Below are 60,948 nucleotides of genomic sequence, written 5' to 3'. Positions count from 1 at the left end.
ATAAGCAGGTCTACTTTTTTTGCTGCAGCTAGGGAGGACTTGCACGACTAAAAGTTTGGAACCATGAACCTTTTGTGTTCCTCTGATTATTAAAGTGTGGTTGCCACCGTACAGCTTCTCCCCCGCGTCCAGCTCGTTTCCTCCCACCGCCGCCTGTTCAAGGTCCCAGCGAGCCGCCTGACCTTATAGCCTCCAGCAGGGCACCAGAGCGCGCTTTACTCAGCAGACCCAGTCCCGAGACGGCTATGAGCAAGAGCAAGCAGGGAAAGCAGGTGCCGGAGCGAGCTGGACCCCTGTCCCCGTCCAAGGGCGAGAAGTCCCCCAGGATGCCCAAGTGCTCCCGGTGCCGGAACCACGGATACGTGTCTCCTCTGAAGGGCCACAAGCGTTTCTGTAACTGGAGGGACTGCCAGTGTCCCAAATGTAAGCTGATAGCGGAGCGGCAGAGAGTCATGGCGGCGCAGGTAACGTTACCGCAATGTAGCTACCTGTTAGTACGGCTAGTCCAGATTAGCTTAGAGTATCACGTATAAACTTTAACTTTTGCGGGAATTAAACAGCTCCTGCATTTTAAAACATTAAAGTAAACGGTTAGGATTAAAGAAGTATCTTAGCCGGCATGCGTGTTTATTTTAGTGGTTTATCCTATTTTTTTTGTTTGTATACTAACACGCCAAACAACCGTAAAACTTTAAGCTAGCTCACTAATTTTATATACGGCTTGCTAGCTAAGTTTAAACTGTTACAGTTAGCTAGCTAGCTAAGTTTATACACACCTAGCTAGCTAACTTTAAACTAAAAGTTTGCAATGCAGTGTTTGTTTGCTGTGATTTCTAGCACTTTGTGTTTTTAGCTCCATCTCCAAAATGTTTTTGTTTTTGCTTTGAAGTCCTGTTTTTGTTTATTTCTATGTTGTGCTTTCTAAAATGTCGGTTTTCTTTTCAGGGGCTGTTCACTGAAATGTTGTGTGTTTGTGTTACTCTGCTTTCTGAAATGTTACTGTGTTTTTTTAAGCAGTAACTGTAAATTAATCTGTTGCTACACTTTACCTTTTATACATAGGAATAATGTTTTGAGCTACAGTGCACAGAATAGTAACTTCTGTGGTCATTTATTTTGTAACTTTGTCCCTTTAAGTAACACTTAGGGGTTTATAAAGCAGCATTTCATGTGGTTACGCTCTTTCACAGTAATGTTTGAGATGACATGACTATGTTTAATAATCCCATGGGTGATTTAATTTTAATATTTTGGGGCGAGGATGCGTAAAGCGGTGAGTTGGGACAGATCCAGTCTTAGAATCTGGAAATATTCAGGGCTAAGCTTAGAAATCTTTAGATTTTGAGCCGATAATTGTACATTCTAACTAATTTTAGAGTAAAGTGAATAAAAAGGGAGACACATGAGTATTATGGTGAATACATGCAGTAAAGCCAGTGTTTCTCTAACTGTGTGTCTTGGAATTGTTCCCATTTATGATGATTTATGGGTATAATGACATGTAAACGTGTGTCTTAGAAGTACTTGTTTTGATAAATGTTTGATAAACTTTAAGAACTGCTGAGCTTGATCCATTTAAGCTACCAGTTGGAGTGAGATTGCTCTAGGTTATAGGTTACTGATAGTCATTTTCATTTTAATAAGTTTGTTTAGTTGTAATTTGGGTGATTAAGAATGTAAATAGTCCAGGAGAAGAGCTGTAGAAGCTTCACCTATACAGCACAATATCTCTGAATAACTAATACGAATCATGTAAAATCTGTTGTTTATCTTGTAATGTGCTCTGTTCAAACAACTGAGTTTTAAAAAGTGAAAAAGTACAGTTTCATTGGATGTCAGTATAAGGAACCAACTTAATTATATACTTAGTGTGTATTCATACATTGTCTTGAGTTGTAGTAATACAAACAATTTGTCTTTGTGTAGTGAAGGAAATCATTTTTTAACTGTGTCTAATTCTTTCTGACTTTTACTCTGTTCTGGAAACTCTGTAGATAGACGAGCAAGCCAGCATCTTTATATAGCACTGTATCATACAAATAGGTTGCTCAGAGTGCTTTACAGGCAAATAAAAGATGTAGTACAAATATTTTCTTAGTGAATTAAATTAAATGAATCAAAAAACAGCACAGAGAAGTTGATGAAAGTACACATAGATCTATAGAACTGTTAAAAATTGACTAAAACAGCTAAAAATGGCAGGAGATGAGAAATAAATTAAAGCATGTAAGAGATAAAGTCTGCAATGAAATAGAAAATGTATAAATTAAAATTAAGGGAATAAAAATGCAGACAAGTTCAGTAAAAGCATTCACAGTTTAGACCAGGTTTTATAGTAACACTGATATTACACTTTATTGCTTTTTATCCCTTTTATATGTTTATGTAGGGAAAATCTAAGTTCTAAGTGGAGCTGGTCCCAGCAGAATAATAACAATACAAGTATGTTGCTTATATGGTTTAAATTGTAGGTAATAAGCAGGGCCTTAAATTCAATTTTATATTTAACAGAGATTCACTACAAGGCCTATGAGTTGGATTAATATGTTCTTTCTTCTTTGTGTTTGTCAACAGAATTTTAAGTGTGTTGCATGTGTCTTAATGGTCTTATTGGGAATAAAAGCCAATGTCTTGTTTTATGACGAACAATTTCTTATCAAGCTTCTCCTCCATTCCAGGTTGCCTTGAGGAGACAGCAGGCTCAGGAGGAGGAGCTTGGGATTTGTAGTCTGGCCCAGGCGATGGCACTGTCTGGCCCAGATGTGATGGTGAAGAATGAAACCGGAGGCGACTGTCTGTTCTCTGTGGAGGCGCGATCTCTCACTCCTACCAGCGCTACCACTCCTTCTCTTGCCGTCACAGGTGAATTAGTGCCAAGTGTTACCCACATAATGCCCTTCCAGTGCCCTTCAAACCGTCTCTTATTTATCACATCACTTAATGAGGTGACTGATTATACAGCTGTACAAGAAAGGGATTGTGTTCAGACTGTAGCTGCAGTATGTGATTGTAAATAATGTCATATATTCACATGCAGGAACACTTACAGAAGGTTGAAGGCTCAACTGAAGTAATACTTTTGCAAAATATTTTATGCATTCATAGCAGCAATAGAGATGTGTTTTGCCAAAGGTTGCCACGATCAGTGGGTTTAGTTTGATGCTCTTATCTATTCAGATCAGTATTATTAGTCTGGTTTTCTTCAGTGTCGCTGTGCAATTGTTGCATCACGAGGCTTCAGTCATTAGTCAGCTGCAGTCTGAGCAACAGTTAAAGACAACAACTGACCAGTTTAGCGTGAAAGTTTCCTGAAATCAAAGGCATCCAAAATCTGGGATTATCACAGAACAAAAACACGGTTTGTGCAGAGTTTGGATGGCATAGCACAGCAGCACAGCAGCAAAGCACCACACAAGATCACCTAAGAAGAAAACGTACTGTTTGACACAGAGACACTTTACATGTTTGCTTGACTCTGTGCTCACGTTTAAGACATAAGATCTCCTTTATTCATCCCGGAGGAAATTATTTTTGCCATAGTACAATAAACAAGGTTAGTGGGATATACACAATTACACAGAGGTTAGTGGTAAAATAGAAATAAAGAATACAAGTACAAAATGCAAATATACAATGTATGCTTCTAAAAGTGTTTGTGTGAAGTGCCACAGTGTGTCGAGACAGGATGTTAGCTGTGTACTAATACTACTACTAATACTAATACTGTGTTTTAATCCAGGCGAATTCCCAGCAAAGCTGTTCTTGTTGTCTAGCCTCTCAGAGTTGGTGAGAAGTCCATTTTGCCTTCATCTGTGTCACAATTACACAGTTGCCTCTTAAATAACACACATAATTCTGTGTAAAGCATTGTACTGTACATCTCTGGGCTGCATCAGAGCATCTAGCATTGGAATAAGGTGGAAGGAGATGTAATAGCCTTAAAAACATCACGAAAGACTCAAAAACAGCTTTTACCCCCAAGCTGTCAAATGTCTGCTCCCTCCCCCCTGAATGAACAATATCACATACCTACAAGTAATATTTATGTCAGTGCAATCCATATTTCATGTGCATTAATCATGTTTTAGAGCATGTCTCTAACCACGAACCATTTCCATACTGCATAGTTGGTCTTATGTTGTATATAATTTAGAGTGTATTATATAGTCTATTTTCAGTGCTGCTATTTGGAGACTACCGAACTGATTTTCATTATTTTTCTGGAACAGTAACAATAAAGATCTATTCTGTTCTATTCTAATAGACACTACATAATCAAAAACGTAGCACAGGAATCCCCAGGTTTCTTCATTAGAATCTAAAATAAAGAAGGACTTGAAGAAGAGCTGTAACTTCGTGAAGGAGATTTTTAGGATCTGAGCATGAGGATTATTATCCCCCGCCTCCACAAAGTGGAAAAGGGGGATATAGGTTTGGCCTCTGTCCGTCCGTCCGTCCGTCCGACATGAAGGGGACAGCTTTTCTCGGAAACTATTACAGCTCGGATTACGAAATTTAGTGTGTAGCTTCACACCATGGACACCTTGATCAAGTTTGAAAATGAGACCTGTGTGACAATATTTAACAGAGTTATGGCCCTTGATCCCTATTTTGGATATAGACTCATAGACATCACATGTGGCGGGGGATATTGATGACCATGTCGTCTTGTTTGAGAAGCTGTTCATTAAACAAATAATACTCAGTCTAGTGTATTTTCTTGCAGTGTGTCAGATCTACATGGAAAAAGTCTTGCCAATAATGCAGATATTCCGTTTAGATATACAAGTTTTTTTTCCCAAATAAACCTTTAATTTTAAGATTTTGAACTTGGAATTTTTATAATTTATTGCTATTTCATTTTGACAGCTTCACATGTAAAATGTTTTTGCTGACTATATGATAAAATTAAAAACATAGAAGTTTTGCAACTAGAAAAGCCACATTCTGGTGAATCATTTGAGCTCAAGACTGTTTCTGTTCACCAGTGCGACAAACTGAATTCAGTTCACAGATATTCAAGTCCGCAATACAGGAATGTTCCTACAGATATTGTAGATATCAGCAATATGACGTGAGACATTTTCATGGGGAAAAAAGGTGAAAAAGTAAATGAAAGGGTGTCCTTGGGCTTATGCTCTGAAGTGATGTGGAGGCAGACCCAGATACTGTGTTCCCTCTGGACCTGATAGCATGTTTGAGGAGTTGGAACATGACTATGGTCAAGGCTGCTGCTGTCTGGTTCTGACTCGTCTTTGTGTGCGTGAGAGACTGAACTGTGGGTCCCTGGCTTGGCTACAGAGCGAAAAGACTGGGGTGGAAAAAGGAGTCGAGCACTCTGCGATTCGCTGATGACAGGAGCTGGGACAGAAAATGTCATTATCTGTGACTCTGGTGGTTCACTGTGTCTTCTTTGTGTTTGCGCGAAAGATCAGGGTGTGCACGACAAGAATGTGGCCTTGCTGATAAGAAAAGAACAACAGATAGCGAGTAATGATGAGGTGATGCTTACATGAATCCTGATACAGTGCAGGTGCTTTCTATAGGGTGACAGCAAACATACCCATCACCTGCAGATGGCGCTGTTGGCAGTAGTTTCAGGTGGGTTTGGGGCTGGAAAAATCCTGCAAAGTTGATAAGATGTCTACTTTTCCTCTTAAATCGTTTATCCAAGTGTATGTTTATATCATAGAAAGCAGCAATTTAAAACATTTATATCTACAGCTTGACTTACACATTTATTTATCTTGTACAGAACAAACATGATTGTATAAACATATCTTCAGCCCTGCATTTCAAATAATTACGACTTAAAAGTCCTGAAAGGCAGCCACAAACATTACACTTTAGCTTCTGAGCTGATCTTTGTGTACTTAGTTGTCTCCACTGTGTATGTTTTTGCTCAGGGTCTCGCTTGGCATCATCTTCCAGCCCTTCAGCTGCTGGCAGGGCTCACACTGACGGAGCGTCCGACCTGCTGCTGGAAAGCTCCTACTACAATTTCTACCAGCCGTCACGCTACCCCACCTACTATGGCAACTTCTACAACTACCAGCAGTACCAGGTGAACCCACAGTAACCACTCTGCTTCTATTTTTAGCCTTTATTAAAGGCTAATGGCTGATATCTTCCTTTCACTGCTTACGTGAGCCCCTCCCCTAGCAGCAGCTTAATGTGTTGGTATAAAGTATGTAGTGGTATTTGTCGATGCCGGTCCTGCTTGTTGACGTTTTTTGGCTCAGGAGAGGATTTTCTTCCTCCATAGTTGGCTGAGCACGGCAGGGAAAACGTGCCTTAAGCTACATTGCAATTCATAATCTTGTTAATATGTTTCTGTTACCTCAAACTTGACCCGTAACTAGGGCTTAACTGTTGTGGGTCAGCATAATAGAACAAATGCTTCTAAGTTCAACTTGCAGAGATGATTTGGAGTGCTTTTCATTTTGGGAGACAGTTTTGTTCTGCTTAAGTTTACTGTGGACTCTGGAGCAGCATTTTTCAACCTTTATAAAACACAAAGTACTGCATTTAAAAGAAAAGCAAATTGAGATTGAACATTTACCTCAAACAAATGAAGCTGTTCTGCACCTTTTTCATCCTATTTCTCAATGACTGTGGTCAGAAAGGAACCCAGAATACTAAAAATGTAGAAAATAAACAGCATTTGTTTGATTGAAAGCTTTTAACCCAATTGGGCTTATTATTGTGAAATGCAAACGTCGAAAAGCAAGGTTTAGTTTTTGCTAAAATAAATTCGCAAATCCTTGAAAATTGAAAGATGTTGAATTTTAGTAACTTCTGATATCATCTGTGAAGGCTTACAGAGGTTCTATATTGGTATTTAGACTTATTTGACTGTTATGCTGAAATATTTAAGGATATTAGAAAGTCGTAGGGAGAGGGAGCTAAGATACTTTGAGCCTCAGAAACAGGAGATAAGCTGCTCGACAATGAACAAGATTCACTTTCTAGCTTCTTTTCACTTGAGTGTCACAGTAGTACTGTTTGAAGCCAGTTATCTTTCAGATTGTCACTGCATATTGTAGCCAAGAAGTTAAAATGCACTTGATATGAGCTATACAGTGTTAAACTAGTGATTTTAGATCTGAACTGTGTTATGAATGCACGTTGTCACTCAGAAGTTGACTGGAAAATCAATTTTGTTATGTGCAAATGAGCAAAGTGTTCGCCTCTTCATGGTACAAGATTGTGGTTACACCTGGCAGCTAAATCACTAAATCAGTGTGCCGTCCATCAGTTAATCCAAACTTTATTTGTATCTCACCTTTCATGCAGTTTTGTTGGTTTAAAGTGCTTTATTGATGACTGATTAGCTGATTGTAAGCCAGAACAAGACAATGGGGTGAAATGATAACTTGTTGCAAGGTCAGGTACCGTGGAGAAGTTGTTTTGCTTAAAATGTTTTTGTTTGTCGATTAACTTAAAACAAAATGTATTATTCAGACAAAGCTAAATCACATTCATATTTTGCACGGCCAGCCTTTGCATGTCACCCTTTGAGTCGTGAATGAAATTACTGTTACTTTTGCTTATTACCTGAGACATTGATTTCTAAGTCTGAAGTAGTAAAGCACGCCGGCTTACATTTTTTGGTTGCAAAAGTGTGCGGATTCTAGATTATTGTAAGACACTTTAGACGCCCCTTTAATGGTACTGCCTGATAAATGGAGAAAGCTAAAATCTTTGCACTGCACTGTTAAAGTGGAAACTTAAGCATCATTCTGCCTGTTAGCCTAATCCTGAGTTAAACTGAGTACTAACAAGCATGAGTAGCAGATAAGTGCATATCATCTAATTGTCACTTCACTCCTTAAATGTTGGTTGTTAAAGCTCAGTACGAATCAGAGCTTTAATGAGACTGACACAGCAACCAAAGAACTAGTTTTAACGTGACATTTAGACACCTGAACTGCTAAACGGACAGCGATACTGTCACAGTTATTACTGAGGGTTGCGCTTCTGCAAGAGAAACTGATAAATGAAGATTTCTCTGTTAAACCTGTCAAAGTTTCTCCTGCCTCAGAATGGGCCTTTAGGGCAGAATAAGTAGGACAGTAACCATGCTCACTCCCAGACAGTACAGGTACTGTATGTATGTGTTGCTTTATTTGACAGAAATCTATGCATGTTGCTGTTATTTCTGACAATTTAATAAACAAAATTGTCTATTTTGCTACAGAAATGTATTTCTTTTACGTTTTTCCTTTTGTGCTGGCTGAAATCTCTTCCAGGAAAAATGTAAAAACAAAACAAAAACACTAATCTATTATGCTTGATCCAGTAATTAATGATTTTGTGTTAGTATCATGGAAACAATGGCCATCAAGTGTCCAGAACCTTAAGTGTAAAAAAAAAAAAAAAAAAAAGAAATATACAGCACGTAAAACATTAGTAACGCCACTCAGCTCATTTGAGAAACTGGAATCAGAAAATGTGCTGCCTGACAAATTACTTAAATAATAGGGTAGTTATCAAAGCAGTTGCCCATTAATTATATTTTGATTAACTGGTCGATTAGTCTAACTGTGACAATAGTACCCTCAGTTTGGCGAGTGGCCATGTATGAGAGTGATATTTAAATCACAGACTTAAGAGTGCAACAAGCAGTTATGTTTTATCTATCAAAGACTGTAATTTTTATGAACTTTAGTTCTGTTTTCATTGGAGAGTTTTACTCTTAAGACACCACAGAGACAAAAGCTAACATCCCACCAACACACACTCTTACGCCGTCTGTATATTCTCACTGATTTATGCTTAAATGTATCTCTATTGTGGCGAATGAGATGAGCTTATGCATGAAGCAGATTAGATCTATAACTCTCCAGTGATCTCTGATGAGGTGGTTTGTTTTTTTATGAAGAACATTTGTCCACCCCTCTTCCTCTCCGCCTCCCCTTCAGTTCCCCCAGTAGCAACATCTAGTTTTGGGGTCACTGCCTCCGCTAACCTGCCAGCGCACGGCGGAGCCTGAATTGCAAAGGTTAATGGTATTGTCTGTCGGCAGAGGAACAAACCGCTATGCCTCAGCGCTCGAGGGAGAAAGTGAGCACATTAATGCTGATCAGTTAGCGCTCTTTAGCATAATTTAGCCATCCTCCTTTGTGATTTATGATATTTTCAGTGAAGTTGTCAGGTTGAGGGGGCTACGTGCGACAGTTATTCAAATTCAGGGACCACTTTTTTTGTATTTCAATGAAGAGATGATTATTTGGAGATGGGTGTCAGTGACTCAGACACACCGTTTGTAACAATTTGTTACTAGAAATATGGACTACAATATTTCTTTATTACCTGAAATGGAAAAACAGAAAGAAAAGCTTTTCTCTTTCGTCCCCTCTGTCTCCTTTACCTGTCCTAAACCTCCACAATTTAATGGCCGATTTTCCAATTTTAGCATCCACAGCTGAAGTGATTATCCTTGAGTTATTCAATTTTGATTTTGTCTCCATATTTGCTGCAAAGCACTTATCGCTGAGGTCTGTCTGCACGATGCACAGTGCTCTTGTCAGTTAAACACTGTTGCTGCTTGACTTTGTGTTTATTGAGTTAGTTTGTAAAGGTGGCATTCTTTTTATCATCATATGGTCTTAATATCTACTGAGAGCAAAGTTTAAATGTTTCATTTGTATTTTATGTATGAGATTAACGTTGGTTTCATTTTGTGCTTGCTGTAATCTGTTTTTATCTGCACTGTTTTTCTATTTTACTGCAAAGGCACATCATAGACAGTACGGCTGAATAATTTGGGGAGAAAATCTAGTTGTTGTTTTTTAAAAATTTTTACAGGGATTGCAATTTGCAGTAAAATGTTTGCTTTGTAATAGATTCAAAACATGTGATGAGCATTACTACGTATGTTAACTTCAAAACCACGAATGTCACACAAGGAGGATAGCATTCATTTGTAAAGCCTGACACAGTCTCGGTCAGTTTAAAATCTGGGTCAGACATGCTAACATACACACGTGGACAAAATTGTTGGTACCCCTCAGTTAAAGAAGGAAAAACCCACAATTCTCACTGAAATCACTTGAAACTCACAAAAGTAACAATAAATAAAAATTTATTGAAAATTAAATAATCAAAAACAGCCATTACTTTTGAATTGTTGATTAACATAATTATTTAAAAAAACAAACTAATGAAACAGGCCTGGACAAAAATGATGGTACCTCTATAAAAGATTGAAAACTATTTGACCAGAGTGACATGATTAACTCAGGTGTGTCATTTAATTGACAACACAGGTGTTTCCAAACGGCTATAAGGCTATAAGACCATCTCTAAACAGCTTGAAGTTCCTGTGACAACAGTGGCTCATATTATTCAGAAGTTCAAGACCCACGGGACAGTAGCCAACCTCCCTGGACGTGGCCGCAAGAGGAAAATTGATGACAAATTGAAGAGACGGATCGTTGGAATTGTATCCAAAGAGCCCAGAGCAACCTCCAAAGAAATTAAAGGTGAACTCCAAGGCCAAGGTACATCAGTGTCAGATCGCACCATTCGTCGTTGTTTGAGCCAAAGTGGACTTCATGGGAGACGACCAAGGAGGACACCACTGCTGAAAAAAACTCATAAAAAAGCGAGAGTGGAATTTGCAAAAATGCATGTTGACAAGCCACAAAGCTTCTGGGAGAATGTCCTTTGGACAGATGAGACCAAACTGGAGCTTTTTGGTAAGGCACATCAACTCTATGTTCATAGACTCAAAAACCAAGCATACGAAGAAAAGAACACTGTCCCTACGGTGAAACATGGAGGAGGCTCAGTAATGTTTTGGGGCTGCTTTGCTGCATCTGGCACAGGGTGTCTTGAAAGTGTGCAAGGTACGATGAAATCTGAAGACTATCAAGGCATTCTGGAGAGAAATGTGCTGCCTCGTGTCAGAAAGCTTGGTCTCACTCGCAGGTCATGGGTCTTCCAACAGGACAACCATCCAAAACACACAGCCAAAAACACCCAAGAATGGCTGAGAGAAAAGCGTTGGACTATTCTAAAGTGGCCTTCTATGAGCCCAGATCTGAATCCCATTGAACATATGTGGAAGGAGCTGAAACATGCCATTTGGAGAAGACACCCATCAAACCTGAGACAACTGGAGCTGTTTGCTCATGAGGAGTGGGCCAAAATACCTGTTGACAGCTGCAGAACACTCATTGACAAATACAGAAATCGTTTAATTGCAGTGATTGCCTCAAAAGGTTGTGCAACAAAATATTAAGTTATGGGTACCATCATTTTTGTCCAGCCCTATTTCATTAGTTTGTTTTTTTTAAATAATTATGTTAATCAACAATTCAAAAGTGATGGCTGATTTTGATTATTTAATTTTCAATAAATTTTTATTTATTGTTACTTTTGTGAGTTTCAAGTGATTTCAGTGAGAATTGTGGGTTTTTCCTTCTTTAACTGAGGGGTACCAACAATTTTGTCCACGTGTGTACATCCTAAATTGCAGCCTTTGCAATTTGTTATTCGCACTGTTTCAAACCATGATTGTGCAAATGAGTTTAGTTTAGTGCAACACTGCTGCTGCAGTTTGTTATTTTTAAAATTACTGTCGCAGTTATTAAACAGTTGCTCCACCGCGGAAGATTCAGCTAAAGGCAGAATCAGCAACACATTGTCAGATTTGATAAGCATATATCCATGTTTCATGTCTGTTTGTGTGCAGCCTTGGCTTGGAGTGATCCACACAACACTGTTTCAGCATTTCCGGTGCATGATCACGCTTGTGCACATTCATGCTCGTGCACAGGACAGGTGAAAGAGTAAATCTAGCACATACCAGCTATCTAAACATGCTGACTAGCTCAGAGCTGCAGACTAACTTTCTCATTTGGTCGCACCTCCTACCTGGGCAGAGGCAGGAAACTTATTGATAAAATGTACAGATGTTCCCTAAATGCCTCACATTGCAGGCATGCAGTAGATGCAGCTATTCGGTTGCAATGCTCTCAGATATGTGTGTAAGTAAAAATTACTTTAAGAAGAGTAAAATAAGGTGTTCTAAAGTTAGATTTGTGCAGAGTATCTGGAGCTGAATGATAACTGTCAAACTAGACTTTTTAGTGCTTAATTTTCCTCAGCCAACCTCACTGACATCTCCAAATGTCGCTCGCAGAAAGTGCAGTAAAAATACGCATTTCCTTTAAATCCCTGAGCCAATCTGTTAGCTGTTGTCATAATATGGTGATCTATAGGTCTTGGCCTCTTCCCACTATAAAAACGAAACCCAGAGGAAACAATGTGCCCTTTATCAGTGTAAAACCATCTATGTCCTCCTCTTCTCTCCTGTGCACTCAGTGGTGCTTGGCTGTTATGCAGGTGGATGATGATAATATAAGGGTGGTGTAGAGCTCCCAGACAGGAGATGGTGCCAGATAAGAGGACAGGCCCTGTCAGGGAGGTAAGGAAGCCCCCCAGGAGCCAACAAGTTAACCTGGGAGTTTACAGGAGGTTCCGTAGCAACTTTCTCCTCAGGAAAGTTGGCTTTCTACAAAGTTTAATAGGTCAAAATTGATGCTTTTTCCAGTCTAAACCTGCAAATGTACACATGTGGACAAAATTGTTGGTACCCCTCAGTTAAAGAAGGAAAACCCACAATTCTCACTGAAATCACTTGAAACTCACAAAAGTAACAATAAATAAAAATTTATTGAAAATTAAATAATCAAAAACAGCCATTACTTTTGAATTGTTGATTAACATAATTATTTAAAAAAAAAAAAACTAATGAAACAGGCCTGGACAAAAATGATGGTACCTCTATAAAAGATTGAAAACTATTTGACCAGAGTGACATGATTAACTCAGGTGTGTCATTTAATTGACATCACAGGTGTTTCCAAACTCATAATCAGTCAGTCTGCCTATTTAAAGGGAGACAAGTAGTCACCCTGCTGTTTGGTGAAAAGGTGTGTACCACACTGAACATGGACAACAGAAAGCGAAGGAGAGAATTGTCCCAGGACATCCGAAAAAAAATTATAGACAAACATCTTAAAGGTAAAGGCTATAAGACCATCTCTAAACAGCTTGAAGTTCCTGTGACAACAGTGGCTCATATTATTCAGAAGTTCAAGACCCACGGGACAGTAGCCAACCTCCCTGGACGTGGCCGCAAGAGGAAAATTGATGACAAATTGAAGAGACGGATCGTTGGAATTGTATCCAAAGAGCCCAGAGCAACCTCCAAAGAAATTAAAGGTGAACTCCAAGGCCAAGGTACATCAGTGTCAGATCGCACCATTCGTCGTTGTTTGAGCCAAGGTGGACTTCATGGGAGACGACCAAGGAGGACACCACTGCTGAAAAAAACTCATAAAAAAGCCAGACTGGAATTTGCAAAAATGCATGTTGACAAGCCACAAAGCTTCTGGGAGAATGTCCTTTGGACAGATGAGACCAAACTGGAGCTTTTTGGTAAGGCACATCAACTCTATGTTCATAGACTCAAAAACCAAGCATACGAAGAAAAGAACACTGTCCCTACGGTGAAACATGGAGGAGGCTCAGTAATGTTTTGGGGCTGCTTTGCTGCATCTGGCACAGGGTGTCTTGAAAGTGTGCAAGGTACGATGAAATCTGAAGACTATCAAGGCATTCTGGAGAGAAATGTGCTGCCTAGTGTCAGAAAGCTTGGTCTCAGTCACAGGTCATGGGTCTTCCAACAGGACAACGATCCAAAACACACAGCCAAAAACACCCAAGAATGGCTGAGAGAAAAGCGTTGGACTATTCTAAAGTGGCCTTCTATGAGCCCAGATCTGAATCCCATTGAACATATGTGGAAGGAGCTGAAACATGCCATTTGGAGAAGACACCCATCAAACCTGAGACAACTGGAGCTGTTTGCTCATGAGGAGTGGGCCAAAATACCTGTTGACAGCTGCAGAACGCTCATTGACAAATACAGAAATCGTTTAATTGCAGTGATTGCCTCAAAAGGTTGTGCAACAAAATATTAAGTTATGGGTACCATCATTTTTGTCCAGCCCTATTTCATTAGTTTGTTTTTTTAAATAATTATGTTAATCAACAATTCAAAAGTGATGGCTGATTTTGATTATTTAAATTTCAATAAATTTTTATTTATTGTTACTTTTGTGAGTTTCAAGTGATTTCAGTGAGAATTGTGGGTTTTTCCTTCTTTAACTGAGGGGTACCAACAATTTTGTCCACGTGTGTATTAGACTCCTTGTCTACAAAGAGGCAAAATTTAGTTTCACCATTACTCCACAAGTGAGATGCTTTGCTGCTGCTGGTGTTTGACTGAAACCCACCTGCAAAGACAGCCGGCAGCATTCAGAAACCCTGATGAGATGCACACATGCAACAGTGTCCTGTTTCTTTGGGAGTACTGCACCAAGCATGTTTGGGTTTCTTAAAGCTGGACAAAGCACTTCTCAAAGTTTCTCTATGCAAAAAACAACCCAAAAATGGGATACCTCAAAAGTTTGATTCTAGCTGGGGTGTGCATCTAAATACACTAATTATATATTGTAGGATATTAGAAGTGATTCACTCTCTTTAAAGACTGGTTATTGCTTTGGCTTTGGCTGCATAAACATTGAGAAGGAGTGACTGAAACCACAGACTGTTTTAAGTTTTAGTTTCACTCCTAGTATTGGACATCCATTGGAGCTGTTTGCAAACACAGTGTTACCTAATTTAACTTCTCAAGTGTACTTTACTTGAGAAACCACAACCCACTCATCTTCTAACTTTGGCTTCTTACTTACTGTAGACACCACAGTTATCACACTTGAACTTGTTTTATGACTCTTATCCAGGTTGTTTTCTCCTGATTAGATCCTTGCTTGTGTTGTATCTACTCTGACATAGAATTAGGTTTTGCAGCATTACATCTTGAGTCTTAACAATACTTCCAGCTGCTGTCAGGAAGAGTATTTATATAGAAATGTAAAAATGTTTTAAAATAAAACAGACATAAAACAGCCTTATTTGACATGCTAAATCCAAAGAAACATACTCAATAAAGCATCTTATACTGAATGCACAAATACAGCACACAGGACACTTACTGTTAACTGCTTAATTAACTAATATCCATAACAGTGTTTTTGCATTTACCATGTCACTTGCTGATTAGATGAGCCAACTAAAAATGTGTTTGGACTGCAAGTTTTTGTTTAACAGATGAATGCATGCAGCTTTTATTGAAGTCACAAACTAGTTAAAATTGTAATCAGTCCAACAGTATATACCTTAGGTTGTTTTTATCGTGCCATATTGCAGTTTAAGCGAGTTAATCTTGATTAATATTCCCAAACAGAATCTGCAGAAGTAGCCTATGCTGTATGTACTTGTTCTGCTGTGTCTCTCTAACTGCACTGCCACAACGCCAGTTACAAGAGGGGTTTCTGTTCTACTGAGTTGAGTTTGTTTGTGTACTTCAAACAATTGCGCTTGAAATGGAGCAGACCATGTTGAACTTGATTCTAATAAATGTTGAACAGTTTTTACTGGAAATACTGCAGTGGATTACATAGATGATTGAGCGTTTACACAGATTGGTAGACCTGTGAAAACAGAATATAGCTAAATTGGCATAATACTGGGTCTTGTGTATATTGTGCATTATCGTTGCACAAATCAATATGCTGAGCTTGCACGGCACATTACTATCAATCGTAGCTGCTGGAGTCTGTGTTGTCCTGAGATGTAGTTGCATTTCTAGGGAGGTGCGCATCATTCTATAGCATAGATTGAACAGAAAAGTATAAATCAGGTTTTACTCGGTGTGGATCTGCCTGTGACCGCTGGATGTAAACGTCTCTGTGAGCATGAAAAAAACTTGCCTTTTGTGAGCAACTTTCACCGAGACAGCTTTGTTTGGTGCTCCGTCTGTCCGGGGAGCCATAAGCTTAGTGCACTTTCAAGACTCCACTCCAATCTCTATTGTATTTTTCACGGCCTAATACAAGAGCTGAGTGTAGCTTAAATAACAGTTTATAAAGCTGTCGCAGAACTGATGGTGTGGACAATACGGGTGACATATTACAGGCTGACAGAAATCAAATTCCATAAAAATGAAATTGAAAACCCTCAGTGAGGCGGCCTTGCTGCTGAGTAGACAGCTCGTTTTAAAGTTTTCAGAGGACTGGAGAAAGCCGGCTCTCTGTGTTGCAGCCCATTTTTAGAACAAGCCATGGACCTGTGAAATCAAACTCGGCTAATTTTATGTCACGTATCATTCCTTTGTGTATATTTCTTCCTGTCAGTTTAGATTTTTAAAAGTGTTGCCTGTGAATATCTGATGTATGATTTGAAGGACTCAAAATATGTGACGGGGGTCAGAGAACAGTGGTGTTTTTATTGCATTTGAAAATGTCAAATGTGGAAAATGAAAGGAGTTCATAACAAAGTCAGACATACTTACTGGTGTTGTGGGATATTGTGTCAATAAATGGAGTAAAGCCATATAGCCAGTATAAACAAAGGTTCAACTCTACAAGAGGAGCTTTTATGTGATTTGTTCATGAAAGAAAACTGGATGAAATAAACTATTTTTTTTCAAATAATTTACTAAGTCTAAGATCTTAAGATCACCACTGCAGCTGCATTATTTTGCTGGGCATTTTGCATCGTGATTCCTGCAGAGAACAACGTGTAGCATCTTTGCAAAACATTTACCTCATGACTCATAAAAGTCAGATTATTCAAACCTTCTAAAGATATGAATGACTGTGAACTGGTGTTGCTGGCTCTTTTTTTTGCAGTTTCTTGCAGGGCTGCACCAATAGTCGCAAATAAATCTTTCCGTTTTGGCTTCCTGTTTTTAAATGTCTGAGTGTGATGTTGATGCTTACAAATCAGCGCTCTGGTCATAGAATACTTGGCTGCAAAATCAAACGCTTCCCAAACATAACAGCTGGCCACCAGGTAGCAAACGAGATGTTTTGGCTTCACTTTTGAGGAGCTGTCATGCTGCCACGCCGGCGACCCTGCAGTAGCTAAGTTTCCTGGATGTTGGAGAAGGGCCAAATAAAAATAAAATGTCTGGAGCAGTAGGTGAAAAGCTTGCTGCTTTCAAACTACAAATCAAGTATTTTGGATTTAGGGCATGTGGTGTTAAGCAAGAACAAATCATAATCATGCAAAGAGTGCACAAGATTTGTGTCTGTGCCAAAAATAAACAGTAAAAACTTGTTCAACCACCTGAAAAAAACACCACAAGCTGCAGCAAAATGAACACAAGGGCCAAGAAGAAGAATAGCATCACTAACGTTGCCTCACTGAATCCCAATCCTTTTCTCACGTCAAATTCGATAATCATAACAGTGAAGCTAATTAGTGCATCACTAAATTAGTTAATCTGAAATGTTTATTTCATTTGTAGTAAAAAAGTTACAACTTAATTTATGTTTTTGCGTCTCAGAGATGTCAGAGTCTTATTTTGATGCAAAGATTTGTACATTGGCATGGCTATAGCACAGCATAGAAGTAAAAACAGTGCTCTGATAAACGTTGCCAGCTGTGATCTAAATATTGATCAAGATAATTGTGATTATAATTGTGTATGTAATTGTGCCGCCCTCATTTTTTGTAAACACAAGCATCCCCTTATGGTCCTATGACACACAATAGAAGCACGAGATAAAACACTTTTCTACAGTATTTTAAGTAAATGAATGGAGTTTGGCATCATTGGCTGACAAAGAATAAAGTTTTCTACTTCAGATCTGAAAGTATTTACAGAAATTGTGTTCCTTTTTTGACCAGAAATGCTAAAACATGTTTGAAAATGTACAAATTGTTGTTGCTTTTCTTTGTCATACCTGATAATAAATTTAACATCTCTGGATTTTCTTTCTGTTATTTATTTATTTGATCCATGGGACATTGCGCAAATAAACATTAACCCTGAAGGGAGAGATGCATTTTGCCAGGTTATAGCACGAATGCTAATTTCCACCTGTAGTCCCAGAGCAGGCAAAGGATGTGTTGGGATAAAATAAGAATTAAAAAAAAACACAACAAATAAACATTTGCCAACATTAAACACAAAGAAAATCATAAAATTAAAGTCCATAGTCTCTACAAAAGATACGACCACCAAAGCACTTTCAAAATCGTCATTACTGGGTACAAGATTGACCCAAGAGCAACCATCGCTTCAGCAAGCGTGAAAACTCACTTTTGTGGTGTGGATCAGACAAAACAAGGGATTTTGGAAATCACGATGGGCTTTTTGCTTTGTCTTTTTTTTTTTTTTTTAAACCATTTTCTGATATTTTGTGTGTTTTTAAACACAGGTAGACCTGGGAGCTTCAGTAGAAAGCAGCTGTACTTCTCTTTTAGGTTCTTGAAGATATTTCACGCTTCATTCAAGAGGCTTTTTCAGTCCAAAACTGAACAATGACAACAACAGCAGCTCTGGGATGAGAGGTGAAATGTCTTCAAGAACCTAAAATCGAAGCTTTCTACTGAAGCTCCTAGGATTGCTGTCACCTGGATGACTGAACATCTACACAGCTAAACACATGTGGAATCACCGTAACAAGAATGTAGTTTTCGACGGATTTAAGAGAGTCTGCTGTCTGAAAAATACAGTGGGGAAAAAGATTTTCTTTTCTTCCTTTTATATAAAATTGGACATTTTTGTGTTTTCTTGCCTGAAGCAGATGCCCCATGGTGACGGCCGCCTGTCCAGTCACAACATGTCCTCTCAGTACCGCATGCACTCCTATTACCCAGCAGCCACCTACCTGACCCAGGGCCTGGGCTCCACCACCTGTGTGCCGCCCTTCTTCAGCCTGGACGACAACAACAGCTGCTCCGAGACCATGGCAGCCTGTGAGTGACACACAAAAACTCTCAGACACACACCTCTCAGGCTCCATAAAGTTTTACCCAGACTTTATCAACAGTACATTGAAGGGAGGGTTGCACTCAAGTGAAGAGTGCCATAAAATTTCTTTTTTACTTTTACTATGCTTCGTTTTTACGTCTAACTTTACTTCAAATGCACTCCAGTGAATGTAGGTGCAAGTGTCGCGTCAATTTTTAAGCTGAAAATTTACGTGAAGGAGCTGCTAAACTGTAAACATCGAGGGCCGTACAGTGGCAGCTCTGTTTCTCTTCATCGTGATTAAAGATGAAGAAGATTTGATAGGTAGATTTCTGGCACTCTGCTCAACAAATCTCAGACTGAATCTCAGTTGAGTGTGGCTCCTGACGGATTTTCTGCCTTTCTCATTTTCTGTAAATGTGGGTAAATCAGATTGCGTGTATTGCCTAATATGTTCGGTAAAGTATTTGTGGAACTTTGTAAAGAATGCATGTAAGTGCACACTGAGAGTGAGATAAGAGGTAGGAGTCAGCACAAAGGAATAACTCAGACTGGAGGATTTACCAACTCTATAAACAGCTTTTTCCAATGTGCACTTCAGGAAGGACAATAAGCCTGAAAGTGTAGATGCTGTGCACTTTTTTTGTCATTAGTACAGGTGGTTTTAGAGCACATACAGGGGGTCCTCGACTTATGTCAGAGTCCCATTCCTACGGATCTTTGCCATAAGTCAGAACTCCAGCTAAAATGTAAACAGAGCCGATACGTGCATGACGATATCAATCAGTTCTGCAGCAAAGTTATGAATACCAATGACTTTCATGCACGTCCGAGTCATTTTACAAGAAGATAACAGAATGTTGAAGTTTCAGTGTTTATTGTTCAGTTCAAGATTTACCTAATGTCAGTGAACATGCCGAGTTTAGTCAGCTCATCTCTGATTGGCTAAGAGTGTGTGTGTGTCAAGTGAGACAGCAGCTAATTCTGGAGCTAAGTTATAGGTTTTTTGTAATTACTTTTGGCTACGGCCCACAGTAGCCTTTGTGAAGGTTCAATAAACGACCAGAGAATGGGATAAAGTCTCATTCATTCATCACAGAGGGTCGCTACAATATGTTGCACTGTTTTCAGAACTTAACCTACTACATTCAGTTACGATGGCTAACGCCGTTTTAGGGCTACAGATTTCAACGAATATTAACAATGATTATAATCGACTGCCTTATTAAAATGCACTCTTCTTGTAGAAAAGTCCTCACTTGGTTTCAGCTTGGGCAAATCTTAAATTAGAACTCTTTTCAAAGAGATTTTTGGTCACACACCTGTTTGAGTGAACTGCAGCTGTTAATTGCCAGCATGCACCTTCATCTGCATGTGAGGCGTTTAGGGAACATCAGTAAAATGTATTGCCAATGAGGAGTTTAGCCCAGGGCTGCACAGTGTCGTAGTGGTTAGCACTTTCTCCTTGCAGCAAAAAGATCCCCAGTTCAAATCCCGGCCTGGGATCTTTCTGCATGGAGTTTGCATGTTCTCCCTGTGCATGCGTGGGTTTTCTCCGGGTACTCTGGCTTCCTCCTACCGTCCAAAAATATGCTGAGGTTAATTGGTTACTTTAAATTGTCCATAGGAGTGAATGTGAGTGTGATTGTTTGTCTGTATATGTAGCCCTGTGACAGACTGGTGATCTGTCCAGGGTGTCCCCTGCCTTCGCCCGAGTCAGCTGGGATAGACTCCAGCACCCCCCACGACCCTAATGAGGATAAAGCAGTGTATAGAGAATGGATGGATGGATGGATGGAGTTTAGCCCATGTCTGTTTAAGAGGAGCAATATCAGACAACCTCCAGGAAAAGACTGTTGGCAAATCAGTGTAGTCAGACTGAAATATGTAGCATGAATGAATGACGAGGTTGTGCTAACACGGCTGCTCATCATCACCAGTGCTACCAGTGGAAAAGTTAGTTCAGAGCCCCATGCATGTTAGTAAAGTAATGTAATTCACAACTGAGCTAATTTTTGTGATTCCCTGATTTCCTGTTTTACTGAGTGGTTCTGCATCTTGTGTTGCGACTATGTTTCATTGGCCTGCAGGTCATTTATGGGGTGGGCCAACGACTTGTTTCACATTTTAGATCTAATTTATCCAAACCAGCATTCCATATCCCTTATTCAAGTTTTGGAAATGTTATTAAGCTATTTCTTCCAATTTTGGTTTCAATTTTTATGATTTTTTTTTTTATTCTTTACATCGATTGTGAGCAGTCAAGAGCAAAGAAAGTGGATATCAAAGCAGTATTGGAAGTGTGAAAATACAGAGCAGGTGCATTTTTTACTGAAATGCTGTCGTTGAATGTAACATCAGCAAACGAGACAGTATGCAGAAGTTGTTTTCACTTTTATTCAACTTATGCTGAAGTCTGACGCACTTGTTGCACTTAGCAGTTGCATTTAGTAGTGTTTGATGATGTTAATATGTGATAATAAGTTTTAATTTTATTCTTATTAACCAACTCTATCTGGTGTTGCCTTGGTTGACAGGAGGCCGATTATAGTTGCCTCTTTGTTCTTTAAGAGGTTTTCATTTGAGTTTAAGTAAAAGAAAAACACTGACAGGTTTTTGTACTCTTGTTTGCAGACATTGGTGCACTGCAGCAATTTTACCTAATGGCTTAATTCATTTTACGTCTTAATTCATTTCCTATTTAGGAGAGCAAAAGATGAAGATTGTGTTGTTTATTATTTCTTACTTGCAAAGGACATGGGAGAAGAGCAGCAGCAGTCCAGCATCAATACCCTCCTCTTAGTGAAACACACCGCTGACACCACCTGCATCACAAACCTAAAGACCCCCACATCTCCCCTTGTACCTGTATTTGTTTATGACTTTCACCTGTCCTGTTCCTGTGAGGGTCCCACGTCAGCCCCCCTGCCGTGAGTCGCTATGCTCCATTACAAGATAACAGCACTCTCAGCGGGTGGTCTCACGGTTTGGTGTCGAGAAACCACTAATTCAGTAGTTTTCAGCTTTTTTTTTTTCTTTTTTAATTTTTGACCTCTTAAATGGAAGCTGCTAAAATGCCTCATCAGAAATTGCGTATTTTTTGGTAGACTGATTTTCTTTCCTAGGATTTTTGTATTTGACTTTTTAATATGTACACAAATCAGAACAGTCAAAGTAGTCTAATCCTATAAAGGTACAAAAGACACTACCTTTGTTTGCAGTAACAAACACAGCCACATCATTTCTGCAGAGCTACTGAGAGCTAATGACAATTTTATAAATGCAGGATGTAAATAAACTCCTGTAAACAACAATATTTGGACACACAGAACTGCTGTTTTCAGGCTTTTAGGCATCCAGTTATCAAATTTGACAAATGACAGTCTGTTGTACATCTAACATTGAGTGTTTATATTACATTTGTATCGTCAGACAGGTTGAATATCGTAAACCTAAAGCAATCTGATTTTGTAGCTGTTAAAACTTGAAACCCTAGAGAATAAACTAATTCTTGTTCACCAAGCAACCAACAACAATTTGGATTACTTTTGAGGCATTGATGGGAAAATGAAAACAGTATTTTATTAGAGGGAAGGTAAATATTTCCTAAAATGCACAAAATTCATTGTTTTAAAGATCCTGTGAAACAGTTTATCAGTACGTGCGATTTACACGGAGCTGAGGGAGGTTTGCTGGACGGTGATTTCCCGGCTTTGACTCAGCTTTGATTCAGCATATTTTGAAAGAGCCAGTCTAAACATTTGGTGCCCGTTTGGCACAACCAAAGCCAGATCTAATGCGTGGGTGTTTTGTATATTTTAGATGTACAAGATGAACCCTGTTTCTGCAGAGGAGTTTGTGTCCGATGTGTTGCTTCTGAAACATTTTTGGACTCGTCCTCTGTCTATTGTCTACAGCTGTTTGATAGCTTGTCTTGGACCATGGCCTTGATGTTTCGTGTTGACTAATTCATATCTAATCAGCTACAAACAAAGATAAATGTGCCGTTTTTCTGAGCATTACGCCACAAACTTCACATTTTGTGTCTTGTTGCGTGATTGTCTATTTATTTGTACTCCTGAGTTTAATTTTTGCACAAAATTAACATTCTCTGCTTCCTGTTTCCTGTACATGGAGATTTGGTCTTTTTAGACACGAGAAGCTGTTTTGGAGTCGCAGTTATTGTCATTGTCGAGAAATCTGTTCATTATTTCTTCAGTCGATCATTTAGGCTACAAATTGTGAAAAACAAACTAATAAAAATAGGATGTTAGATTGGAAAAAGATCTTGAAATTCTTCATTTGTCAATGCAGGCTTGCAAAGAGTCACGTTTTCGACGCTGAAAACAATTAATGTTGCCATTTTTGCTTAAAAAAATGCATTCAATCATGAAAATAGCCACCGATTAATTTTTGTGATCACTGACTAATTGATTTTGGACTTTTGGTTGGATAAAACAGGCATTTTATGGAGGCTCTGGGAAGTTCTGTCTTTTTTTATTTTGAAAATTAAAATATTTCTTAAAAAAGTAAATATCAGAACCCTGATGGCTTGAAGAGTTCATCATTCAGAGAATCAAAAAGCACAAAAACTGAACCATATACAAATACTGTCCCTCCAATCGCAGTAGAGAATCCTTTATCTCACTATCAAGTGTAGCAATTATTCACAAATCCTTTTTTATCTTTAACTACAAATGCATTTCCCACATTTTAAGCCATTCAGTCTCAAAACCCTCCAAGACACAAAATCACAAAGACAAGAAGTAACTAATCAGGCATTTATGGAATTTCTAACCTCTAAATCAACAAATACTGCTGTAGATATCAAATTAAATGAGCTATTGCTGAATAAAACTCATCGGGTTCACTGTACAATATTCTCCTGTTGAGGTAAACTGGATGAGAGCAGTATTTTAAAGTATATGAATGCTGCAGGTAGCTTGTGTTGAAGTTTCTGACTTCTCAAACGCTAACTGATTGACAGAATGTGTGCATTAATTGATGGATGAATTTCCACCTTCATCAAAACATCGACTGTAATGGAAATGGAGGTAAACAAATACACAGGATATTTACCTAGTTGTTGATTCAGCTGGGCATTTGTTTCAGGAATTGTTTAGCTATGAGTGAGCGTGTTGTGTAGCTCTGGATGAGGAGGGAATAGCTGTGAGCTCTGAGCCTTCCCGCCCTCCCCTTCTACCTGGCTGCCAAACGGCGCCCTGTCAGATTTATCTCCCTCCCAGGATAGGGCTAATCATTTGGCCAAATACAGAGATCCAAATAACCTTCAGGAGTGCCACGCTGTCCTTTCCCCTCCTCCTCCTCGTCCTCCCCCCCTCTCTCTCCCCCTCTCCTCGCCCTCCCTCCCCTCCTTGCAGGCCTCGCTGTCTCCGCAAAATTGCCTTCTGGAGTTAGTGAGCGGGAACAGTTAAGATTTACAAACAATGATGAAGCTTGTCATGCGTCTTTCTCCATCCGTCACGGCGGTCCGGGCGGAGCTGTGGGTAGAGCCGTCCCGGTGTTCTTCATAAAAGCCAGCTCTGTGTGAAATACGCCCCCGGCCGGCCTGTTTACTGCCCCGCGCTCGTCAGCAGCCCCTCCGCCGTAAATCGCCGAGCGGGAGGTGACAGCGCAGTCCATCAAACTCCCACCCCACCTCGCTGCCCTCCCAACATCTCACCTCACGCTGCCACCACCTCCACCACCCCCTCCGCCCCTCCTCACCCCACCCACCGCCTCCATATATACACATACACACAGTGTTTCTCCACAAACACCCTCACCGCGATCCAGCCGGGGAGGCTCAGATGAGCTGCCCCGAAAGAGTTATGGCTGTTTCAGTCTTACGGAAGACAGCTGCAAGCCCGAGTCTGTCAGTGTTTATGTTCTCTTCTTTTTTGTCCTTGTCTAGACTTCTTCAAAAAATAAAAATAAATTCACAAAAGTTTGCAAGCCGTCAGCACAGCAACTTTCCTTTCACGTACTTTTCTTTTTTTTTTTTGATTTATACTAAAGTCAGAGCTCAGAATCGAGTGTGGCCGCGCTGGCTATACGTTTGTCTGTTTTGTTATATTGGTGTCAGCACGGAGCGTACAGTAATTTAAATGCAAATCAGATTGTTGAGGTATTGCAGATGTTAATCCTGCTAATCGATAGACCTGTGTGAGCCCATTAAGTTAGAAATCCATTACTATCTTTCTAGATGATATTCTATTGATTTTTCTTGCTTCAATCCATACTGTACTGTACACTGAAGTGAGTTACTGCGTATAAAAGTCTGTCGTTTCAGGTTCTCCTCCGCCTCCGAGGGGGGGAAAAAAGCAAGAAAAAAACGAGAGAGAGATTGGCGTTAGTAAGTTTCTTTGTTTCGTGTGTAAAATGGGCTTTACCTGCTTTCATATCAGCTTACTTCACACCCACAGAATCGCTCTCACACACACAAAAAGCAGCTAAAAAAGTCCACTCACACACACTCGCACAGCCCAGACCTGCACACACACTCGGCCCGAATTCATTCTGGAGACGTCAAAAAGGCCTCTCACTCTTTTGGATTTATTAAACCTGAAACAAATCGGTACCTCACAGCAAAGAGGTGACCTTTTCAAAGAAAGTGCTGTTTCATGTCATGTAGCAGCCAGAGTTCATTTGTTTGGTCACTGACATGTTCAGACCATCACTCACTTCAGGACCTGCACTCTGTGTCCTTTCATTACCTGAGGAAAGAAAACAGACCGCTGCTGTAGAATGGGGAAGTTTTGATGAATATTTCTGTTTCTACTAAACATGTTACAGCAAAGAGTTCTAGTACCATTCCTACAACTAGTTGGTCTCATTTAACATTTGTTAGGATTTGAAACGTATTAATTTGAATTAGAACAAGTCAGGTAGCATACTTTAACTTTTTAATCCAGAGTAAAGTAGGTTTCAACCTAATTTTCTGTTTTTGCTTTGATTACTGCTGTTTTTTTGATACCGCTGCAATGGTTAATCAGTTAGTTGTCAAAACGGAGCTCCAGCTTTGTGAATGTGAATATTTTCAGGTTTTTTTTAAATCACTCTGTGACAGTAAACTGAATATCTCTGGGTTGTCGACAAAAGAAGACTTTTGTCATCTTGAACTTTGGGAAACATTGACATTTTAAAATATTTTCTGACATTTCAGAAAAACACCAATCAATCAGTTCATTGAGGACAAATAATTGCATTAACTGACGATTAAAATAAATTTTACTTGTGGCCCTGTTTTAATAAAATGTTCCCAGTATTAGTAACGCTGTTGTTCTTGACGGCAAACAGGAAAGATGTTTATGGTCCATAATTAGCAGATTTTTTTCTGTAATACAGTAAATAACTATTGTTAATAGCTCCAAGTTATGTTGTCCCTTATAAATGAGAAAGATGGCACTACATGGAGAAAAACGCAAGCAATCCACTGTGCACAGTTTACATTTTTAATACTTTATATGACATTTTGTACAATATAATGCTCAGAACTAAACACACACAAGATACTGCAGTTATATAAGAATGATGAACTCTAGTAGCCAACAAACCTAAGAAAATATCACAGTTTTAAGGTATTTTGTCTGAGGTTGGGACTTGATTTAGTCTGTAAGTAAGAGCTATCAGTGGAGAAAGTAACCCTTCAGGGCGCCGTCAGAGGGAATCATTGAACATGTGGCTGATTGTCTCTCCTGGCCCTTGATTACAGACGCAAAGTCCTGTGTGGCCTGTCAGATTGTCTCCTCTCTGTGCTGCTAAGTGCCCTGATAGCCTGTGGGGCTGTGGACGGGCTAAATACCAGTGTAATTGTCTGCTCAGGGCACAAGCACCGTTGTAATGTGTTGTACAACACCACCATTAACGCAGGCCTGGGGCTGTGGAGACATTAAATGGCCGGGGCTGTGTAGTTTATGTCCTCTTCCCCTCACTCTATTTCTCTTTCTCGCTTAAACAAACACGCACACACTAACACACACACACTCACTGTCCAGTTCTAAGGGGCTTTAAAGGAAATGATCTCACTGACTGCTGTTTTAACTTTCAGTACAGTTTGATATCCTGAGTAAACTCTGTGCGTGCAGACCGAAGCACCGATTATTGCAGAATTCTACAATTTAATTTAGCTTTTATCCAAAGCGACGTACATCTGAGAGTAGATACAGCACAAGCAAGGATCTAGTCAGGAGAAAACAACCTGGATAAGAGCCATAAAACAAGTTCAAGTGTGATAACAGGACCGTGGTGCCTACAGGCAGAATTCATGTATATCTTAAGATTATAGTTTGGTAATGATGTAGTCTCATTAAACACTGTTGTCACACCTTCACAGGTTTTGCTCAGTTCGTGCCTAAACTTGGAAAGAAAAGCTTGGTTAACCCTAAGGACGTAGGGTTATTCTGTCTCAAATCATCGGGGTCTTCTGCTCAACCATCTCTGAGTTGCTTGTACTTTTTTATATCAAGCTATGAATATTTAAAATGGTGTCTGCTCAATTTTAGATTAATAAATATATATACTTTATACAGTTTTTTTTCCAAAGTTGCCTGTTGGCCCACTTTCAGCACATTTTCTTCTTACACTGATTATTGAGGCAATATCCAAGAAACCATCACAGATTAAAGCCTGTTTTCACTGTTATTTCTCATCATGTCATTGATTGTGAATCTACAGTTTTGGACAAATAGATCAAATAGTCTGATTATGGGTGAGTGGAAATATGGAAAAATTGAGGCGGTCATAAAAAGTTCCATTTAAGAGCACATGATAGCAAAAAAGAAATGATAATGCACAAGTCAACTGGTGACATTATCTGAACCAGTTTTATGTCAACAATACTAAAGAAATCATACAGAAAGCTTCTTTATATAAAGTACTTAATCTCAGACATAAAAAAGGAAAGTTTCTGCCCTTGAAATTGCGCAGGTATGACAAGTTGTACGACAAAAACTACAATATTTCTGGATAGCCTGATCCTAACTGGTTAATAAAATATAGTCATATGAATAGAAATTGCAGGCAAATCAGAGATGGTAGAGCAGAAATTGCTTTCAAATCTTGATGATTTGAGATGAAATGATTCCACTCAGGACAGTTCTTACTTTCTTTTTTTTCCTTTTTTGTGCCATTACAGAACCCAAAGTCAGGAGTGATGAGTTTATGAACTTTTTTTGCTCTCTTTGTTGAGCTTTTTGGGGCTACAGTAAAGATTTACAGATTCTACTTAGAGACGGAACATACGGTCTTCATATTCTGTTACAATAAATAGTTATTTTGTAGCTCCCCTCCATGGAAAATGTTTTTATCTTGTTGATATGTCAATATGTTGTTTTTTAAACGACTGACAGACTTTGAAAGCAAACATATGCAGTGTGCAAAAATGACTTCCTTTATGTGTAGGATTTTCCATAAATGAAACTAAAGTTCATACTGAAAAATAGGCAGGACTTCTTAATTAAGCGAGGGAAGGTTTTATTAATGTGCCCACAATCATTGTTTGTAATTAAAAATGCTATATTAATGTGCACACAATTTCAAATTACATTCAGTTTCATGACTGTAAACTTCATAATATTGCATGTAAACTAAGAAAGCTGCAAAATAAACAATCCTTGAGTAAAAAGCTGCAGATTTTTGGTTTTACTGTCCAGCTTTTATTGGAGTTCCTGGTATTAGCATGACCTGGATGACTGAGAATCTACACAAAATAAACACATTTATCTTTGTGGAATAAAAACCTTAACTGGATTAGATAAATGTCTGTTATAGTTAATCATGGACTCTATATGTGTGTGCTTGGCTCACATCCTCACGTATAATGTATAAATTGCTTACCATCTGTATACTAATATTTCAAAACGAACTTGTTCAGTTACAGTGTCTTCCCACCTAATCGTGCTCTTCTAGTCACTTTCCTTGCATTGTTTTGAGCAGCAGTGGCAGCGGCTCGGCGTTCGCTGACAAATGATGTTGCCTTGGCTGCTCTCTGAAACAGCTGAACGACTTGGATAAACACATTTGGCAGCTTTAGCACCTGCGAGAGGCGTCCTCCTTGCCATAGCAATATATTTCACTCTTCCTGTGTCCTTTACTTTGGCATTTTTCTTACCCTGTCGACTCCCAATGAATCTCATGTTTAAAATGTAATGATAGAGAAGTCTTGCAAATATTGATCGGCCGCCTCAGCTCATTATTGCATATCCATAACTCTTGGACGGATCACGTCAGAACGCCCGACGACGGACTGACATGCCATTTTGTGAGCTGATGGGGCACAGTAGCCGAGATGGAGATTTAGCATAGGGACGGTGGCTGTGTCACGCCTCCCTGGCAGTCATCTTCACCGGGGACAGATTGGTTAACAATGCCGGAGCAAAGGTTCCTCTCTGCTTAATTAGCCTTTGACCCCGACACTTGATGCCTTCTGTCTCCACCCTCCACTCTCTGCAGCTCCATGGCAAACCAATAATGAGCATTTAAGTGTTTTCTGACCTCCCGTAATGGCCGCATGAGAGACTGCATCCCTTTGAACAATTGTCTCAGCAGCTCTTCATTACGTAGATGAGAATGAGAAATACGTGGAAGATTTAACTGCAATTAAATGAACGGTGCTTATTCATGACAATGCAAAAGCTATTATTGACTCTTTATTTAGTTATCTGATTAAGATGGTTGATGTGGCTTGAAATTAGTAGCAGCTCAGGCTTTGCCACCAGACTTACTGTCAGAGATGTTATCATAGTTTAGTGTGAGCAGGAGTGAGGTAAAAAAAAATGCATTTGGTTGGAAGTCAGTTAGTGGTGCAATTTTTTTTAAAATGATCTTAACCAAAAGTCAGCCATGTTAGCAATCAATACTCAATGCATTGATAAATGACTGCAATACAAAGATGTTTTTTATATGCTGGATAGATAGAGAGAGAGATACAGATAGATAATTAAGCAAAATTAACATTTAAGGTTAGTATATACTCTGAAAGACAGGTACTACAAAGTAAACACCTGGCTACAAATTCAAAAGGAAAAAATAACAATGACCTCCTCTTAATGTGCTGTTCAACGATTGACTCAGCAAAATTCAAACTATTAAACACAATAAACAAGCTGCCGTCTTCCACAGTAAATACGCTGTAATCAGAGTCCTGCAGCTTCTTAACGTTAGCAGCTAAACTTGCAAAGTCGGTTCAGTTACATGAGGAATTTGAAGAACAAAGAAAGTTAAGACAAGGTTACTGAATTATAAATTAAGGAGCAAATAAAGACTTGCTTTAAAAGGCTGTACCTGGTGCTGCAGCCAGATACTACGGCTCATGTTCAATACATCTTCTTTATCGGTTAACATATTTTTAATAGAATAAATTATTAATTGACTCGATTGATTAAAAGTAGATCATTTACATTCCTAGTATCAGAAAGATTTCACTTAGTGCATGGATGAGACCAGTTCATAGTCTGTCATCTACATAATGCACTTTTATACAAGAGTAGGTTGTGCAGGGTTAAGCCTCTTTTATTGTAGTTTCATCTTAGTTTCTTTCATTATTTTTAAATGTATTGCATGTTAGAACTCCAAGTCGTCCTTTTCCAAAGAATGGCATAGCTGCATCACATGTAGTGTAAGGTGTCAAATATAAAATGTAATGTCTACACGTAATTAATAAGCAATCAAAAATGTAACTAATCCAGTTTGTAGTCTGTAAACATAACAGACAGAAAATCAGGGTTGTGTTTTTGTTCTGTAGTTTATCACAAATCTGTGCTTCTCATGATCAGCCTCGGTTTAATGACATTTTTAGTGATTGTTTTCAGACCTGCTGTGGGGTTATATCGGTACTGGATACTTATCAGAACTGCAGAATTAAGGGTCACATAGGAAAGATCAGTGGTTTAAAGCTGAGGGTGAAGGTCTGCATTGTGAACATCAGCTGAGTGCCATGAGCCTCCACTGTTCAGTGCTCAGTATTTAAAGCCTGCCTGTCTGCTCTTTGACTGAGTTTTCTGGGCCATTAAGTCCTGCTGCTGGTCTGCTGATGAGGAGCCAGACGCTCATATCGTTTCCAGGGAGGGGAGCGTCCGTCTCTACAAGGGTCGTCCTCAGTTGGACACACATGGGACCCTCTCAAACTGGCCAGGGCTGATTTTTTTTTTAGACACAGCCCGTATCATTTTAATGGGAGCATTTAATCCCAGGTCAGCCTTGTCATGTGACAGGCAACTCTTCATTCTTAAGATTGAATTTTGGTTCCCTTGATAACAGCCTCCACTAAGTGCTGCTGTCCCTGGAAAGCAGAGACACATTCAGACAGCTGATTGTTTGAGGTAACTTGCAGCTTGTGCATTGAACGGTGTCACATTGGAAAGGTGTTGGAAAGTAAAAGCAGCTTGGAGCCAGCTGTATGCAAAGATTAACCCTCATGTCGTCCTGCGGGTCGAAATTGACCCGTTTTGGTTGATTTATTTGTGAATGTTCTTAAACAAAATATCAGAAGTTTTAATGACATATATGTAATCACTTTAGATATTTTTAGGATTTTAAAATATACATATATATATATATATATATATATATATATATATATATATATATATATATATATATATATACAAGACTTTCTTGCCAAATTTGGGGGATTTTTTTTAAATATAAATTTTAAAGGAAACTTAAACAATTGTTGGAATTTTCTTCCTGAAGGTTTTGCAAATTTTCAGAAATTTGGGGAATTTTTTGCCGAATTTTTTTATTTTTTTCAAGCAAGGAAACAATATTTTTTTCGTGACTGTAAATGAGGACAACAGGAGGGTTAATACAATAAAACTAAAGAAATTAAGCTCCACTTACTAGCTTTTCTCAAAGATTTCAACAGCAGATGGAGTCTGCCAATATCACGAAGAAAGAACGTGTGAGCTGAGGTTTTTATTTATTTCATGATTTGTAAATGACGTTTTCGGTCTCGTCGGTCTGTTACTACCTTTGGCAAGACTAACAAAAACACAAACTACCAAATAGTTGTCATGCCAGTTTGTACAATCCTGTTTCACAGAAGACAAATGTTCATGTCTGTGATCACGCTCATTTAACAGTGGAGAGAAAAAACATGATTTATTCTACCAGAAGGTAAAACTTAATTTTTTTCTTCTACTAGTGCAAGACTTTCATGGTCCTGGCAGATTACTTTTCATTCATTCAACTTTTTTTTTTTTTTTTTTTGGAGGTGCATTTAGGTATGGAGGCTTCATTTACAATGTAGGTGGGTTAAAAAAAAAAGGTTGTGGATGGAATTAAATAATAACGGTGTCATTATAGACTTCCTAGAATGCTTGAAACAGAAATCAGTGCCTGTAAAGAGCCTTACAAAGCTGCTAATGTGTGTAGACTGTTCAGACTGCTTAACTGTTGTTAAAACTAGTGATGTCCTGATCAAAGTTTTCTTTGCTTCTAATTCAATGCAAACCCTTTCATATGTAGTTTCTGCCTATACTGAGTCTCAATCCAATCCCACTTCCAAGATAATACCCAGTTAAAGTACTGCAGATTGGTTATAATACCTGGATGTACCACCAAATGGAGCTTCTTTACTGTTTAATATTGTAGCAACCAGAGAAAGCAGGCATTGGCTAGTAAAGAGAAACCATGACAAAGCCTTCTGTGGTGCTTAATGACCTCCGACCAGCACACATCAACTAGTATGGCAAATGTAACAGCAGCTTTTGTAGCCCATATTGTGTCCATAGTTAAAACAGCAATATCAGCAATGGAAAAAAAATACTCGTAGTGTAAATTAATCACTTATTGATCAATAAAGCTGCATTTATTCGAGAAATGATTCAAATTTGTGACACCTGTGTGACAGTGGATGCTTAAAGATTGGGCTTAGGTTTGTTCCATAGAAATTGCTTTAGTCAGGCCTTGTTTCAATCTTGGGATTGGAATATCATCATCATATCTTTAGGTTTCATATTTGAATGCTTCAATTTAGTTATTACTTGTGGTACTTTTCAGAACTAAAATCCCCAGTGCACAGTGAAGTTCTGCCACTACTTCCTGTGTGAATAAGTGCATTGACTGGGTTATTATGAAATTATTATCGCTGCCAGCTGTCATCTTAATGTATCATTGGGTTAAGTGGGAATTAGATGATTTCGACATACTTAAGCTCCCCACTCTCGGTACATGTAAAGGCTGAATCGTGTGTGTGTGCACGCCCGAGTGTGTGTTTACTTAAGCGTTATCTACCCCTATGACCCTTGTGTACGGGGGATGAGTGTAGAGTATGAAACCCACAGAGAGCTTATCCTCAGTGGATCAGACTGAATTACCATCTCCTCTCACATCTGGGCTTTTGTTCCCCTCCTTGGCAGCAGCAGAAATGATTGCACCTTCATTCACTCCTTCTCCTAACAGGACAAGTGGGAGGTTAAAAAAGCTTCCTTTTGTTAGTCCACACAAAGAATGTTTAATAGTTTGGAAATCTTATATAGAGTGCTGAGAGACTGAGAAAAGGGCAAAAGTTCATTCAGAAGAATAAACTCTCTTTCACCATCAGCAGCAGGTTAAGTCTGTCTTGTTACAAACTGCTGCCTGAACTTGAATAATTGGAGAGCTTTGGTCATTTCTGTTATTACAACACCACTTCTTAATCCTGCAGTATCACTACCACTGTGTGTTACAGGCCAAAAGGTCCAAGACGACCCGAATAGTCTGAGGACGTGTGGAAGTGAGCCAGCGTGTCTCTAAAAATGGGTGAAAAAATAGACAGAAAATTAGATTTTGTTGCTGCCTGACATTGATATTGTGATATTTGTTATCTGCGACAAAAAAAAATTCTGCCACAAGATAACTTTATTAAGTGTATTTGGAAAGAAATAGTCATTTTAGAATGATTGAGGAGATTTTGTAAGATAGTACATTTGCATAAAAATATGCTTAAAAAATAATTTCAAAAAGCTTTGTGATGCTTTCTCATATGGCGCCAAAGATGTCCAGAATATGTTTTGCTTGATTTTGCACTTGTCATACAGAGTTTTGCTGATTTAAATCACCACAGAGTTCCAGGTTTTTGGTCAGTGATCCTTTCTGTAGCTGAAATATTTCCAATACAACTAATGCCAAATCCTCTTCTTCATTGTTTCATGCCTGCTCCTCACTCATTTTTTTATGCACGTTTGGAACCTGTATAGGAACAAACTATGTCTTGTAGATTAAGTAAAAAAAAAAAAAAAAATCTGAGTAAATTATTTTCTCTCAGACATACTTGACTTTTAGATTGGTCACAGGAGTCAAATGAGAATCGTGCAGGTTTTTATTTTTGTATAAAGCACGTGTGAATATGATGTGTTTGAGCTAATCTGCCTTACTTCACGTTGCACTAACTGTGACGTGAATATTGCCGGTCCACACATACTAAAATTATGTATTGTGCAGCACTACTGTGAAACTGTGTAACATTTGCACCAGAAACTCAAGAACTACACTGTATGTGGCAAGTTTAAGGTTTTACACACCATGAGTGCCAAATTTGCTCAAGAAGCAGCTTCATGAATGTCCTAGAGCTACATCAGGCAATAAACAAGCAGTTAAATTAGCAGCATGTCTGTTATATATCCTCAGGTTGCAGCAGCCAGTCACAGATAGGATCAGATCTCAGCATTTAGCATTAAAGTAATTAGACTAATTGATTATGATCAAGCTTCAGAAAATCAAAAAAATTGCATGTTTCATTTAAAAAATGCCAAATATTTCTTGGCTCTAACCTATTAATATGAGAATATTTTTCCCTCCCTAACCCTGTTTTAGTGAAACAGTGCCAGTGTTATTGTGTTGATGCTCAGCAGGTGTAGTGTTCACTGTTGTTTGACGTGCTGTTGTGCTAACCTTTGCTAATTAGCAGAAAGTATAACTAATGCTGGGCTCAGACTGCAGAAGTCTTACCTCCTTTTCAGCCTTCCCAACAGCTGGAGGAGAAATCTGGTCTGAGATGTTGATCTGAACTGATGTTCAGTCCAAATCATCAGGCAATGTTAGAGGTTTACAGATCCAATCTGAAACTTCCCAAAATGCTTGCAGACTAATTGTGACACCTCTTTAAAATCAAACACGTTAGATTATCAGTTAAAATCAAAATGTTAGGATTATGAGCCTCTATGGTTCAGGTTAAAAGCTAGCTATACATTTTAAACTGATGGTTACAATCTCACATACAGTTCTAGTTGAAGAACAGACAACCCCTGTGATCACATTTCCAACCATTTTCTCATCGAAACTCATTTAGCTTGCTGCTTTTGTTTTTTTTTGTCTCAGCGTTTAAATGTTTGTGTCTCTATAAGATCAAATAAGGTGATGTTCAGGTCCCTGATTTCTCCCTTTGGTACGGTAATGCTATTATCATCCTTTACTATGTGATGTAGCATTGTTTTCATATCTTATAGTGAGAGCATGTTTCAGTTAAGGAGTAGAAAATCTATGAAGTTATACCTTATGTGTGCAGTGCAGCCCAGTTTTGAAATCTCTTTAAAAACTCCTGTAGTCGGAGCCCAACATGAGGACAATGCAGGATGTTTTTAGGATTTGCTGGTCAAAGAAGAAATATTCAATTTTCACCAAAGTTATTCCAGTTCATCCTCAGGAGGTCATGATTGTTTGTAGTAAATTTCATTCCAATCCATCGGGCGTTTGTTCAGACACACCTGCTGAATGGTCGACTAACAATCAACTGTCAGTGAAAATAATGGAATTGTTTAATCAGTCCTCGTGTCGTTAACGGGTGCTCGAAGGCTAATTGAGAACAAGACATTGTGCCGTTTCAGCGTCCCGACATTAATCTGTATTAAACAGGAGGACGGTCGGACGCAGCAGAGGACATGTTTAGTGTGTCGTGATTTAACATCCCCACTGAAACTAACACGTCCAGTTGCTTTCAGCCTTTAATTACATCATAGATTTCCTGCTGATGAACAGGCAGAGAATTAACAGCGAGCGGCTAATCCACAGCTGCTCTCCCCCACCCCACGCGCTGTTATTGCTGTTCAAGTTGGACCGCTGAGGGATGAAAAAAGAGCAGGCTGCACATAGCTACACAAACATTAGTATTAACGATTGAGCTGCCAGTTCAGAAGTGGTGACAAACTGCAGACGGGCAAAAATTGGAGTCCGAAACCAATCAGGAAGTTAATGAGGAGAAAAATTACTCCTCTTTTCCCCTCCCACTGATGCTGCTGAGGAGGAGAGAGAGGCGGAAAGACAGGGAGACGTTTAAAATGCAGAGAAATGTAAAGTTTTTAGGCTTTGAATTAATTCCGCTTGTATCATCTGAAAATAGTGATGTTTAAAAAGTACAGAGAATGTTTTATTCTATTATATTATTGTGAGATAATGCACCTTATACAGTGATTACCTGGCTAGTTTTCTGTGTTTTCTCAATGGTCAGATTTACTTTTGAGAACCAATAGAGTAATTTCTGTAATGGTTAGGGCTGCAGAGTGATTAGTTTAAGATAATTTTCCTAATTTGATTTCTAAATTAATTATTTCAGGATCTTCAAATGTACCCCAAAGATATATTCTTTTATTGATATTTTAAAAAAAAATCCAATTTAAAGAGCTGAAACCATGTTTTTTTGTTATTGTTTTTGGTTCTTTTTGTCTTCGCTTCTTTTCAGTCTGCTTAAAATGTTTATTTAATTTTAGTTGATCAAAAATAAATATATTAATAAATAATTTCTGCTTTGCTAATTATCCCACAATCATCTTTATTTCTTTGATTTTCATAAACAGCTACGATTTAGACTTGTATTGAACTTCTTTGTTCAAGATAACTTTTAAACACTAAAAGTTGGCACTAAAAGTTTTCATATTATTTGCTCTTTTGATCCTGTGGTATCTACTTTTAGTCCTAATTTTAACAATTTCCAATGATTTAACTAAAGTTCTTGTACAGCTGCTTATATGATGAAGTAGTAAAAAGTTTTGCTTGTTTTGGTAAATCAATGAAAAAACAATTTCATAGAAAAAAAATGTCATCTTTCTCCAATTTAACTATCAAAATGTATTGGTGTTTGTACTGAAACACTGAAATGTTACCTAGTGTGAGTGCAGATTGACATCTGAAATCATTTAAATTATTGAGTTACCGCAGTAGAATATAAGTAGCTTAGCATCAACGCTAACTAACTAACAGACTCATTAATTATAACCATTAAAATTTCAGAAATAACAGAAGGTTGTGCAGAAACAGGGAGCCAGTCAGTTAATTTTCCAATCATCTTTAAAGCAATTAAGTATTTTGACAATATAAAAACAATAATATTTGATAATTGCCATTTTTAAGGCAAAATTCAATTATTGCTTTCAACTTCTCATGAGGATTTGCTGCTTTTCTTCCTGTTAAACAGTAAACAAAGTGAGAAGACATGCCTTTTCACTCTTTTTGGACATTTCTTGATTTTTGTCGTAACTGATAGATTTGTTTGGCCAAATCATTTTAATTGAGAAGCCTCCAACATCATGATCAATCTCATTTTCACTCAGTAAATATAAAAGATAAAGCATTTACCCAGATCAGCAGTGTACCTAAATGCACAGATAAATGTAATGCAGCTTGATAGAGTTTATAACTGAGGTTTAAACCATAAAAACACACACAGTAATGAAGGTGCATGATGGTTATTAAACATTATTAACATCTGAATGAGTGTAAAAACAGAGCAGCCTAATGTCTGCCGGCCCCTCGGTGTTATTAGTGTGTGCAGTAGCTGTGGAACGAGTGTTAAAACGGGTGGGTGCACAGCGCTCCGGTGTTAACTGTAAAAGATAGAGTGCTTTTGTTTTGTGGTCACTGTCTTCCCTTTTTTGCTCGCTGATTCAATTTGCTATAAATCCCGAGCTTTGCCAAGAATCATTTCACTGTACGGTCATATTTATATCAGCACTAACAGAGAGGACCATTTGTTCTGCAGTGCTGATGATTAGACTGTCCTGTTTTGTCTGTCTCACTATAGTATTTCTATTTGCTCGACTTACAGCGCGTAGATGTGTTTATTTTATGTCTGCTCTGTACTGTCTACCTACACCAGGCAATATGAATTCATCATATTAATGACTTTGAAGAGTATCTGAGGAAAAGATTTGTAGCTTGATACCCAGAAGACAAGTGAAAGATTTGATCTGTTTTTAAAAAAAAATACATAATCATTTTGTATGATGTTTACTTTGAGGTTTTTCATTATTTCAGTGAGCAAAGATTATCCTAGGAGAAGAATTTAACCCAATATATATTTTAATGACCCACTTTGGGCTCATGTGGGCAACAAAAGACACAAATTTGACTCCAGACTCACCCAAGTCTTCATCAATGCATGTTTGCTTTCAGCATCTGATGAGATTCACCAACACCCGTACTAATAAACGATGCAGCGTGTCCTATCAGTACCATTATGTGCAACAGAGGCTTCACCCCAAATATCACTTACCAGCAACAACAAATAATCACAAAATGCTTCATAGTGAGCGTCTGATGGAGAGCAGATTAGTGAGTTAGGTATATTTTATATGTAAAAGCCAGGACTGGGACTTTAACTTACAAAAAATAACACATTTAATTGCACCCTTCTCACTTTCCAAATTCTGGCACACCGTAACCAGGCGTAAACTAACCGTGACGTCACCCGTTGGTTTCAACGGCGAGAAAATGAAGCCCGGATTTTGCTACTTCCTGGTCGCTGTTTTGGATTTTTTGGAGCCAGTGACGTAAAAAGCGTCATCAAACAGACTGGACCGGAGAGCAACTAGGGCAGGATTGGCTGAGGACTCTCTTATCCCGCCCACATTTTACCGCAGAGGCTTCTGTTGCTGTCTATCAAGTATAGCCACGCCCCCTGGCTCCGCAAACTTTAACGATTTATTTAAAATTCAGTATTGATTTATTTTAAGATCGGCCACCTGATCTCTCATTTTGACCGTGAAAACTAACAGGAAAAAAATCCTGAGCTGTAGAACATCAGTCTATCAAATTTTATTTTTTCCAAAAATGAATTGGGGTCTATGGAGAAAAAGCTTTTTGGAGCCAACCCTAGCGGACGGCGGGATATTGCAAGTTTTTGACACTTCCGGGTTGGCTTCAATTCTGGAGCCAGATGCTACGTCCACTATATATACAGTCTATGACCGTAACACTGATGCACACTCCAGCCCAGTAGGTGGCAGTAATGAACCTAAAGTCTGTTTGCAGCCATGAAGAAGATACACAAGAAAATATTGATAAAGTGATGGAAGACGAGACTGCATTGAGCTTGTTGGGCAGAAACAAGCTTGTTTCTTTTAAAAATCTTCCTGATGGCAGCTTGGATAAAAAAAAATGTTTAAAAAAAAAGCGTGGTTCTGTGCAAATTGAGGAACAGAGTTTTCTTATCACTGCAGGACTTCAAGTCGACGGTATCACCTCAGTGTAAAACATGTTGCTGTTAGCACCAGAGCTAATGTTAGCTATGACAGTCCTGGTACCAGCTAACGGTTTAGTAATCCCATAATAGACCACTTTTCATGACATTGAAAGTGCGTGAGTTTACAAAAAGTCCTAAAATGTTGAATATAATCACTATAATAGGACTTTGCAGTAATCTGTGAAGGTAGTGAACAGATGAAAAATAGAAATGAAACAAACATTTCTGTTGTTTAAGTTCACATACACCCCCTGTCAAAAGTTTTAGGACACGGTCTCATTGAAATAAAGTAGAACCTGTCCTAAAACTTTTGACAGGGGGTGTATGTCTATTCATCGATTCAGTTGTCAACCAACATTTATTTAAATTTAAAAAAACTTTGCTTATTGTGTCAAATTTTTCTATTTGACAAAAATGTGATTTATCGTGATTAATTATTTACAAAGCCTCTAATTAATTAGATTTTTAATCGCATCCCACCACTAATTAAGACATAATTTAGAGTAAAAGTCGGTCTCCAATTGTTGGTATAACCCCTAAAAGTGAATCTTTCTGTGTCATAGTTACATATTTAAAAGTAATCCTTTCCGTTCTTAAAATGACTCTCCATCCACTCACCCCTCTACTAGTTGCTGCAGCTGGAGCACACCAGCTCTCCTACAACTCTGCTCAAACTGGGGTGACAAAACACTGGGAACACTTCATCAGTAGTAAAAGAAAGTTGATGATAGAATGTTTGACAGTTACACTGAAATGCATTAGATGTAAAATAAAAATCTTTGAACTGTTTTTGGACAGTTTCTTGTTGACCAACAAATACTGTACTCTACTGCAAGTATATCTGCATTAATTGAATATTAGCCGCTGAGTCTGAAGAAGAATGACACATAAAGCCTAACAATGCAAGCTGACAGCACTGACTTCTTAACCCTTTAAGCTTCAGTCAATTCCAGCCGTTTTCAGTACAAAAAAATCGCTAATATTCTATTTTTAAATAAAAAAAATTACGAAAAATACAGGGAATATTGGACGGGCATCGCGAGGTGCATTTCCTTGAAAATGACCGATTCGGGGATTTTATACCGACTTCAGGACATGTTTTGGATAAAATAGTTCACTGGCTTGTGTCATCTGGATGTAAAAGGTTGGATTATGGCCGTTTTTTGTGGAATCTTTTTTTTGTGTGTAATAATAAACCCGGAAATGTGAGTCGCGCTGTGTGCGTTGAAGCCGTGTATAGAGAACGGATGGATGAATATTTGTTTTTGTCGGACAAATGTGTTTTTCTCACCCGCTGTGGTAATCGCATCTGAAAGTGGTTTATACCGGCGGATTCATGAGAATCTAAGCTTTCCATCGGCGTATAGTGTTTGTATAATCGTGTTTGCAGCCGTTGGACATTCTTGAAATTCCTATGCAAATTAGTAGGTGTACCGCCGGCGGTACACTGAAGCTTAAGGGGTTACATTTGTCTTGTTTGAAACCCAGAAGTTTGAATTTGTGTTTTTGAAGCAAGAATATGCTGCACTTTGAACGTGGAAATGCTCAGCCTTGATGCTGACTGTTAATTTTGTTCGTGATTCATCTTCAAGCATATTTTTTTTAAAAACCACATGGACATGTTAGCAAAGTAAAAAACTTGATTTCAACTGGAGTGGTGTTAACTGGCCGCACTGCTATACAAGTAAACCTTGCCTTGAGTTTGTTCAATCAAATGAAGCAACTGCTGTGAGAGGAATGAAAAAAAGAGCATAAGAGAACTTCAAACCTCTTTCTTACCTCTGCATTCATTTGTGTTGCTGCTTGTTGGGGTTCAGGTGTTGTTAGACGATCTGAAGCACAAGTAGCTCTTCAGTTTATAAGCAGACTCCTCCAGTGGGTCTCTGATCAGGACTCTGTCTCGTCCCTGCAGCCTTCTCACCCAGCAGCATGAGCCCTGGTCAGGACTCCACCATGACCTGCCGCTCCATCGGCTCCCTGGTCACCTCCAATGTGAAGGCCGAGTGCGAGGTCAGCAGCCAGACGGCCAACTTCACCGGTGGCTCCATGGACGTCGGCGCCAAATAAACGAGGCTGAGGAAAACATCACACGACAAGAGCATTAGATCAAGCAGTTCAGTAGTTGAGTGTTCCTGCAGGTTTTTACGACGTTGCTGTTGTCTGGAGGTATTTTCCATTCTGTAGCCGACAGAACGGGTTGTTTGTGTATTTTTAGTTCAGTTTTAGCTTAAAGTCTTTTGTTGAAGCCAGTTTACCTGCATGGACAGTTCACAGCATTTTAGATATCTATAATAAAATAGATCTTTTTCATCTTTCAATTAGCAACGTAGCATCAAGTGTTTCTGAGCCGACTTAAGAGTGATGTCACAATGTAAGGCACGACCTCAGCTACACTTTGACTTCAATCAGGTCAGCAAAAACAAGGATTTTAGGACAACTTCAGTTACATAATGTTGTTTTTACCAAATTTAGATGACATTAGATTCCCAGGTTTAGTTAGAACCCGCTTCCGTCTGAAAAAGCGACACTAATGCCGGGCTCAGACTACAGGAGTTTCCAGCTGATGTATCCTCGTTTCACCTCACTTCACAATCAGAGGAGAAATCTGGTCTGGGTCTTAATTATATATCAGAATATGTGGTAATGTGGGGACTTTACAGATCCAATCTGAAGCCTCATGTTCAGACATGCAGATAGCAGACGCTGTCAAGAAATGTTCAACATTCTAGCTCTAGAGGATAATGTTAGCTACAGATATTAAAACTAATTGCTAAATATTATTAGCATTAGAGCACGTTGTTGCACCACAGTGTCCGTTTTATTTGCATCTTTTCCCCTTGAGATCACACGAGGTGGCTCCCTCTGGCACGACAATCTAAATAATAATGATAATAATCAGATTTATTTCTATCACACCTTTCACCACTAGGGTTACAAAGTGTTTCATGAACCAAAACACAAAACATTGGATAAAACAGTAAAAGAGATAAACATCAGTAAAAACATTGCAACCTTAAAACAAGTGATAACATTGTATACCCGTGTACAATGACAATAAATGCTTTCTATTCTAACTGAGCATCAGAGCAGGAACAGAAAGTTATTTATCCTTCAGGGTATGATGCACTATATTTTCGGTCTTGGAATGTGTACATGTCTGAAATTACACAATATCTGTGAAGGTTGTTCTTATGCGAGTGGATGCAGCCTGATTTCAAAATGTTTTTTTAGAACTCCTGTAATATGAGCCCGGCCCAAGATGCTGTTAAAAACTTAGATGAATTGTATTTTTGAGGATTCCCTAAATTAGTTTTTCTAGAATTTTAATCAGCATATGCACTGAGTGACATTTTATCAAACATAAACTGTGTCATGCAACTGTTTCTAAACTACTCGTCTAAAAAACAGTTTCTTGTTCTTTACGCCACACCACAAGTCTGCACTAATTAAATATTGGCTGATGCTTCAGTCTACTGTAGCTCCATTTAAAAACAAAACTTTAAATCTGATTCTGAATGTAGTCCAGTCTGATCTGTGGTCAGACATTGTTCGATTTGCACTACCAAAATAAGTCTGTACCCTGTTTAAGGTTCTTCTAAATTTAGAAAAGTCTTCTACGATTCTGTACCTGGAAAGCTGCAACCTGGTGATTAAAGTTTAGAGCCACCATCAGACACACACAGATCCTCCTGTAGGAAAAAGTGTGGCGAGAGTAAAGGCAGATTCGACATGAATCACGTTTCCCTCGGCTGTGTTGGCGTGTGATGAGCACCGGCTGCTTATTTACGGCGCTGAGCCGGCGTTTATTCCGCGGGATTTGCATGTCTATTGTATATTTAACCCCTTCGGGCCGGGAGTTTTGCCGCGCGCGTTACTGTTTACAACTTTTTCCACACTTGGGCACGACCTTGTAGACGGAGCTGAGGCTGAGGCATCCATCTGCAGCCAATGTGACAGTCAGTTAATCCCTACAGGCGCTTCTCAAGGAAAACATCTGAAGGTTTCAGCTTCTCAAATGCAGGTTTTTATCATCGTAGCTTCAGTTTATTGAATATCTCTGGCTTTTGATTGCTAGTGGGGGAAACAAATCATCTTGAGATCTGTGAAATTGAGATTTTTGTATTTTTTTTGAGTGTGTACAGATAAACAAATCCACACACTAAGCCAATAAAATGATTTGTTACTGCAGCTTCTTAACAGATAAATAACTAGTCGCTTTGTTGTAGGGCTAAAATTTGGAAGCAAACAAACTAAAATAATCCATTTTTTTTACTTCATGAACTAATGAAAGTAATCTTGTGCTGCCTGCTGTTGAACTGCACTGTTATTGTAAATGTTTAAAAAAAAACAGCTCAGAGATTTTGCCAACTTTTTCTGCCTTTGTGAAACTCACTGGTACACTCCTGAACTGCACATTGTTTGTGTTTTATGGAGATTCATTTCAAACTGCATGCTTTCCACATGTTTATTTGTGTTTGTGTTTGAATAAGACAGCAACAAAAGTAATTTGGAGCTTTGGAGTTTATGTCGCTACAAGTTTTCGGGAAATAAAAATGCTCTAAGTGATGGAGTGTAGATGTGATGGTGTGCCGGGAACAACAATATAAAACAGACAAAGAAAATTACTTGTATTTTCTTTGCGCCGCGCTGTGGGAACATTCATTGGATTCTGCCCCATCTGTTGTAATCAATAACGTGACCATCTTGTTTTTTTATGAAACGCACTTACTCTTAATTTCATCCACCAGTGGTTTTAGAGAGAAGAATGTGGAGTTACCTCTGAGGCTTTGACATTATAAATCACCTCTTGAGACCAGATTGTACGGCAGTATCGATTGATCCTGATATATCACAGAAATTTACTGTCACTTCTGTTTTCAATTAAAGATACAATCAGTCAGATAATGACTTAATTGGATTTTACAGAAGATTGAGTTTTATCGCCCCGTGCTTTACGAGTTTAGTTAAGGAAGGCCATTTTATCACGGTTGTCAGGGGCGACCGGCTGCCGCTGCCTTGTCCTTCTGTAGCTGCTGCTGTCCTGTGTACAGCGCAGGGGAGAAAAGTGTCACAGGATTGGTTTTCCTTGAGCGGCCTCCGCCTCCATGAATCACGCCCTCCCATAATAGATAAAATCTGCCCGGATCTCGCCGTGACACTTCCCGGTGAAGTGATGGCGGCTTCGTACGGACGGGAGGTGTGGAAGAGGACGGCCGCCAGCTCAGGGGTGGAGGAGGAAGGTTTTTTTAGACGGTCACTGTCGGTTTTAATAAGCGAATCAGCATGTTTAATGAGCGTCAGTGATGCAGAGTCACATTTTACAAACGCAAACCTGCTCACATCTGATTGGCTGTGACAGAAAAGATACCTCTGTGATACTTTAAGTCAACGGTGTCAAACTCATTTTAGTTCAGGGGCCACATACAACCCAAGGTGATCTAAAGAGGGCCAGACCAGTAAAATCTTTGTATAATAACCTATAAATAATGACAATTTTCCCCTTGTCGTAGTGCAAATAAGTAGTCTGCAAATGTCCACATTGAAGGAACTTTTTTACAAAACATTATCAACAACCTGAAGTTTCTTAAGAAAAATAAGTGCAGTTTCAACAATATTATGATTGTCAAGTTTACTCATTTCCAATCAAAAAATTCCCCTTTTTTTCTCAGGAAAATTTTGAAGAACACACACACAAAAAAAAACAGTAAAACGTCGGCTGCTGTGCTTCGATTCTTGGGTAAAAGGCCTCTATATTGCCACAATCCTTTTGATGTTGGCAATATAGAGTTTATCATATTTACACATGTGCAGTGCAACGTATGGATCTACAAAGGCACAAAACATTTAGTCACAGGTATCTGGAACTGAACAATGTAGCATTTCACTTTATGATCAAAACAACTTATCAGGATCTAGGAATTATTTTAGATTTCTAGTTTTGCAAATTTACAATTTGCACTTAATGTCGCCTCTGTAATTTTTACACTTTACAAAGTCATCCCACGGGCCGGATTGGACCCTCTGTGGGGCCACTTTTGGTCTGCAGGCCAGATGTTTGACACACCTGCTTCTAAGAAATTGGGGTGAAAGTTGCAAGGCTGTAGTCAACCAAAGAAAATGTTGCTTTAATGAAGTCACACCTGCTCTTCATCCATCTGATTGGCTGCTTAGGGGGAAATCTTTAACTTCTTTTGGAGACTTTTGAAACAAAGTTAACCGATTTAATCTAAACTAAAGAACCATTTCTGATCTTTTGCACATCAGAATTTCAGGTTCTTGTCCAGCCTTTCCGTGTTCAGTTAGCTTAAGTCATATTTATGCACATTACAAAAGAAAATGACTCAGTTTCAACTTCACACCACTCCAGAAATCACTGTTCTTCCTGAATGTTTCTCAAATATCGACCATCGTCAGCTTTCTTTAAACTACATAATACATTTAAAATCAGAATGTAAATTCTTGCATGCCAGAAGACAACATCTGATTGGCTGTGAAAATAAAGTGCCAGATAAAAGATGCATTTGTGAAATGTGTCAGTAGGACAAAAAGTGGTGTGGAAGCTGTTGATCCACTGAAGTAGTACCAGCTCTTCAGTCAAATCAAATCGTCTGTGTGTTGTCTGTACAGTAGGGCCACAATAAAGTGAGCTTTATTAGTCTAAATGAACTTTGAATGTACAAATCTAGTATTTGCAGCATAGCAAATCAAATAAAGCTGATTATTTTATACTAAAATGACAACAGAACAGTGCACACCTGCCCATAGTGATAGGATTTCTGAAACTAAAAGCACAAGAACTGTTGAATATAGTGCAGACAAGGTAGACTTTTGTTTTTAGATTTTTTGCTGTTAGACTCAACTTTTTGAACAAATTGCTGCTACACTGACAACTTCTTTGACATCTTGTTTGTAGCTGATGTTCAATAAATGTTAAAAAAGTAAGAGCTAGCAGTCTTCATTTCCTAAACATAATGGGTTAATCCTTAAAGCTGTTGACGTTGCACTTGTCTCCTCATCAACACCAGAGACTGTTCGAACAATGAACATTTCCTCAGATAAGAGCTCAACAACCAAACGATCGACCCGGACACTAAAATCCCTAAAAATTTGCAATTTGAAAAATCTATTTGCAGCTTCCAACAGTGGCTAAACCTGCAGCTCGTTAACAATTTTTCCCCATTTTCCTCTTCACTTTTTAAAACCTGAAGAATTTTCCAGTTTTACTTGTATTTGTCGTTACTGAGAAAAAGGTTTAATGTGCAACAAGGAACAGTTTTTGTCTACATGGTTTAGAGGAGGACCAGAGATTAATCAGTTTAGATTAACCAGCTGCAGGTGTTTTAGTGATTACAATCTCTAACATGTTTAATACTGAATGTTGAAGTAATGTTTGTGTAAAATCCACTCTGCATGAAGCAAACAGACCTGAAGGAAGAGACATTATCGCGGTGTCAAATTCAAATTAATACAAACTGCATCTGTTTTGTGTTTCTCCAACTTAACTTCTTGTTTCTGCTTCTGCTTAAACCCCAAACTAATGTTGGAGATACCATTAGTATTGTTTAATTTACATTTTCCCCAATGTTAAGTGTCAGATATTCAGGGTGCTTTGTGGTTTGATGCTAAACTTTTCTGCAAAACAGAGTAGATCTGAAGAAGTTAAAGCAGGGCAGTACTGTGACAAAGACACAAACTGAGTAAGATTTGGATTTCACTACACAGGTGGTTAATTAGATTCAGCCCTGTGTCCCAGACCTGCTCACAGTCTAATTGACCTGCAGGTGTCGGCTAATCTGTCATTAGGACGTGATAAAAGAGGATATTTCTCTGCAGCAGCTAGATACAGAAGAAAAGATCATGTAGGAGCAGAGAGTTTGTAAACATAAACAGTTTGGGCCCAAAGTTGAACATCGAGTTGCTGAGAGTTCAACAGTAAAATCTGGAGCTGTGTGACAAAATGAAATGATCGATTCATAGAGAGCTGCACAGCAAACATCTGCCACAATTAAATGCTCAAACCAGCAATGTCTGCAACAGAACTTATACAGTACTGATGGGATCATCTGTATCACCTACTTTTAGGGCGGTTTGAGACAAAGTTAGCAAACTTAATCAAAACTAAGCCTTTGTATTATCAAGTGCACATCAGTTTCTGGGTTTTGTTCAATTTCTCAATGAAAAGTTAACTTTTGAAATCATAGTTTCAGCTTCACACAGCTCAAACTATCACTTTTACTCCTGAGTATGTTTCGAATATCAGACCAACTTCAATTAGTCGGGCCTTTCCTACCCATTTTCTTTCAACTGTCTAACAAAGTTAAAATTAGAAGAAGTGGACAGACTTTTCAGGAGACTCGCGGCTGTTTCCACTTTGTTCACCTCATTAGACTTTTCTCAGGACTGTTCATTTAACGTCTCTTTCCATCTTTAGTTTTGTGGCACCCCGTTTATATTTTCTGTCGGTGCTTTGAAATCGATGATATAACTTTTATCACGTCTTCAACCAATTACAACCTGAGAAAATGTTACTCAGTCACAAAAAGGAAGCGCAGAGCCTCACGGACTAGAGATGTAAGAAGCATTAGATGTGAGATGTTGGATTAGATTGGCAAAAATTGAAGCAATGTGACAGATATTTCAGCGGCTGTACAAAATATTTAACCTTTCCAGATCATACAACAGTTTAAATTTCTATCAAAAAATAAATAAACTACCACAAATAATGGCATCTTTTTCACAAAGAGATGAGGATTTGTACAATTTTACCCCAAATTATATTAAATTACGCATCACAGATTTGGTCAAACATCTCAATTAAGACCATATTTAGACTTTTAAGACATTATCTTTACATAAAAATGACTGTACTTTGTTAATGATCAATTTTGGAGAAAGAAACTAACAGAAAAAGAGGTAGAAACTGAACCACAGTGACGCCACTTCACCTAAAAAAAATCTGTTTTCATGCTAAAGCATCTCAGTAACTGAGTGTCTCCTACCTAAATAAGAAAGAAAAGTAAAAAAAAAATAGTCATTTGGAAAGCTATTCTTACTGATGTGGTTGCTTAACTTCTGTACATGTTTTGTGTTAATTCCCAGCTGAAAGATCTCTGTGCTGCCTCCTAAAACAAACACAGACTTCTCCTTTATTTTTTTTCCCCTGGAGGCTGACGTCTGACCGATGTTCTGTTCTTTCTGAAAACGTCCGGCTAATTCCTCTGTGGGGGCTCGGTGTCCCGCCTCTCCAGGGAAACTTAAATCAGCGTTTGTGTGACAGAACTGTGAGTGGCAGCGACGCCCCCAATCAGCGCCTGATAATGACCACAGTGGGCAGGGGTCGGCTCTGGGGGGTTCCCTCACATCATATAAACATGAGATCTCAGACGTGGAGTCATTGGCATGAAAAGTGGTTCTTTCTCTCTCTTGCCAACACTTTAATACTTGATTTTGTGCCATAAACACGTATGAAAATCTGTGAAATCAAGATCAGGACTTGACGGCATTCATGAAGCACAAAAACAGTAGATTTAAAGTAGATCAAGAGGCTTCAAAATACACATTGCCTCCGTTAATATACATAAATTTGCACTGCTGGAGTACAACAACATCTCTAACGGGTCGTCTTCTCTTTGGTCTTGTGAAATTACACTTTTCTCCTGACCCAGGAGCACTAATAATCCGGTATTTTGTCTAAGAAAAAGCTAATGACCGTTTGGTTCGTACAAATTCTGGTATAAAATGCCAGCAAAGTTCACATCATAGTGCTTGTTTTGGTAGGAAAAAAACCTCAAAACTGTCAAAAATCAATGAAAACTATTTAAAAGGGCAACAAATGTGTGCAATTCAGAAGCTGAAAACATGAAGTTTTACAAGAATGATGTTGCCAATCAGCTCTTAGTGTCTTTACTGAGCAGTTTGGTGTGTAGTGAAGGCATCAGCTGGACTTTAATGATCATACTTCATGTTTTGTACGTTCTGGACTTGGAAAGTTCCCAGCCTGGCTCTCAGATTAACTCAATCTGCTGCACCTGTGAGACTGAGCTCGGCTGTGTGCTGTTACCAATCAGCTGGGCGGGGATATAAGGAGGGATCTCCCAACTGCTCAGATGGCTGTGGGTAGGTGACCTGGAAGGTTTGACACCATCAGTCAGTCTTCTTATGGAAACCTAACTGTTTGTGTTGTGTCAGTGCACAGAACCCAGCACTTCTTTACTTTGTTTTGGGGAATGTTTTTCTTTAAAGGGGTTTTAGTTTTTGTTTGGTTTACCACCTTGGTAGATTTAGTGGTATTTAACCACACACTGTCCTCTTTTAGACCACAGAACCCAGTTTTCTGTTTGTGCAGTTTTTGTTAGTTTCACCCAATAACAACCGTGGTTCATCTAGTTTCATCTGAGACGGGAGGGGGGGTGAAATGTAACGTGAAGGTTTGGTAAAAGAATAAAGCTGCCAGAGAGATGTAGTGTAGTAAAAAGTATTGATACAGTTAAAACTTCATCTTGATTCTGAATTATTTGAATCATGTTTTTTTTCCATTTCTTAGTCAGATTTAAGTCAGAGTTACTTATTCTGGGACCCAAAACTATGAAATATTTTGGCTGACTTTGAAAATTTCATGTTTTCAGAAGTGAGACATTTTTCATATTTTCATCCTCAAAAGCATGTGAGCCAGAAAGCAGTTAGAGTTTAGCGTTCAACGTCCAAAAATCACCAGAAATTGTCCAGAATGTCTCAAATTGTCCAAAATCTTTGTTCAGTATCTACCCGAGTGTTGACCAACTAAAACTTAAAAAAAAAACTGTTCTACCACTGCTAAGCGAAGCGTCAAATCACATCTTCAGACATCACAATGATGTAGAAAAGATTCATTCTATAAGACTAACATGAAGGCATGGCATCACTAACCTGGTGATAATGTTTGACATTATCTCCATATTATTGCATACAGATTACATGTTACACTTATTGATGAGTTTGGGATTGAAATATTTAATAAAAAAAAAAAAAACATCTTTTCACATTTACTGACAGGTTGATGATGGGTATTTTCCAAGTTGTTTTTATGCTTGATTTAAAGTAATCTGTAAGATTTCAGGATCAGTTGAGTCAGGAAGTTTGACTAAATAACTTTGAATAAATCCAGAGTTAAAAGCTCACAACCTGGAGTCAGAAGTTACCAAAAGATTCCAAGATACGCCTGGTAAAGGTTATTAAAGTGGTAAATAAAAAAGAAATGTCTGAATTTCCCTCCATTTTCACTTTTGTGCGTTTTCACCTGAACACATTTTTAATTTATTCTGTTGTTTTACTGCCTTGCTGCTTTTAATGTTTATGTAAAGCACTTTGAACTATATAAATAAACTTGCCTTGCCTTTAAATTTCTGAAGACTCGCATACAATGATTACAACAGTTATTTTTCATGTCCATCGGTGTCAATTTGTGTTTTCAGTTAATTGCTTTTGTCTACAAATTTCCAGAATATTGTGGTTCTCCTTTGAAGTTACACTTCAGTTCAAACTCCAGCATCAAATCTAAGAAGTTAGACGACAAATATTGAATGTCATTAATGTTTTAAAAATGACTTTAAATGATACAAATGGTTGATTAATCAATCATTTGCCTAATCTTTCTGCTTTATAAACTGTGTGATGAAAAGAGGTTTTAATGATTTAATTCTGAGGAGTTTGAGATAATGCTTGAAAATTGGCATTAAAATAAGTGAATGTTCACATTTTTGTCATCCAATATCAATATATTTCTTTAAAATCACCCATTGGGACAGCTTTGAGGCTTTGTCCACTTTATTTATTTTAATTTCCTCTCTAATCCTTGAAGATCTGATCATTAATTCTTCAGAGTCCATATCTAATAAAGAGTACATATATTTGACCTTAACTGTGCAGAATATAAAACATAGTGAGAGTCTTTCTGCATCTTGAGCTCACATTGCATCAGAATTAAAAAAGAGAAATCCGTGTGTGCAGCCTGCGGTATAAACTTTTATTCCGGTTTGTGTTTTACTCTTTATCAAGGAACAACATGAATAAATTTATTATGCGTTCAGCCGCAGCCTCCCACTCCCACAAATCTACTCGGCCGGCACAAACTGCAAAGCCACTCTAGTCACCTTGAAATTTCCTCTGCTATTTTCCAATTAAAAGCTTAATAGCCCTGGAGACGGGCTTCATGTGGGGAAGTTTACCGTGCTCTTATTCTCTGTAAGCCGCGCTGCTCCGATCCCATTATTTGCTTGAATAAACCTTTTTTACGGTCAGAAATGGGCCCCGGCTTTGTCCGGTGTTATGTTTCAATGCCCTCTATTAGTCCAGCAGAAGGGACATATCAGCGTCCTCGACATAGTTCCCAAAGGGCTTTTATACATGTAGAGACCTAATCATCTAAGTTATGTACGATTGTATAAAAGGTGCGAGAAGGCAGCGTGCGTTTTGTCTAAATGAAGTCTTGAAGCATGCAGGCAGCAGAGGAGGATGTGTCCCTGAATGCCTCGGCTGTTAGACGATTCTTTAAGTATTCTGGAGTTATTTCCTCAAAATTAACCTTTTATATCTGAAGAAAAGGGACTCTGAGTTGAGATTTTTGATTTTAGTTCAGAGTTTGGGCTAAAGGTTGATGCACATTTAAGAGTTTATCATGCTATTTTCAGTTTTTTTCCCTCAATTTTGTAATTTCAATGAATTGATTTGACTTGTGCATTTAACCTTTTAATGTTCTATAAATGTTTAATTGGATGTTTGCTTCACAGTTGACAGCATTGATGTCAAATGATATTTAGTAATACATGTTTTAATTGTGTTTATTGTGGAGTTTTTTCAGTATAAATTCCCCGTTTGAAAAATCTACACAAAAAATGCCCTGATTTCTGCAGTTCTGTCTTTTAAAATTCATTTTTAACCTTACTTGTGCTTAAATTGACATGTTTCATGCAGGACCTCCAGTAATCCTGCAAATAATCTGTAAAATGTCTGTTTTGACAGCTCAGATTCTTAATATTCAGTTAAAACTTGAGTTGCAAGTGTCTTTGATGCTAATTTTAACCTCAGTTTAACATTTTGTTACATGTTGATTAATGGGTTTAATTTAATTTCTCATATTTGGGGAACCAATAGAAAAAGGCCCTAATTCCTGCAGTTTGTCTTTTAATCATCAGTTTTAACCTCCCCTGTGCTTAAATTGCCACACCTTTCATGCAGTAGCTCCTGAAATCCTGCAAACAATCAGTAAAATGTCCCTTTTGACAGCTCAGATTCAGCTAAACCCTGAGTTTGGATTTAAACTGTAGCTGGCACATGTCTTATGGGCTGTTTTTCTGCTCATTTTAATCTCAGTTTAGCATTTTCTTGCATGCTAACTGATAATGCACTTCATTGTTTTGCCTCATTCTTGAAAAATAAAATGGCAACTGATAGAAAAGGCACTAATTCTTACAGTTTGTCTTTTAATCATTTTGAAATCTCTTTTGGGTTTAAATTGCCACACCTTTCATGCAGGAGCCCCTGTAACCACACAACCTGTAAATGTCTGTTTTGACAGCTCCAATTCTTCATATTCAGCTAAAACTTGAGTTCAGATTTAAACTAGCTTGAATTTCTATTTTGGGGTGTTTTTGATACTAATTTAAATCTCAGTTTTGCATTTTCTTGCATGTTTACTTCTAATGCACTTCATTTTTTTGCCTCATGTTTGAACAATAAAATGGGAACTGATAGAAAGGGCACTAATTCCTGCAGCTGGGTGACACACAGGCTCTTTATAAAAAGAAATTTATGCTGTTCTCATTTAGTTTCTATTTTCCCAGTTGGAATTTAATACATCAGTGTCTGGGAATAAAACTAAAGCACAGACTGGAACATGTTGTCTCTTAACCTGGTTGTTTCATGCAGGCCTCTCCTGCAGTTTGGCCTTTTCCTGGTTGCATTTCTGGAGCTAAAGTAGCAGCTCCCCACTAACAGCTACACGTGTGCATTTCAGGAAGCTCAGCATTTCACTTCAGGTTCAGGATCAAGAGCTGAAAACACACGGAGAGCACAAACCGTTCTGGTTCTACACGCGTGAATCTCGCAGAGGGACGTGGGGGTGATCTGATCCACAGTGGAAGGCTGATTTTTTTTTTTTTTTTCCTATCCACTTCAGCCTCCCGTGGACTTTTCCCTTTTTTTCCGTGCAGCCGCTTTGACAGCGTTTGGTTACTCGTCTCCATAAGTGCGTGTCAGCCTGATGCATATCTGTGCTGTCAGCCGGGGGAAAGGTGGATCCTCCACGACAAGCCAACACCTCTTATCCTCGTCCTGTCATGCGTGTAGCAAAGCAGTTCCATCAAGCTCCATCTCTCTGACTACTGCTGCTGCTGACAACAACACTCCCGCCCCTCCTCGACTCTCCGCAGATGAACTTGTGCGTCCTGGAAAGCGCTCCGACAGAATGAATGGCTACGGGTCCCCCTACCTCTACATGGGGGCTCCGGTGTCCCAGCCCCGGGCCCCGCTCCAGAGGACCCCCAAGTGCGCACGGTGCCGGAACCACGGCGTGCTGTCGTGGCTCAAAGGCCACAAGCGCTACTGTCGCTTCAAGGACTGCACCTGCGAGAAATGCATCCTCATCATCGAGCGGCAGCGCGTCATGGCGGCGCAGGTGGCGCTCCGCAGGCAGCAGGCCAACGAGAGCCTGGAGAGCCTCATCCCGGAGTCCCTCAGAGTGCTGCCCGGCATCGGCCTGCCGGGGGCCGGCGAGGGGAACCAGGCGGCCCCGGCCAGGACCGAGGAGCTGGAGCTGCGGTGGAGCAGCTCGGAGCCGGTGCAGGCCGGAGGGCAGCCGTGTTCAGGTAGGAGAGCTGCTGGGCAACTTTCTGCGTTATTATGGTTTATTTAAAGTCACAGAAATGGGCCAAGGTGTGAGTTTATCTTCGCTTTGGATTTTTTTTTTTTGGGGGGGGCATGTTTATTGAAAACGTGTAAGCCACACAAAAATGAAATATTTAAGGTTTAACACAAACGTGCAATTAATGATTGTGTCATAATTCTATTAATTAGGATTTCAAAATGTCACAGCAATCCCGAAAAAGCAAAAGCATTCAAAGATTAGTCATTCTGATGAAGGATGCTGCCAGTTCTGTGCATGTTTGGAAATATTTCATCCTCTAAAATAATCCATTTTATCTCAGTTTTGCATTAGTTATCCCACAAATAGCAACTAAAATGAAAATATTTATTAAGACCAATTTAATTCAAATAACAAATTTTCTAGTGGAGAAAATTCACATGTTAAAGCAGCACAGGAGGCTGAGAAATATAATGTAAATTAATTATTAATATAAAATAAAAAATATCGAACTATAGTAAAAGTAAAATATCCAATATTTTGCCAATTTGACATGATATCTTCAAATATTTATTTATCTACTGGATCTTTTTATTTATTTGCTTTGTTTTAAAACATTTCTTAGCTTTTAATGTGTAGCAATTTTTCTTCCTGTATTTGAAGCAGCCTGATGTAGTTGGCATGTATTCTTACACTCTTTTTTTAATTGTTAATTGAATATTATCTATTTTTTAATTGTGTGTTTTGTTTCTAAGGGAATTTCTCCCACAGGGCCACAAAAATATTAAAACCTTAATCCAGTCACTCAATTGTAGTATTTCTGAGATATTGTGATTATTTGCAGGCAGCAAAATGTCTAATTTAATTTCTGCACTTTTTCCTCTTTCACGTTGAGCAAATTAATATTTCTTAAGATTTTTATTTTAAAAAAGCTAAATCCTCCATATTGCTCCCAGTTCTTATTCAGGATGATGCCTCATTCTACAGATTATTCCGTTTTGCCTGTTTTTCTGTTCTCCACTTTGTAAAACATCGATTCGGACACAAACTCTCCTCTGAGCTGCCTCCACAGCAGCTTTTATTTCCAGCCTGACAAACCGAGCTGAGTGCTTTAAAAGATTACAGTAATCAGAGGCAGACAGCACCAATCGAATATAATCGCCATATTTCTCGCAGGAGGTCAACTTCAGATGAAATGTTACCGAGCAACAGGCGATCTGTTTGCAAAATGTGGTCAAAAGGCATCGACGGCAGATTCCTCAATGACACACAGTCAGCACTTTGTGTTAACAGCTTTGGAGGGCAGAGAATAGAATAAATCCCCATCCATCGCTGTGTCAGACAAGCGATTAATTGTATGTTACCTTTCCTCCTGAGGGCTGCTGGGGCTTTTAATGGGAGAGGAGTTTGGATTGAGAAGTGCAGTGAGTTCAGATTAATTTAATAGACCACAATTAAAAACCACAGAATTCACATGGCTGCACTGTGGGTCAGTTTTGTTGCATGTTTTTTTGTTAAAGCATCTCATTTTAGGCCTCATATTTGAGAAGTTAATGGAGAACCAACAGAAAAGACACCGATTTCTGGGCTCTTTAAAAAAGGTATTTAGGCTTTCCATAGTTTAGACTTTCCATTTTTCTCCTTGATGGGGGCACAAAGGAGGTGTCTGTGTGTTTAACAATTAAAAACAATAAAAACAGGCTTAATATAAGCACACCGTGAGTCAATACAGCTCAGAATTGGGTTGATTTTTAATTTTTATTTCATTTAAACTTAATTTCTTGCAGGTTTTTTCTGTGTTTTTGTTTTTGTTTTTGTTTTTTTGCAAATGTATAAGTTGTTCTGTGCAGATCAGAATTAATGTGTGGTATTTAATAATCAGCACCAGATATGCTGACATAGTTGTTCATTTGGATCAAAACAACTCATTTCATTCTCATTTTTGATGCATGATTTTTTACTTTTCCCAGCTAATTTGTTCATGCTTTTCTTGCAAATTGGGTTCGCTTGTTGCCCTCCTGTGCATCCTCCTTGAGTTCTGTTTCTGACTTGCAGCACCGACAGAGGAAGGTCCAGACGAGGTTTCTGGAGGTGAGAACGGAGGCAGCTCCAGTGAGAAGGAGCAGGACCCGGTCAGCTCCCCGGAGGGCTCCAAACCAAACTCCTGCTACACCCCGGAGCCTCCAGAAACCCCCTCACACCCGGAGGAGAGCCGCTACAGCCTCTCCAAGTCCGGCAGCGCCGAGAAGGAGGCCAAAGCCGAGAGTCCGCAGAAGTATCCGGTGAGCCCCGGGGAGCAGAGCGTCCTGATCGAGGGCCTCGCCGGATCCATCAACCTGCCCTTCAGCCTTCGAGCCAACCGGCCGCCGCTGGAGGTCCTCAAGAAGATCTTCCCCGCCCACAAGCCCCCCGTGCTGGAGCTCATCCTGCGGGGCTGTGGGGGGGACCTAGTGGGGGCCATCGAGGTGCTGCTGTCCAGCCGGAACCCCGACGGGAGCGCGCACCCTCACGGCGACCCGCACCAGGACGCGCTGGTGCTGCCTTCAAACGGACACCTGTTCGAGCACACGCTGGGCTCCTACCACCCGGTGTCCTCCTCCGCCAAGTGGTCGGTGGGCTCTGCTTTCCGGGTCCCCGACTCCCTCCGGTTCACGTCCGAGTCCGCCTCGGGCGTGGTGCCAACCGGAGCTCTGGGTGTCCCCCTGCAGCACCCGTCCTTCCCGCAGCCCACGCGCTACCCGCTCATGCTGCGCAACTCCCTGACGCGCAGCCAGGCCAGCCCGTTCGTGCACAACGACGTGACTCTGTGGAATACGATGGCTCTGCAGCAGCAGTACCAGCTCCGCTCGGCGGCTCAGTACGTGTCTCCGTTCTCCCCGGCGGCCCCTGCAGGACCCGGGGCCTCAGTGTTCCGCAGCTCGCCCATCCTCCCGTCCAGACCCTCCGAGGAGCAGCGCATCAGCATCCAGGAGGAGAGCTGCTCGCTGGGGCCCAAACCCGGCCTCTACTCCCCGGATGAGGAGTACGAAGAGCGCTCTGACTCCGCAGACTCCCGCATCCTGAGCTCATCCACCTGAACCAGACGCTGATGACTTTTACAGAACCAAAAACGTATTATCGTGAACGGACATCGGTGTGCGTGTTTCTTTGTGTGTTTTGTTTGACTTGAACTGTGTGAAGCAATCAGCCTCTGATCGGGTGGTGGTAACCATAGCAACCATCGCCCTCCTGCTTCCAGATGTCACTGGACTTGACCAAAACGGATGAATGTAACAGACTCTTATTTTGAAAGTCCTCCAGCTGTTTCATGTAAGCATGTTTAGTACTGTGAAAATCTCTGTAAGGATCACTGCTGCATGTCCAGTATGCCAAATAAATCTGAGTTGTCCAAATGGATCAGGCTGCTTTCTTCAGAGGTGTTGTTCTTCCGCTCATCTACACACAGATGGGATTTATCCACTACAGTTCTATGATAAATGTATATAAAATAACATTACATGAACATATTCAGTGACAGTTTGACTTGTGGTAAAGAAGTGCTTCACTGCTTATTGTTGTTTAATTTGCATTATTTCAAATTAAACAGCAAAAGATGCAGCATTGTGATCATTTATCTACACACTCCAGAATTTAACTGTACATTCAAATTTAAAATGGTTTTTAAAAAGTAGCATTTCACATTTTGCAGCAAAAGAACAGTACAAGGATTACATGAAGACATTTACACATGAACTAAAAAATGACAGCAACACTTGAAGAGCCCATATTTACAGGCAAATCTCTAATAAAGGGGTTAAAACACACTAAAGAAATGAATATACGGCATTTATTATGACTTTATGTTGCTATATTGTCATCAGATATTTGTTCATATTCTTACAGGTTCCCACAGGAGCAGCTAACATGACTAAACAGAAGTGTGGCATGTTGTGCATGGATTAAATGTTTATATATTTCTTAAAGATGCTAAATGGGGCACTAAAATCTTATTATTTTCACTCTGCTTTCAAAAAAGAACGCATTAATCTGCATTGGTTGTAGCTCTGCAGCCGCTGGTCGAACACAGAAAAGAGTGAGTTGTATAAATTCACGTTATTAGAAATTTGAAGCTGTTTAAGATGATTTATTGCAGATTTTTGGTGCAAAATTAAGAAGCACCTTGGTTAAAACTTAGTAAGTCCAACAACACTAAGCAGCTGGATGAGAAGAATCAGACAGTCCTCTGCAGGTCAATAAAATCCTTAACTCTTTATATAAATATGCTATAGTGACAACAGTTTTTACTTAAGAAGTTTGGGACATCCTTTGTTTAACACCAGCTTCAGATGCTAAATATGTCTTTATTTTAGTTCTGTTAATCTCAAAAAGTTGCGTCTCTTTACTTGATGGCAGCAAGACTGAAACCTCAAATTATCCGCTGTTTCTTTCATTCATTTTTAGTCTAACTTCATCAGTATCGCTGCCACAAAAGCCTGATGTGTTTCAGCTTTTTAAAGTCTTTTCTGTTCTCTAATGAACACTGGCGTAAACTTTCCGCTTGTAAACACAAGAAGCTTCGAACCTCACCTACAGAAAGAGGACGGAGCTACAAAATAGATGAAAACAAATTACAGATTAGTATTCTGTGGCTTTTTCATTTAATATGCAAAACATGGTCGAGACATTTATCAGTGAAAGACAAAGCTGGTCATCTTTTTAGACAACAATAGTCAGAAACTCATTTCTTTTACAGTTTTTTTGAATGAGACTTTGTGGATTTTACCACCCCGGATATAAACTGATTTGTGTTTTTCTTGGAGACCTTAATTATTATGAGAGAGAAGTGCAGGAAATGATTTTAAGCTGATGGCTAACTTTCACAACATCCACAGTGATCTGCTTCTCTGCTTTGTAATTTGTCCAGGTGTTGTAGTTTCAGTCCCTCTGGTTCACCTGTTTTGTTAAATCCTTTCACATGCTGCCATCTAGTGGTGCTGCTCATCATCAACACCCACATCAAACGCCTGGCTCTGAATAGATTTAAGTTAGAAATGTTTCACCCACATGTTGCAGAAAGACAAACAGATTTAAGTCTTTCAGTTGCAAAACACTTTCAGCTTTAAATTACAGCTGAAGAGGTTTTTCCAAGCAGCAAATTCAACTAGGAAATTACTTAAGAGACAAAAACTTTCAGAAAAATCGTTTTCATTCAGAGCAGAAAAAGGGAAGACGGTGTTTCCGTCAGAGATTTTCTAAAATCTGCACATTGTTGCTCAACAACACCTCAGCAGTTGTTTATAAATGGAAGGAAGGCATTTATTTTGTCACTTTTCCTCTAAGTTTGTCTAAAACTCAAGAGATACAACTATAAATCTCATTTTATTTACACTATTTGACAGTGATCGAATGAAACTAAGTATGTGTACTAAAGTACTGCACTCCACCGCATTTTAAGAAGGAAGTATTGTACTTTATTACTGCACTTCTAACTTTATAAATTAAGATTTTTGGACACAAAACACACACAGGGCTTGTAAAACATGATTAATAATAGAATAAATTACACAAATAAAGCTGAAACTGAAGGTCAGTTTAAAGAAATTAATGAAAAACCAAATGCTTAAACACTTAATTTAAAAAAAAATACTCCCTTTTTTGTTGCACACCACTAAAATATTCACATTACTGAACACATAATGAGGATTTATAACAATATAACAATTTTACAGTTGACTGAATTTATTCTTTATGCTTCATGATTCTTTTTTTTCAGTATTTTAAAGTGTTTTTACTTCAGAATGTGAATATTTCTGACACTACTGGGATTTAATTTAAACATGTGGAGGGTTTTGCCCCTAGAAGGCATATATTTAGTGAAATAAATTAAATTATTTTGACATAATTAACTTCGTGACTGTTTTGAATCATTTGTCATTCACAAAGTTAAAATATTGGACCTTTTCTTGCTGTCAGATTAAGCAGGAACACCTGTCACCTTAAATTTAACACTTTCGACCTATTTTAATGCAACATAACACTTCTATCGATCAAATAACTATTGTAGTTGTTGAGTTTATAATTAAGTTGTTGCAGCACACATAACAAGCTTTCAAAAACAATGACACGCGCTGTTTCTTTCCTATTATATATAATTTTTTGGTAAACCTACACTGACTTCCTCCTGAAAGAGACAATACTCCTCTTTTATAGCTGCAGACTGCCATCTAGTGGACAAAATGAGAATATCAGGTTTCTAATCTTGAGGCCTTTAATATATAATGTGGGACACTTGAATGTGGTAAAATTCACCTTTATTTTTATTGATTGATTTATTCTTCTCCACAAAGAAGCAGGAACAAGTGAAACTAAGATTCCTTTAAAGAAATACTCTGCATGGAAATGTTCTACTATATGTTAGAAAAAGTCCCAATATGGGTTTTACTGTTGAAATAAAGAGAGAAGTGTTGAACAAAAGTAATTGTCTATTCTATGTTCAAAAGTTCAAAAATATTTAGTTCAAATGCATTTGTGACATTAGTGTGATTCAAATTCAACAGTGAGAGAAAAAGCTTAAATTTAAGTTTTTCTGAAATAATTTAATTTAGGATTTCTTCTCTCCATCTCCAGATTAAACATCCTAATTGACACCTACTATCACTAAATCACTGTGTATATAAATGAATGAATGGTTTGTAAACAGCTTTGAGTCCTCATGAAGCAGATAAATGTAAAAACAGTGGATGCGACTTGTCGGACAGCTGTAGGAAAACGTCCTCCTGTTTGTTGCACATTATCCAGCAGAGGTCGAGGTGTCAGAGCCCCTCAGACAGAGACAAATGCTGTCCCGCCTGGTTT

The 60,948-nt window shown here is 38.9% G+C and overlaps 2 protein-coding genes across 2 annotated transcripts; both read left to right on the top strand.

The window, feature by feature from the left end:
• Positions 1–245: 245 nt before the first annotated feature.
• dmrt1 (doublesex and mab-3 related transcription factor 1) lies at positions 246–41,476 on the top strand. Its single transcript, XM_022195068.2, is given in 8 exon segments — positions 246–464; positions 2,679–2,862; positions 5,907–6,064; positions 12,355–12,375; positions 12,377–12,436; positions 18,678–18,849; positions 21,161–21,163; positions 41,191–41,476. Coding segments are annotated over 8 exon segments (972 nt in total). The 3' UTR covers positions 41,346–41,476.
• An 11,827-nt stretch (positions 41,477–53,303) lies between these two features.
• On the top strand, positions 53,304–57,510 carry dmrt3a (doublesex and mab-3 related transcription factor 3a). Its single transcript, XM_051951072.1, has 2 exons — positions 53,304–54,118; positions 56,170–57,510. The coding sequence occupies exons 1-2, from the start codon at positions 53,515–53,517 to the stop codon at positions 57,189–57,191; spliced, it is 1,626 nt and encodes a 541-aa protein (XP_051807032.1). The 5' UTR covers positions 53,304–53,514; the 3' UTR covers positions 57,192–57,510.
• Positions 57,511–60,948: the final 3,438 nt, after the last annotated feature.

Source organism: Acanthochromis polyacanthus, chromosome 7 (assembly GCF_021347895.1).
Source record: "Acanthochromis polyacanthus isolate Apoly-LR-REF ecotype Palm Island chromosome 7, KAUST_Apoly_ChrSc, whole genome shotgun sequence".
Taxonomy (NCBI): Eukaryota; Metazoa; Chordata; class Actinopteri; family Pomacentridae; genus Acanthochromis; species Acanthochromis polyacanthus.
The sequence above is the reverse complement of the archived record's forward strand: the minus strand, read 5'-3'. Positions and strand labels throughout refer to the sequence as shown.

Excerpts from the sequence above, each read along its gene's own strand:
- dmrt3a (XM_051951072.1), top strand. The coding sequence starts at position 53,515 with ATGCATATCTGTGCTGTCAGCCGGGGGAAAGGTGGATCCTCCACGACA. Across the intron at positions 54,119-56,169 it reads CGGAGGGCAGCCGTGTTCAG|CACCGACAGAGGAAGGTCCA; the intron begins GTAGGAGAGCTG and ends TCTGACTTGCAG.